At 31.7% G+C, this 72,089-nt stretch overlaps 1 protein-coding gene across 1 annotated transcript; it reads left to right on the top strand.

Annotated features, from left to right (window-relative positions):
• Window positions 1-19,607: 19,607 nt before the first annotated feature.
• Window positions 19,608-71,500, top strand: LOC123010442 (homeotic protein distal-less-like). Its single transcript, XM_044407336.1, has 5 exons — window positions 19,608-20,286; window positions 30,078-30,259; window positions 62,389-62,563; window positions 65,815-66,049; window positions 70,659-71,500. The coding sequence occupies exons 1-5, from the start codon at window positions 19,977-19,979 to the stop codon at window positions 70,675-70,677; spliced, it is 921 nt and encodes a 306-aa protein (XP_044263271.1). The 5' UTR covers window positions 19,608-19,976; the 3' UTR covers window positions 70,678-71,500.
• The last annotated feature ends 589 nt before the right edge of the window (window positions 71,501-72,089 follow it).

Here is a 72,089-nt window from a genome sequence, read left to right as displayed (position 1 = left end):
AGTTTCAATAATTTATGGTTGGGTTTGTGGTAATTGGTGATCAGGCCAAAATTTCTTAACAAAAGATAAAGGGTCGCAATGACATTTATGACGTACCTGAGCTCTATTGTGAAATTAGCAGCACATCATCCCAAATTTGGTCATAAATTACCAGAATTCCGAATTTTCAATATTAATTAGGTACTCAAAATCTATCAACTTTTACATTATTCAATTTACTATTAGAAAAAATCAAGGAATTGTATCATGTAGAAAAAATTCCAATAAACAAATTTTCTTTTTACAATTTTAGTTTTTAGGGTTTCACTGACATACGCTAAAAATTTTGAACAATATAAAAATACTAAATTGAAGTCTATAATCCTCTATCGTTTGCACTAGCAAAAAAATTTTTTAATCAATTGAAAATATTTATTTTTCGACCGGCCCTAAAACTTGGGACAGGCTGTACATATTATTTGTGGCATATTATATTTTCATTTTTGTTGTGCAATAATCAAGTATTTCTGCTAATGTACAGTTATGGAATTAAAATTTCGGGCAGTATTTTTCTGTCACTTCAAAAAGTTTACTGTAAACTACCTTTTACTGTCATCATGACTGACATTTGACAATTAAACTTTTCTGTCAGTGACGTTATTTTTTAAGTCAAAATGACATGAACATGACAAGAATAAAAAATGAGGTTATTAATGTAAAGGTTGTTTTAGAGTTTACATTATGAAAATGACAGTACTGCCCAAAATTTTAATTCCGCAACTGTACAAACTTTTTTGTTTGTACGTATTATATGTCATTCAAGTGTTATAATTTTTCGATATATTAAAATTTGGTAGAATTTAACCTCATTTGATAAGATCATTGAAATAATGCGTTCGTTATGCGACTAACTTTTAGATCATACCCGTTGCCATATTAAAAGTATGGTATCATCCTTAAATAGCCAATGGTAAACCTGCTATTAATAATTGTAACCATGACAACTAGTGATAGTGGGAGTAAAATAGGCGGGTTCAAGTACAGCATGCGCTTTATTGAAGTGTATAGTACGACTACAAACCACGCTTTGTAGATTCAATTTAAAGAAACTGAAACCAAGGTCTTTCAATAGTAAGCCTAGTGGCTAACAGATGGCGCACAGAGTTTTAAACTGGAGAAAGATAAAATAAGTCATTAATTACTTTTGCTTTATATGTTTTTTAATTGCTTTTACTAACATATACAGATTAAATGTACTTAAGTGGACTCACAATGAAATATGATATTAAAAGTTAAAGATAACGTAATGAGTACTTTACATTGCGATTTGTTAAGGAATAAGTAAGATACCTGTACGTAGTATGTAAAAACCAACTAAAAGTATCGAAGTATCTAGGAATTATTTCATAAAATTGTTTTTTAAAACTCAAACATGTAGCACCACCAAAAAATGTATTCTTTTTTTTTTTGTTTATTTCTTCAGCAAATCTTTTTTAAATATATTATAGTTTTTACAACAATACATATTGAATTAAAATTCTTAAAACCCTTATAAGGAAACGTTTTTAGTGATAACAGTAATATTTACCTTAGTCAAGTAAATCAGATATTAGAAACCTACACTACCTTCGAATGAGACGTTCTGAATATCGAAATTAGTACTGTAAGTGTGTAAATATACAGGGGCGTCAGAACTCGCGCCCCAGAGAAAAATGCTATATAAGGTAAGATACTAGGAACATGGAAAAAATGTTAGAAAAATTTTATGTATAAAAATTTCGAAGTTATGAGAGTTTAAATTTTGCACTCTGACTATTTATTTCTGTTGAAAAAATAATTAATAATAAGTTTTATACAAGATCATTAGTATCATTAAATAGACATAAAAAATGTTAAGTGTGAATAAATAAATTGTGACAGATAGGTTTTTTTAAACATTTTTTCCATGTTCCTGGTATCTTATCTTACTTGAAATTTTTCTCTGGGGCGCGAGTTCTAGCACACCCTATATAGAGTGTTAAAAAAAGATTGTAAAATATTTTAGGAGGTAATAGTATGGATCAAAATAAACATAGAAGTCTTAGTAAACATGGGTCCGCTAAGTAACGGTTTTGGAGATATCGAATGTGATTTTTTTTTAGAATTTTTACTAGAAGCTTTTCTTTTTTTTGTTTAAACAAATTGCAAATAAATGTTTCAAAAAACGAATAATTTTCGATATCTCAGAAACCGTTACTTTTGAAATATTGTACAATCTTTTTTTTAACACCCTGTATTGTAATGAATTTTTTTAAATTGTCTCAAAAAATGTCTGATGTTTTATAAAGTCAAAAATAACAATCCGGTAAGTGTTGCTTACTTACATTTGTATCGGCTCTGGTACCGTAGTAAGTTCATTTACCGGACTCAAACTGATGGAGCCGGAAAGCTTAATTTACCGGACAATATAAAGTAAATAATATTTTATGAATAAAAGAAAATTTTTGTCTCTACTTTTAAAACTTTCTTATTCTTCGTAAAAGAAACGCACTTTCATTTATATTACCTCTTTATGACACAACTATATGTTTTCACTATAAAATATTTGTCTTGAACAAGTTTTGTTACTATACACTTTCAAGTAATTCATTCATCTTCAAGACTCTTCACAAACCATCTCTGTGAAGCACATTTCATTTTCAGCACTCAACATCGGTTTGCACAAATCTCTACATATTTTCGAGCGCCTTTACAAATTCGTATAATTAGTCTCGTTCGAAATCGTAAAACTCGTCGTTCGTAAACTTGGTCTGTGAACCGATCCAAGACAAAGAGAATCTGACCAAGTGGGAGTTAAAATCGGCTGATGTAAATTAGAGACGTTGAAATGTCTGTTTCAGGTAAGTGTAACAAGGACATTATATTATAATTCTTTCTAACAAATGACCTAAATACAATTAGAGAAACAATTAAGTGTCACAATCTTCGAAATCACCTGTTATAAATTATATTAGATAATAATAATCGGTTAAATTGTCTTGTGAATAAATTTGCTTGAGAACCTACACGTCGTTAATTTTCTCTCTGACTGTACACCCAGAAAGGCGTTGATGCCTGTAAAGATCCTGTTAAAAATGTATTATTTTTTCTTTCAGAGATGCCGACTGGCGCCGTTTAAAGAACTAATTTATTAATTAAAGCAACTACAAATATCACCGCTCGCATTGTTTTAAACACTCTCTATTTAACTGGTGTGACTCGTAATTGACTATAGTAAAAAAGTTGAACACAAAGAAATTTAAATAAATGTCAGAGTTAATTAGTCGTATGCTGAATGGAGATCTTAGGGTGGAAGGCCTCCCATTAAAAAGGTGGCGTTTTTTAGAAGTGAACTCAACTCAATTTTAAGTTTGCGTAACTTTTATCTATCAATAACAAACGCAGGACTACACGTTTTTCTAGCAAAAAATTAAACTTTCAAGATGCAGTTATAGAAATTATTAGCAATTATTACTCGACATTTTTAGGAAAAAAAAACGTTGGTTGCGCTTGTTTGTTTTGGCAAATTGCAAAATAATGTATACTGCATAAATAATAATTTTAAATAACTTTGCACTGAAATCTAGCAACGGATATAATTTTTCAATCACACCTTGAAGTGCTCTTCTGGGATTGGTGGATTTAAGAGTCTAATAACTTTCTTATGCAAGCAAAAATTACTTCTTCGGATGCACTTTTTGGCGATCTATTGCCGCTGACACTTGACATTTTTCACTGGGGCGCGAGTTCTGGCACACCCTGTATATCCATGGAGTCTTCAATACAGTTCCAGTCGAGTTCCTGTAATTGAGACCCACAATTGTCTTTATTTTTTCTCCAAATTTTTTGCAATTAGTGGCTTCTACCGATCTAGAATGAAACAAAAATTTCCTTATATCAAACGCAATGCCAAAATTTTACAAAAAGTAGTATACAAAACGACAAAAAATAAAACTCGGTATAAAGAGGTTCTACTGTCTCCCAGAAATTACGCAACGAACGCAATGCAACTAACTAAAGTTCTACAAAAAGTTGTTCTGCAGATATCAAGCTATTTTGAAATTTCCAGGTGCTGATCTTGAAATAATAGAGAGTATAATACATACTTCCTACATACATCTATTTTTTGGTTGCTCTGAAATCACTCTCCAAATTTTATAAAATTTTATGTAAAATAGTTTAGGGAATTTGCCTGAGGAAATCGTTTCCCCTTAAAAGAAGTATTTTTTTTATTTTAAATGTCGAGCAACCAAAAACACTTCGCTAGCCAAAACTATTATTATTTCAATAGATTTCGGAGTTTCATCATTCGATGGATAATTGAGGCGTTTGGAATTAGAGTGAACTAGCCTAATAGTAAGTATAGGTATTATGTTATTAGGAGTAAAAGTGATACCTAGTTTATGTGATGAAGCTACGTTCGGCAAACAGGCGAATAATTCATGTGAGCCACATAAACTCACATTTACTCCAAATAACATAACGCTTTTAGATCGACAGGAAAGAAGAACACTATGTATAATTAACAAGTAATAAACAAAACAATCAAGATGCTTTGCCATGAAATCATATCAAACTTCACGCGTCAGTATCGAAATTTGTATTGAGACTTTTGAAAGTGTTGATTGATTTAACTAGTGAATATCTAGTGCAGTTAGTAGTACAAAATATCGAATGCTGATGATCTACAATGTACCTTTTCAGAAATTGCTCAAGCAGTAAAAGAAACAAGAAAAAATGTCATGGAAAAATTAAAAACGTTTAAGCGAGAAAAACAGAATTTTTACTCTATGTCTGAAAGGTACGATGGGCATTAGAAAACTAATCTACCTAGCAATAAAACAAAAGATGTACATCAATACACTTGCGCCATTTCTCCTCCAGTAAAAGTTTTTTCCTTTAGTAATCGAAAAAGAAAAAGAAAAAGGTTAGACGGAAGCAAGTCTGGACTATAGGGAGGATGGTCTGTCTTAACGAAGCTGCAATTTTGGCAACTTTATGCACGATCGCATTGTCAGCAGCACAAACACTTCTCAATAAGAAAAAAATGAGTTTTTTCTGGTAAATTTCTTTACGTAAATTTTCAACGTGTTTGCATAGATGTCAGCATTTATTGTTGTCTTTTTGGGCATACATTCAATGAGAAGGATGTTCCTGATGCCCCGAAAAAACATTTTCACTTCGGGGATCCTCTTCGACGGATTCTCGTCCCCATCGTAACTGTTTCGGCTAAAATTTTATTGTGTAATGTGATAGTGTACCATCCTTATAGACGGAATTATTTATTCTCTCACGGATTGTTTTCGGTTAATGGCCCTCTTTTGTCAAACATTTTATGGCACTGCGTTACTCTAATTTTAAGTTACTCAGTTTTCCTCACAATTTTCTTTATAAATTGGAAACTAATTATCACAGTTAACTCAAATTTTACAGATAATGTTAGAATACAGGCTGTCCCAGCGAGTTGAAAAAGTCCATTAGTGACCTTTAAATGGTAAAATTAAAACAAAATTGTATAGGACATTAATAGATACCTACTAATCTAGTGCATCACTTAAAATTATTTTCAACCATACAGCATGTCCCAAAAATAAGTTGCAATACAAACTTGTGTTTTTTTAAATGAGATACCATATGTCTCTTGCCATTGTTGGATGTAGCCTTTTAAAACAATGTTTTTACGCTAAACTGTTATTAGTCGATTTCGCTTAGTGTTAGAAATAAGACGTTTTTTTTTGACGAAAACATGTACTTTTTAAAAATTTATTTCACAAGATACAGAATTTAAAGCTGTAGCAGGTTTGTCTTTGTAAAGATTAATAAATTAAGAATAACTTAAAAACTTTAAATGGAACACCCTATTTTTTATTTTTGCATCTATAATATGTTAATAAATTGTCTTTCTTAAAAACTTTTAATGTCTAGAATTGATAAATGAAAAGATATAACAAAGCCTATCAATATCTGAGCATTGTTGATACTATGGCAACCATAGTAATTCCACCATGGATCCCTTATCCCTTGATTTATCCACAAATTGTAAAAGCCGTTATAAATACTCAAATTATTTTATTGTAAAGATAATGAATAATGGATTCAGTTTAACACAAATGTGATTATTAAGTGATATTTTTTCCATCTCTTATGCAACTGTGCACTTTTTAGCTACTGAAACAATAGTAATTATTTTTTTTAATGTTTAATGTTAAATATCTTTTTAGTTATTGATTATAAATACCTATAAGTAAATAAGTTTAGAAAGACAATTTAATAATCTTTTAAATGCAAAAACAATGAATAGGGTGTTCCATTAAATTTTTTTAAATTATTGCAAATGCAACACACTAAAAAAATGTTACAACCTTATAGCTTGTATTTTCTTCTTTTGTGGTAGTAAAAAAATATTTCTAGATGTCTTAGTTTTTGTGTAATAAATTCTAAAAAGTGTATGTTTTCGTCAAAAAAAAACATCTTACTTTTAAAACTAATCGACCTATAAAAGTTTAGCTTAAAAACACTGTCATAAAAATCTACATCTAAAAACTCTACATATGGTGTTTTATTTAAAAAATTACAAGTTTGTATTCTAACTTATTTTTGAGACCCGCTGTATAGTTAAAAAAAAATTAGACGATGGACTAGATTAGTATCTACCAATGTCCTATATAATTTTTTTTAATTTCACCATTTAAAGGTCACTAATGGACTTTTTCAACTCTGGGACAGCCTGTATATGGCACTATTTGATAAATTATGCTTGAGCGTTTCAATTGTTTTTTTTTATGGCTAGGGATATTTCTTTTCTAGTGCCTCTCGCACCTAAAACTTTACTTGTGTTATTTAGTCATAAGAGGGTCATTTTTTGCGGATAAAGCTTATTTTTTTAATTTTTGAAGATGTAAATTTTTGATGATATTTTTATAGTTCTCTTCTAATAATTCAAAGAAGTGTTTATGTATTGTGAACATTTTATGACATTGAAATTAATTAATTGCATCTGATTTCTTCTAAAATAAATTTAATGTTTTATTTTGTTATCTTTACTTGCTATTATTCATGATATTTGTACCACTTGAAGCCTCGTGAGAATGTAAGTAATAATATTCGTTTATTAGTTTCGTTATAGTTTTACTCAAACATAACATAAAATTCTAAAACTGCTTATTTCATACTTGTGTCATGAACAATGAAAAGTTGGTTTAAGATGCTGGAAGACAAAAAAATTGTTTTCAAAAAACAGAAAGCAAAGTCAACAACAAAAAATTTTTGGAGAAAATCTTAAATTTACTGAGAACAGTAACAAATGAACTGGGAGATTAAAAAACAAAATTGTACTCCAAAAGACTCGTAGGTCTCTATGAACTTGTAAGTATAGTTATTTTCCTTTAATCTGACTTCTTTCTCCTTTCTTGATTATAATTCCTGTGGAAACAAATAATACCTACAACATCTCTGAAACGTTGAACCACAATTTAAAACAATAGAGAGTTTTTGCAAACCGTAAAAAAGTTTAACGTATTACGACAAATGGTTGTTGCTAAAAAATCAAAAAATAAGACGTTTACTTAAACGTCTTTGAATTGACGGAATACGCCTTTTGCCCTTGAAAGACGTACACACGACAATTAAATGACGTTGTCGTTAAGGTTAACGTTAAACCATAGATGAACTAATTTTTCAAATAATACTATTCATTCCTCGTTTTCTTAGTAAATGCATCGTTCCGGTGTAGCCGAAAATGCTACCAAATTTAGTTTTTCAAATGGAATTTCTATGTTTTTTTGCTCGAAACAATAATAATTGGCATGAAAAATACGGTAAACCACTATTTATTACATTTTACTTTACAGAATGCACTCAGAAAACAATTTAATTTTTTTTGAGATTTATTGCAAATTTTGCAACGTAGGCGGATTTTACTTGTCAAGGTATTCATGCAAAAAGCAATGTGCTTGGATACCGTTTAATTGTTAGTTTGACAAAGCCTAATTTGTCAATAAATCCTATTGAGATCTTTAATAATGGATGATATTAATAACGACGAATTGGTAGATCATCTTGAAGTGTTTTTTAAGTGAAATAAAAATAGAGCGGAAGCTGGAAGACAGTATAGAGAAAAAAACTCAAATAGAGTTTACCCAAATCGTTGGAAATTTAGTCGAATTGAAATTGAATTGAAATTGGAAATTTAGTCGAATTGAAAAAGAACTGAGACGAATAGGTTCGCTTCTTAAAAATAAAAAACCTGGGGTTCTTTGTGAAGAACAAGAAAATAGAAATCTGAATATTTTGTTATCAGTCGAAGAAAATCCAAGAGTTTCCATAAGAGAACTCGCTCATCAACTGACAAATTAGATTTGTCAAACCAACAATTTAACTGTATCCAAGCATTTTTTTATTCACACCTTTCCTCTAAAATTAAAAATCAGGCTACACGACCAATTTCCTTATAAAATTCTAAGATTTAAGATGTTTTTTGATTGCATTGTGTCACGCAAAATGTAATAAATAGTGGTTTACAGTATTTTTCATATCAATTATTATACGTATTGTTTGGAGGAAAAAACATAGAGTGTTCCATTTGCAAAACTAAATTTGGTAGCATTTCCGGCAACACCGGATGTCCTAAAAAAAATTGATACATTTATTGAGAAAGCTAAGAATAAATATTATTACCTAAATATTTACTTTTTGAAAAAATGAAGTAAGTTTAGGTGTTATCAGCCGGGGCGACTTGGACCGAACACCCTGTATACTCATTTTCATATTTATCTGCATCGAAGTAGTCGTTGAAAGGGATCATTTTAAGGTGGCAACCATGCGAAAATTCAAACAATCCTAAGCTCAATCTTCCCAAAAAATTATTTTTTTCAAATAAATGTGTACCCCGTGTAGCAAAAAATAGTTAAAATTAACAACATAATCAACATAGGATAGCAAATATAAAGATTTTTGTCATTATTGATGTGATTAAATTTGTTTTGAATGACATTAATGACACTTTTTGTGTAAATCGGACTTTAAATTAAAGATTCATTTAGACTTCTACAACCTACTTGATGCACGTTAATATGAAAAAGAGTGTAGACTGAATTCACCAATCTAAGAAACCATAGCATGCGTTAAACTAAACGGTTTGCAAAAACTGTCTACTAACTAAAAAAATTGTAGAAAAAAGTTAGGTATGTAACAAATCAACGCTATGTCCAAGCCGAATGAGAGTAATCAATTGAACCTCCCTCCCGATTCTCTGAATATCTAAAAACCATTATAATGAAAAAAAAAAACCACAGGAACTATCCCTGCATCCGGATATGCATAACCCATCCATGACGCAGCAGTCGGGACGGCCTGGGCCTCCCGTTCCTCGTCAGAGAAGAGCCGTCGAGGTGATGAGCCGTGTGTCGGTGCCGCAAAAGGATGCAGAGGTGTGTTTAAGTGGCGCCGTACCTGTCCAGGTAGAAAAAGAGCAAACTAACATTGTCCCGATTGAAGCAGACAAAGATAAAATTGCTCGGCTTTGTTCATATCGTAGCATGTGTAAGTAGCGCTAGATGCCTCCGTCGATAAACTGCAAGTATTTGTACTTTGCCGATTGAATCTTGTATGAAGAAAGAGCGCCGTTTGCGACTGCACCTGCGGATCAAACGGCCGAAGGGATGGAGCGACCCTTATGGCGCCACAGGCGTGCTGCTCCCTTGCTCGTCACGCGACCACAACACGCCAATACGGCCCAACCCCGACCTCGAGCCCCACGGCACCGTTAACCACTAATAATGACGAATTCCGAAAGATGTTGTGGTTTCGGGGCTAACCTTCGCTTCCTGCAAGGGCGAAGAGAATTAAACTCAAACGAGGATCCATTGTGTGTCATTAAAACAAATTGGTGTTGGAAAAAATCACCTCAAATAAAGGAAAACTAAAAAACATGCTGTGTATTTTTTCTTTCAAAAGAAGAGCTTTTGTCATATCTCAATAATTTATTCTATAAAACTTTGCAAGGCATGTTTTCTTGCAAAATATGTAATTATTTCATAGCTTATTTAAGTATTTTTCTATTAAGTCAGAGGTGGTAACAAAATTCGTCTTTATATGTGCTCATAAATGTCTACATTTTGTAAATGTATAAGTTTTCAAAGCACATACTCCTAATTCTAAAAAGTTTCTAATATCTATACTTTTTGTATTGCTTATTGTATTTAAAAATTGTTAAGTGGTGTGTTATCAATGCAATAAGAAAACGATGCTATTTCTTGTGATTTTTTAACTGAGTGTGAGTGACAAATGTTTTTGAGTTCTTACACCTCTTTAATTCATTTTCTCTCATGATTGAATACATCAGTATGTTTCATTACACAGGGTGACAAAAAAAGGGCATGTCGTGACAACTTGACACATATTATATTACATTTTGTTCGTCAAATCAAATGCACTAAAAAAATTTCAAAAAGTCCATTGAACTAGGTAAACACGAGTATATTTTTTTTATTTAAATTAATTAAAAATAATTTAACTTTAAAAAATCATTACTCAATAACTAATAAGTCAATTTTCTTCAAATAAAGACCCTTTAGAATGATATGCAATTTAAAATTTAATATTTACGAAGTAAATCGAAATAATCTAAGAAAAAAACCTACCAGTAAATTTTTCTTTCATCATTATCATCATCATCGTGTAGGGCATCCTTTTATTAGCTAAAATCCAAATTAAAAAAAAATATACCAAGTAGTTTTCAAGATATGATTTTTAAAGTTAAGGTCAAGTTGTCACGACAAACCTTTTTTTTTTGTCGCCCTGTGTTATTGAATAGTAGATTATCTTTTTCTTTTTTTTATCACTAGTTAGATTTTTATGTTGTTATGACGTTTTTTGATCAGCATTTGGTTAATAAAATAGAAATAAATTTATAAATAATTTTTTTCAGTAGAAAAAATAGTATTCAAAAGACATGTTACCTCTCATGCGATATTCGTTCGTTTGTAACATAATGGGAGTGTTTGTAACTTGTCTTTAATATACTTTTAAACAGGCTGATGCGCCAGAACTCGCGCCCCAGAGAAGGTAAGATGCCAGGAACATGGAAAAAATGTTAAAAAAATCTATCTATAACAGTTTTGAAATTACGAGATCTTAAATTTTGCACTTTCACTCGATTTATTTCTGTTGGAAAAATAATTTTCTTATTTTTTTTGCGACAAGCTATTAGAAGAGGAAACAAGGAAGCTGTATCCTAAATTTTAACTCTGTTTAATGTTATTTATGACTTTTGTAGGCTAAATTTTTGTACCTTTACTAAATAATTATAAAAAAAAACATATACAAGATCAACAGTATCATTAAATAGACAAAAAAAAATGTCAAATGTCAAAAAATAAATGTCAAAATTTTTTGACAGAGGATTTTTTAAACAAATTTTCTATGTTCTTGATAACTTATCTTACTTGAGTTTTTTCTCTGAAGCGCGAGTTCTGACACACCCTGTATATTTTTTTATTTCATAAATCAACTAAATACCCGCGGGCGTAATTGATGTTCTAAATATTTTTCTTACTTTAGCAATTTATATAAAGTTCTTTTTTATAATATGTATATTAAGTAAAATAATTGCATACAAAGCTGTTAAAATTTTACGAATATTTAGTTAAGTTGTTTAAAAGTTTAAACTATAATTAACGATGGGAAATTTAAGAAAAGTCTAATTAATATTTCTTTCCTATTTTTTTTTAATTCTTCTATTGCTTACCTCAAAAAATGTTTAACTAAATTTTAGTTTTGAGAGAAATAAAATACTTAAATTATTTTTATTATTTAACTATACTTGCAAGTTATTCTTGATTTTATTTCGTATAACAGAGAATGTTGCCTAAACATTAATTTTTTCTTACTTGTTTAACTTTATCATGCTTAAAATTAGCTTACGAACATTTCTGAAAAACTTGTCTCAAATTTTATTTGTCACGCCTTTTGTCCCTAATCATTTTAGTTTTCACTCTTAAATCTTTTCAACGACCCCTTGTGTAAAACACAACTTTTGTCGGCTATTTAAGACCGAATTAGCCGTGTTCCGAGTTTTATACATTTTCGTTGACTTTTATGTATCTCCCGTCACATTATTGCTTTTCTCTAATCCTCAAAAGCTTTCTCGCCGCAACCCAGGTAAACTTAGCGATTTCAAATCGTGAAACGACCAGGTAGATAGGCGTTAACCATATATTGTTCAACATAAATAATCCTGTCGGCTCTCAACTTAGTTCAGGTTAGTTTTCTGTGCAAACAATTCTCAAAAAGTTAATTTATCAAACTTTTAATATCACTTCAAAGCTACCGGTTTTTAATTTATTCAGGAACTAAACAATTTCGTTACCGTTTAATGTGCCTATTAATTAGGATGCTACGTTTTTAAATCCGAAGGGAAAGATTCCTTCCTGATGGCCGCAGCAACAAGACCACACAAAATGTAGACGAGAATTGCCTCAAGACAGGGATTTTTGGCGTCGTTGCAATCCGTTAGGATCGTCATTATGAAGAAAAATAAGGGAGCGCACGCAATTCCGTAAGGGTGCTACTATTTTCGGGCAGGTGAGGTGTAATTACGAATAGGGCTAGACCTCTATTAGCAGAAATTACCACTTAATGTTCAGGCGAAAAAATGCGTTTAAAAGCATCAAATTTATTTATAATGTAGAGAAAAAAATGTTTGTCAACTCGTGAGAGTTTAAAAGTACGTCAGCTGGTTGTAAAAAATACGTTTTGCTGATTGGTTCAAGCCGACGTCTGTTATTATTTTAATTAAATTAGATCACACTTGATGTAGTGATTTAGATAATTTTACGGTTCATCACAAAAGAAAGTGATCTGCGTTACATAATAGTGAACGTTTTTGCACCTCTTGAGCAACATTTTAAATTAAATTAATAATAGTGATAAGCAAGTCTTTTGAGTAAAGTTAATTTCATCTAATTTGGTTAGTTTATTTATTTCAGATTGGTATAAAAAAATTCAAGTGAACGGTAACATTACCAACTTACGATCAATAAAAATCCTACATCATGCCGCTTATTGCTTTATACTCATTAGTTACTTTTATGTCTTTTTCGGAATTATTTATTAGGGAAATAAAGTGAATTTGCTCGAAATTCCTGTTCGATAAAACGGAGGTTAATTTACAACCGTGTCTATATTTTTTAAATTAAAATATTTTTTAATTACTCTAATCTAACATACTTATATTAAATAATAATTATATCAAGGTTGACGTCATCTCGTAAAACGAGTTTTATAATTAGACCTTTTATTAAGAGATCATAAAAATGGTAATATATTTTTTCAAAGTTTCGTATTTTATTGGCTAAGTCTGAGATCCTTATAAACTTTACGGCTTGTGTTTTATAGTAAGTAAATGTAGTCGTCAATGAAATGTAAAAAATAAAAAAAATATATTACATATTACCTCATCGACCTACATAAATTTAACAACTCTATTTGTTGGTGATTTAGATAATTTTTGTAAGAAGAAGGAAATCTTAATTCGAAATAAAATTTTTCTCAGTTTCAGTTTTTGAGATTTTTGCTACAAATTGAAGCAGCTTTTAGTGGCTTCAAACATTTTCTTGCACTTTAAATCCTGGAAATAGACAACACTCAATCTTTCAAAAAATTTGAAAGTCATTCTCTTGAAGACTTCATTAAATAAATCTCTTAACACAACAAAGTGTAGCAGCGGTTGTTTGTCCACCCTTTAGTGTTGTATCGGATTATGTTGATAAATTAACACAGAGTGACTTAACTTTTTTCGAGTAGACTTGTCCATTTCATGGCTATCACAAACAACAAACGACCTATTATACAGCAATTAGGCCTGTTAAATAATAATTTATCAAACATTCAAAAGGAAGGCATGTTATCCGATACCGGCGTTCAAATTGATTTTGGGAAAGTTGTACTTAAATGGCAATTAGTGGGAGCTGATTTCTGATAAGCCCATGACAATCGATCGAATTTGTTTTACAAAAATACAACTTTGTTTCTTTCTAATTAATTTAATGAAAAAATTTTCTTGTTGAATTGTTTCTTTGATGTCACAATATGAGAAAAAAGCAGCGTTAGTAAAACTGTACGTCATTCATGTGGATTATGCAGCAGAAATAAAGAGAAGCAGCGGTCGATCGAAATGATTAGACAGAGGATGATGATGAGTGATCGGCAGAGTGGCAGTGCCGCCGCCGCCGCCACATCCTCTCCGTTTTCTGCAGGTCTCTCTTCTCGCTGGCGTCGAATCTATTATATTAAATAGATAAGTAAAGTAGCTACCGGGCTTACTGCCGCGTCATCTTCAGATGGAGGATCATTAAACACGATGACGAAGTACAATGTTCATGTCACCGGGCGACTTCGTCTACCTGTCGACACCTCCGCCAACGGAGACTAACATCTTTTGGATATTTTGGCAGTGGCAGGTGATTAATGAATAAAGAAGGTTGCGAGGAGGTGACGCTCCAACGACTGTCTCTACTCAAAGACAATGTCTTCTACTGTTTAATAAATTGAAAGCAACAAATTTTTGATTTATCTGAACAAAAGCATCTACGAAAATAATTTGAAATGTAAATGACTCGAAATCACTGGGCTATGAAGTTCATTTTTAAATTCTACAATGTGAAAGTATCTATACAGAGCAGTTTTTTATGTTAACCTACACTTATTTTTTTAATACTACTCTCCATTACTAAATCCATTAGTCAATTATCTTTTCTTATTAAGCAAATTTTAATACAAACACTATTATAAAAATGATTTTTTTTCATCATCGGAGCGGCACTTTACAACTCTAAGAGATTGACAGGTGTCAAAGAAAACAAAAACTCCGCATAGAAACACTTCACGTCTCTTATTATCGAAACCGAAATTTGTGACTGCCAGGTCAGAAAAAGAGGATCACCGTGAAAATTAGTGAAATGCGTGTGGCCTCTAAGAAAGGTACCAAATGGCAATTTTGCACGTGGGCATGAAAATATTAATATATCTAACTGCTTATTAAAAACTGAATTTTAGAAAACATAATATTCTTCTTTGTGAACAACTAGAGACTATATATCTTTTGTATTTAAAATTAAATTTAAGTTTGAACGTTTTTTAGACACACCTAAGGTCTAACTATTTTACGTACTATTTTATTGAGTCCGAAAAAGACTTATTTTAGGGACTCAAATGAGTTCCTAAAACAGGCATTTTCGGGAGCGAATTGTTGCAGCACAACATGACGATAGGTTTCTACAATCTTTTACTTTTTATTAATAACACTGCCCAACATTTTTTTTAATGTGATTGATTTTTATTGATACGTGTATCAGGTGCAGATTTTGAGTTATAAAAAAATAGTTTTTTTTTTGTATACGCTCCCAAAAATAACTATTTTGTGGACTCAATACAATAGTACGCAAAATGGTTATTTTAGGTACTCAGTCCGCAAAAACAGTTTTTGCCGACTCAAAATTAAAAGAGGTGTGAATTCGTGCTTTGGGAGCTTTAACAAAAAACTCTTCTATGCACCACGTACGCAAAAGGTTTTAGGTGACTCCTCTCATTAAAGACTCGGCTCCTACGTCCCCTCGTCATTAATTACGATTCGTCCTCTAAAACCCTATTTTGCGTACTTGATACAGAAATAACTATTTACATTTTATTGTAAAAATTGCTTTTTTAAATAGAAGTTAATTAAATACATAGTGAAAAACAATAAACAAGAACAATGTTGAAAGAAGTACTATTCTAACATACCTAAATCTGTTGTGGATAAAGTTTACGTAAAAGCTGACTTTCTTTTGTAGGGCGTTTTAACTTCTCTTATCAGAAACCAGCAGTAACTAATCCCCCATCATAACTGGATCCCATCTCTCTTTTCCAACGTCTATTGGGAGAAAAAAAATTAAATAAAAATGGAGAAAATTTTACTCGTAAGTGACATCCTGCACTCCATTTTGCAATAATTCCTAATTAATTAATTTCATCGTAATTTTGGCTGCTTGTTGCCTAAAAAGTAGTAAAAAGTGGCTTATTACATTTTTAAAGAAGTCCCAGCCTTTATCTAAATGTCATTCAACTTCTCTTCAAAATGAGGATCCTTATTTCGTTTTTTGGTGATTTGGTCGAACATACTTTTATATTATATCTCTAACAAAATAATTTTAAGTGTAAATTGCCCTAATAGTTTGAAATCTGACGTGTTATGGAATTTTCTTCATCATTTTCGAGTTTAGCACATAGAATTGATTACTGTTTTTTTTTCAGTCACGACATGCTGATTGGTTAGTGTAAGATTAAAAAAAAACAAAATCTGCTTCTATCTTCAAAATATGTACCCATATCTATTTTTTTATCTATAACAGACCGAAAATTTAAAATTTAAAATGATTCAGCTGAGCCAGATAAACTCACTTTTACTCCAAATAACATATATTATTTTATCCGCAAACGATTCAGGTGATAGAGAGAAAAGAGCAACACAATAATTATCAGGTAAATGACCAAAATAATCAGGACGCTTTGAAATGAATGAAATAAATGTCAGTTTCGTATTTTGTATTGAGATTTTTGAAAGTATTGATTGATTTAACTAGTGAATAACTAGTGTAGTTTAGAGTGCAGAAAATGCTGAAGTAGCGAAAAAAACAAGAAAGAGACAACATTGGTAAATGTCATAAAAGTGAAAAACGCTTACGCGAAAAAACACTGCTTTTACGCCATGTCTGGAAAGTAAAACTGATACTTGTGTCATTTAAACATAAAAGCATCATTTTTTGCGGATAAACACATTTTTCTTCACGTTCACGTACCTATTCATACATTAGACAAACCTTTATTATAGATAGGTGATGGATGCTATATTGTTTTTTTAATTAATTATTTTTATTCAAAATAAGTTTAGTTATTTTTTGTAGGAACCGTATAATCGTATCTCAATTAAAATTTTTCTTTGTATAATATATGCGTATACCAAAGTAATAACAGACCTGACTTGAGCACACCATAAATTTGTTTAATAAAATTATTAACTCTAAAAAAACTCTACATAATGCGACCCAACTTTGTTATTCAAAAAAGCTTATTTCGTATGCATCGACGTGTGTATACGAGGACATAATTTTTCCCTAATTGTAGCTCATGATTCATGAATGAATTTTGAAAAAATATTTATCAAGGTGGAAAAGTAGTGTCACGTTACTCACTACCGAGCTCACTACTTTATGCGTTTGTATTTCCTTAGTCGTTGTGCTGTTAATAACGATAATAACAGAAGAACAGATCGTTTCACTCAACCATCCAAGGATAATATGACGAAATTGACAGTCGTTTCATTTATTGTTACGCTCAACAATCAGCTTGTAACAATGTTGTTATTGTCATCTTTTGATTGCCTTATTTTAATCGGGTGCATCATGCATACAGAAACGACATGCAAAGGGCTTTCTCAATTTTTTATCAGTGATTCGACTAATTTTAAATACTAGAGTCACAAAATATTTTCAACACAATTAGCTGTTTACATAACATTAGGCTATTAGGCATATGAAACAAAAAGGCAAAAAGGTAATTTTTTTATCATAGCAAAGGAAATAAAAAATAATATAGGTTATGTGTTTTTTACGTTTAAACAATTTGATAGGTAGGTATTCAGCTAGCAAATTCGTAATATAACATTTAAATTACTGTAGATATATTTTTTTTTAATCTGCATTATTATTTGGTTATGCTCTAAGCCCTATATGGAAGTATGAATATACATACAGGATGTTTTACATAATTTTACGAGGCTTGCGCCTGTAAGATGCAATCAATAATACATATTCCGATACGAACTCGATTACAAATTTTGAAAAATAGGATAATCTTCTCTAGTTTGTTCACCCTTTCAAAAATTACAACATTGTTAGTTAGTTAGTGATTAAGATAGATAAACTAGAATCATATTTATGCAGTCTCTTGATTAGAACAAAAGATAATTGTTTCTGAAAAACTGCAGTTTATGACTATTAATGAAACAGTGACTAGTTTGACAACTGCTGTCATGGGTTTCCAAAAATTAAATAATTACATGTGTATTTCTTGTATCCAGTGTTTTGTGACTTTTGTATATTTGGGTGCGTACATTAGGCGCAAGCCTCGTAAAGTTGTGTGAAACACCCTGTATGTACCTAACGAACATTTTACTTAAAACTTAAATATGTTTTTGTTTATTCAATTATTTTCCTCAAGATAAAATTTACTATGTATCTCGAAGTACCTACTAAATGTAGGTTTTGTATTGTGATTTTAATGATGAAATTTAAAGTTCTACTAAAACAGTTCTAAAGAAGTAAATTCATTAGGTATACCTCCTATTAGGAATATATTATAGGGACACAATAGACGAAATGATGAAAATGAGCTTAACTACTTAGAATTAAAAATGCTTTTCGTGAAAAACTATACCTAAGTTAAGTTCAGAAATATTATTAGACAGATATTCTAAAGAAACTGCAAAATCAATCATTTGAATTAAATTTAAATTTAAATTTATTAAAATAAAAATATGTCAAAATTTATACTATTTGCCTAATAATTTTTGGTACCTACAACTGAAAGAAGCGACTTTATTAATTTTTGTTTTATATTTCTAAAATTAGCTAGGTAAAATAAAAAAATATTTTTTATAACTTCTAATGACTAAGCTTGTTGTACCTAATAAAACATTTAATTGCGCTATTAGCAATAATTTTGCTCTCGATATTAAAGTTTCATATTTTAATTTTCGACAAATACATGTTTCAACTATGAATCTATTAAAAGGAAAGACATATTTAAAAATTAATATTAATAATTTTGCATAAGCAGTATAGATGTTTTCGTTTAAATACTTACTTATTAAATTAGTACACCACTATAACGTCAGTTATATTTATGTTTGTAGGTATATGGACGCTAAATAAAAAATAGTAATCATTTAATTTAGATTAGATTTTAATGTAATATATTTTTTAATTAAGTATGTATTTTTAGTCCCTTTAGGTATTTATTCAAGATTTTGTTTACACATGTTTTTTAGTTGATATTTATTACCTATCTAATTGTTTGCTATAACAAAAAGCAATTAAAATTTTAATAAGGGTTGAACATTTATATCAACATCGAATTTACCCCAAAACTGAAATCGGTTAGTGGCTAACAAGTTTGCCCGTCCTAATGTTCGGTTTGTCAAAAAACCCAATTCACACCATCAAATTATAATGAATTGTCATAGCAAAGCACAATATTTAAAGAGATTGAGCATAATGCGTCCGTAATAAAGCACTCGGTGCTAACAACACCTTAACCTAACCTAAAAATAAAGCGCCTTCAAGTCTAGTAGGGCGTGTTAATCGATCCAGGCCCGCCTTTTAACTGCAACTTTGACTAAAAACAAGTTTAAACCACTCCTTAAAACCGCTCTGCGCCAATGAAAAAGCGTCCAGGCGTGGTTTAAAGCGCGTAACGCTGAATGGTAGCTCGATCTGCCGGTTGAAAGGCGCAACTAAGCACCAAAGCCAACTATTATATGATTATTCTTCATTATAGTCCCTACAGTCGTAGGAAGTAGATGGTTGGTTTAGAGAGAGCAATTTTCGACGTAAAAAAACGACATATGCGCTCAATTTCGTGTAATTTAGTTTCGGGTTAATCTTCGGATAGTTCTTAGTCAATTACGGCGTGAATTACACGTATTATCGCAGTAATTTGCCCCGACTCAGCTTATCACCCGGATCGCGGGCCGTCGGCCGATTTTCCGGATTTTCCGCGAGTGCGTGAGTGACTCGACTTGAAACTGTGCTTCCAAGTGCTCAATGTGTTGAACCTCGAGCCTCTCCAAAGTGGATAACAAACCCTTCACGACGCTGAATTTCACGGATCTGGGGTCCCCGTTCGGGGGGCCTAACGAGGACCCTCCCGGGACACCCAACACGATGTCGGGGGAGGCGCACATAGGGCCACCGACGCCGCACGAGTCCAACAACTCGACGCCGGTGTCCAAGAGCGCCTTCATCGAGCTGCAACAACACGGCTACGGGCCCTTGAGGACGTCCTACCAGCACCACTTTAACTCACCGGCGGGAAACGCGCACACGGGACCGACGGGCACCCACGACGGGGGCTTCCCGAGTCCCAGGGGGGCCCTCGGGGCCTATCCCTTTCCGCCCATGCACCAGAATTCATACACGGGATACCATTTAGGATCATACGCGTCCAATTGTCCGCCTTCGCCCAAAGATGATGGTAAGTGACGACGACTGACGACCAATTGAGATTAATTCGATATGGGATGTTCGGATGGTTCAAACATGAGTGTGCTTCTTCGTCGGGTCTCTTGTAGTTTTTTTGCGGATCGGTCGCAGCGGACAAACTTGAGCTTTTGGTTTTTATGAATTACAGAATTATGAACCTTTAAAAAACAGTGTAATGAATAAAAAAAAGTTAAATAAACTAACAAATAATAAAAATGTGAAAAAATAATTTTGGTCTGCGATCAAAAAGTTTAAGAACAAGGAACAAAACGTCTACTAGATTTTATCAACATTTTGTAAAGTGCTAAATTATAACAAAAATGTTACTAAAACATACATGACAGACTATTTCCACAAACTTTTTTTTACAATTTGTCACAATTTCTTGTTTCTTGAGAATAAGGTTAAAGCTAATAATCTTAATTGCCGTAAAATGAGGCAAAAAAAGAATTCTAAGAATAATCTAGATCTAGAAATTTATGATCCAATGTGGTATGTTTAAATACATTTATGCGGCAAATAATATTTAATCTTTATTAATCACGGAATAATTATTAATTTATATTTTCTGCGGAAATATCTAAGTTATTCAGAATTTTCTGTTGAAAAATTTTATCTAATGAAATGGATGTTTCATATAGTTAGTGCGAAAAAAATGTCAAGTATTTGACTTTTCTGTTCATATTAAACAATTTTACTTATCATCTTGTGTGTTTAAAAAAATATGGTAGATTCCAAATTAAAATCCTAACAATTTTGTTCGCAAAAATGGGATTAGGTTTTTTTAATAAATAATAAATAAAACAAAACCTATGAAGTAGTTTGAGTAATTTTTTTAGTTATATTTAAATAAATGATCCACGTTATAGTAAAAACCAGTTTATAAATTATACTACTCATACAATATTTATTTTTGCATTTTTCCAAATCTTTTTTTGCAAATTGTAAAAGATGGTCAATAAACAAACCATCAATTGCGAAGAGTTTCTTGACAAACATCAAAATTATTTTTATATAGGTATTATAATTTCTTACTTGAATACTCCTAGCATTTAAGAAAATGTGAGCTTTTTAAGAAAGAAAATGTTATTTATTGTCAAAATCCAGTTAGACAGTTACAAAGTATAAAGGTAACTTAGTTATTAAGAGAACTGTACTTGCTTATCACTATACAATTGTGAATTTTTGCAAAAAAGTTGAACTACCAAGAATATGTGCTTGCCTTTGAAGGGAAAGATCCAGTATTAAAAAAAAACAGATTTTAATAAACATTTATTTAAAAAAAATGAAATAATTGTGAATAAACTGCATTTAAATTTTTTTATTTATTGCTTTTGTAACGTTTAGGTATGTTAAGGATACATCTCATAAAGTGAATTTTTTTCAACACTATTTCACATCTTGCAGGGATTTTTATTTCAAAAAGTGATTGTAAAATCTGTTTTATTCTATAATTCATTTAATAATAGTACAACTTATTTGAAAGAAATTTATTATTAATGTTATAATCTAAAAGTTTACCTCAAATAACTATATATTAGCAAGTTAGAATATAAGCAAATTAACCATTAAAAATTATAACTACTGATGGATTATTCGAAAAATTTATGGGAAATAATCCTAAACTAAGTATCAATATTCTAAGACAGAGCAGAATAATACTAGCATGATAATTGTTTTTTGTGCACCCTACGTTTTCAAATATATTATAATACGAGTTGCAGAAGGCATCTATATTCATTCAAGAGCTTGAAATTCCAATACAAGCGTCGCAGCGGCGAGTTGAGGAACAAACAATCGCTTTAATTGTTTTCTGTAATGAGTATTTTATATTATTTTTTATTTTGATCTGTTATTGCCGCTTTTTTACCAAAAATTGTAATTTTGCATCAGTTGATGACACGTAGCAATATTTTCATGAAAAATTCAACTAGAACTGACATTTGCCATTGTGGGTAATCTGGAAATGAATTTTCAAGATTTTTTATGTTTACCTGAAAATTCTCGAAAATGGTATAGGTTTATTAAAAGCATTTTACTTCCAACGGCATTGTCAACAACGTTAAAACATAAAATACACTAGTAACACACTGTTAGAAGCTGTTAACGCACCCAAACGCGTTCGTTAACAGCGTTGTTTAAATCGCAAAATAGAAAAAAATCATTTTTTAAACACGTTATTTCGAATTGTCTAAAGTAGACGATGTTATAAAACCTTGTGTTTGTCGTTAAACTTGTTCAAACTTAATTAAATTTAGAAAATAGGAGTTCTAAATAAATAGTAACTGGTCAATAAACATTGTCTTATCATTGTTGTTAATTTTATAGCACTAGTATATCTTTTAGTGTCGGTTGTTTAGAAACAGTATTGTCAAATCAACAAGTGGTAATTCAGGCGATAATAATTTGTGTACCTACGGTACTCATCTAGATAATAATTAGATCAGAGGTGAAACGGCAAATATTAAAGTTATAAAATCGTCCTCAAGACTTCATTTACCGGAATTGATATAGATTTACGGCAGGTCTGGCGTAAAGCGATTAACCAATTAAATAATTACAAATTGATGAATTAATTGGTTGTCTTTTAATTGGAACTATTTGTGTCAAATTTCACATGTTCGGATCGGTGGCATTTCGCGTCTTGTCGCAAATAGAATCATTTCTGGCATAAACAGCATTTAAATCTTGGACAAATTAACTCGTTTTGCCATAGATGTTGACGGTATGTTAAGGAATACAAATTGAGTTGTGCAATAATTAGCCATTTTATATACCGGAGGAATGAAACATTCGATCGCTGGCAAAGGAGCCGCTCGTATTTTAAATAATTAGTCGGAAAGGAAAAATGGCATAGTATTGCGGTTGTGTCTCTGGAAACTATTGATTTACAGCCACAACATTCCCACGAGAGTTATGGATTTTTAACTTTATGGAAGAAACGACTCAAACAACTCGTTTACTACGAAATTTTAGCTGTCTTGAGCATTGAGTGGTCCTAGTCTTGCGAAATAGATCGAGTTTAATTAATTTTTCTAGGAATCGTGTCACATAAACTTTTCCTCCTAATTACCTGCTACCAATTAAAGCAAAAATATTTTCTTGCAAGAAAATTTAATGATATTAGCCAATTTGAATCGCTACTTCATGTCAAATAATAATCTTTGACCGGGATTGACGCGTAATTAATAACATTTTTTCTAATGATCGAATAATTGCAGTAATAATTGCAAAAACAACTTTGGTTCTAGTTCTAGTGTCATTAATAACGGTGAGCTAAAAAAGTCCTTCGATGTGTATATGTAAAGGTTCTTTTTTTACAACAACTCCAATCAGTTTACTATTAAAAATGCTTAGTTTATTGTTACTTTCTAATTCAACACCAATTTTGAAGATAATTTGTTAAATTACAGAACGGAACCGTTGCAACTAAAGAATTAAAAATTGACCATAAAAAGAAGAAGAAAATCACTTGTAGACAGCTTGCGAAATGTGTATTTGAGGGCCGTTGTTTGCGGAATGGGTTATTATCTCGATATGGGCGAGTATACTCATTTGCTTCAATTTCCAAATTAAAAACGGACCGCTTCATGTTTTATTTAAACATTTTGCCTTATTCCTCGCATTACAAAAACATCAAACTGGCATCAGGGTTAGCATCTTGTCTTTTTCGAAGTTCTTCAAATAATGCAACTTTGCACGGACAATAAAATACAGTTTTTTTGATTTTAGTACTAAGATGTTTTATCATTTGGTTTTGTTAGTTAATTAAAAAAAAATTAAATAGTAATTCAAAATCCTACGGTGGTGTTTAGGTAGAGTAGGTATTAAAATACTCATTTTATGAAAGCTTATATAACCAAAAATTTAATGCAGTTTTATTAAAAACACGCAAATAACACGTTTAGTTTTATTTTTGGTCAGTTTTTTCTTATCAACAAACGAAAAACTATCAATATGTATTTTATGCATCAAGTTTAAGTTACAAGAAACACTTAACACTAATTATTCCTGTAACCACGTTTTTACATTTCAAGCATAACATTTAGCATTGACGTAAAATTGTAAAAATTTTGTTGTTATTTTAAATAGGTAGAATTTGTTTTGTGTTGTCATTTAAATATCAAGATTTTGTAAAAACCATCAATTTTTTGAACAAGAATAATTATGCTACAATACCGTTGAAAGATGCATAGATAGACATCGGGAGTTAAATATTGTAGTTTTATTTTTGCCAGGTTTTGTTTAAGATCCTATAGAATAGTTTTCCTAGTAAAAAATGAGCTAAAATATACCTTTTTATCTGGATGGTTAGATACGTCATATTTTGAAAATTAATAATTAGGAACATTTTACACGTTTTCTTTAAACAACTTAATCTAGATATAACAAAGTTACCACACAATTAAACCTTCAAAACTAAACAGTTAATGGTTGAAATGTTTGTTATTTCAAATTATGTTTTATTTAATAGTACCTGCAGTTATTTAAATAATAACGAAAGATAATTTATAAAATTTTAGTGTTACCTACAAGTGTTATCTATCCAATTGATTGCTCTGTAGAAGTATTATTCTTGTTCTTGTTTAGTTGATGGGCTTATGGACTTGGAAAATTAAACTAGACTTAAAATCCGAATGGATCTATTTTAATTCTACTTTGTTTAAATAACAAAAAGTCTTTACCGGCATTTGAAAAATGATGCAAAATAAAGTAAAGATGTATAAATTTAAAATTCGAAAAAAATATACATGTACATACGTATATATGATATTTTTTTCTCTTTTTGCTATTTTTGTTTCATGTTACCAAACTTTAAAGATTGTAATCTGCGCCTCCACTAAATCATTTTTGGCGACAGTAAATCACATGTAACAAATAAACTGCTACAAGTCAGCAATAAAATAAATCAAAATGTTATCTCTCCGTTTGTTACAAATTTCGGCTCAAGCCACAAATGTGTGCATCAACGCATGTGTTGTCTGACAGATTAAATACGGTGTAAAATTTTATGTGAAAATTAATCAACGTTTCCGTAAATAATAAATATGCGTCAAAGGCCACTTTTGCTTAATATCACCTTGTTCATTCATATCGCTGTTATGCTCACTAATTTTACCAACATTATATGCAGTTTGCTTTCTAGAGGAATATTCTCAAATAAATTTCCACTAATGTAAAAAGGATGGATCGATTTTCTGTTGTGATTTTTTCATCATTTTTGAGGACATTTGATTATATTAATCGCCACTTTTTTAATCTACTTTTAAGTGACATTGAAAGCCCTCGAAGTGGACAAATCGAGCGCTTCCAGCACGTCCGTTCTGATAAAATATTCAAATATTCCCACACGTTCTGAAATTAGTCCATATGTAAAAATTCAATTTATGGAACGTATGTACATCAATCAAATGACCGATAAGCCGCCGAAAATGAATTGTATTATAACTCGGAATATTCGATGAGTTTATAGAATGATACTACAAGTCGATAAGATCTTTCAATGCTGCTGAAATATAATAGAGTGCTGCCATTAACAAGGTGTTTATTGATGGATATCTTGTGACAATTGTCTGTATACAGCGTTATAGCTAATTTACATCATTAACTGCGTCCAATCACTGGCGCACCTATACGGAATTATTCATACTGTTTTACTGTGGTCTAGCCCTTTTTTAATCCCAGCGAAATTAAGCTAAAGGGATTAACAAAGCTCATATTTTACACATACGCACAATTGTTTAGGTACTTGAAATTTTTGATGGGAAATGCATTTGGAAAACCTTTAGGTCGCTTCTAACAAAATGTGTTGTTCTAGTGTGAGTAATAATCTTGTAGAGAAAACAGAAAAATAAACTGATTTCTGGTACGATTAAAACTCAGTTAAAAATTATTATGATTGTTGTTACTAGGGTTTAACTAAGATTTAAATTTATCTCTCCATTAAATATGTTTCTAGAAATCGGACTTAATAAATACCTACAGTATGTCCCCGAATTGAGTTTACAAGAGGAAAAAAAAATTATCATTGATTTTACGCCAAAACTTCAAAGGAAAAAAAGTTTTTGCTTTACTTGAAACCAGCATATCTGTAATTAAAACTTCATTATTCTAACTCAGTAGAAAGAAAAGTTCATTTTTCTTTTGATTTTGGAATAATTTTTCTTTGCTTTTTAAGTCTTATCACATTGGCGATTTTAATTATTTGACAACTATATGTCACTTTGACAATTAATTTATTAATTAAATAATGATAGTTCTTGTTAAAAATGACTTTGGTTTTTACCTTAAAGCTGTTTCTTTGAGTTGCTGTTTATTAAAATTATGTTTTTCACAAACATTTTTGTTATTTAACATGTGTTAAGTCATTTTGTCAAAGTGACATCATTGTCAAAATAATAAAATCGCCAATGTGATAGGACTTACAAATCAAGAGAAAAATGAACTTTTCTTTCTACTGAGTTAGAATAATAAAGTTTTAATTATGGATTTTCTGGTTTCAAGTAAAGCAAAAACTTTTTTTCCTTTGCAGTTTTGGAGTAAAATCAAAGATAAAATTATTTCCTCTTGCAAACTCAATACGGGTTTTATTTATTCTTAATAGAAATTTGTTGTAAAAATAAAAACATTTAAAAGATGGTTGAAAACTACTACACAAAAAATAATATTTCACATTTTTGGAGGAAAATAGCAGACTTATCACATTCTTTAAATATGGTTCACACAAATACGCAATACGCAGTAGGTTCGTAGTGCAATTCTGACATTTTATACTATTTTATAGTGGGTTGATTTAAAAGTTCAAATGTAATTAATCCAAAGTGCAAATCTATCATTTTATAGCGGATAGACTCAAAGTATAAAAATGTATACAACTCAAAGTGGAAATTTGACATTTTATAAATGTATTTTAGTTCAAAGTTAGAAGACTTTCTCACAAGTGCTGTTATACATTTCCCAATAATAACAAGAAAAGGTTATTTTTTGCTTAGAGGTATGTTTTAAATATTTGATTTTTTAAATCATCAATCAGTTTTGAATGAACTTAGATTTTTCCTTTGTAGTAATACAGTAAAAGAAGCATACGAATGGTAATGTATCTCTGATGATGCCAAGTTGGTTAGCCAAACACGAGTTAACATTTATTTAAACAAAACATAAGGTGTCTTGACTTTTGTTCTTATTTTCTTCTGTAATGAATTAATAACGGATATCTTTAATAGCAATAAACTCTAATTTTTACTAGTGACTCTTGATTTTATATTATGAATATTTACAATTCTACACGTTTGTCAAAATATAGAAATACAAATCTCTATTTTTTATTTTTAAATTAAGACAGGTATAAAAATGAATCTTATCAGATTCTTATAAAATATTTACTTTCGAAAAGGGCAATATAATTGAAAATTATTATTATATCTAATTCTTGCTAACAAAAGACGAGAAAAGTATAATTTCTCAGAAGATATTGTGCATACAAGACAGAGTAATCAAACGTTGTTTTGTGGTGATTTCGATATTTAAAAAAAAAACAAATTTATACAAAGAAGTGAAAAATAATTAAAAGATTGATCACAAGCTTTTGTATTTACACAACAAATCTTTTACTTATCTTTTAGTTACTCTCTAGATATTTATATAAATATTAGTTTATATATTTTTGGTATTTTTACTTTTAAGTAAAAAAGCAAATGGACACTGACTACAGGAGTACCTACCTACAAAAACTTTTAAAAGTTTAATTTCACTTTTCCATGAGGTAAGTCCGGGAAAGTTCGACCACTGAGAAATGAATGTTCCAACCCGAGAGCCATGCTCATCAAACAAATGTTTAAGTGTGATTTATTAGTAGCACTCTCTACATAAAAAGGCTGATTCAAAGCCTTATTTACTATTGAATTAAAATTTAATATTTTGTGCAAGTGTGAAAATTTTTCATTATTTTTCATAGTGTTGGTAATCGTGAAAGTATAGATATGTAAGTTTTTTCAGTTATTGTATTACGCTGTTAATAAATACATATTAAAGCACATATTAATAATATATTAATATTAATTAATTAAAATTTATTATGAGGAATAGTAGAAAAATTCTCATAAAATTCACATACATTGAAAAAAAACATAGTTTTTAATGGCAAACGCAGACTTTTGTGTGACTAGTAAAGTATGTTTTTTCTTTAAATGGAAATTACCAAGTCAAAATTTTGGTGAAATAATTGGTAGCAGCTTGTCTCCACAAATTTTGTTTGCTCTTTGTTTTTGTCCCTAGATATTTTGTTAAAAAATTATGGTTATGTTTTCAATTTGACATGTTGTCAAAATTTTGACTTTAATGAATGTGTGTCTGTTTGACACACCGCAAGTAAGTACAATGTTGTGACAAAAATGAGGATCTTGCTACAAAAACTTTGAAGAAAAAGGATGTATAAACAGAAAAAAGTTATTTAGCAAAAGATGCAAATAGGTATTATGATGATTGGCAATAAATGTGTGTAATTAATTGAAATGAGCTCAAAGTTGATGCATTTTATAAATTCTTCTTTAGCTGTAGTTTCAAAATTGTTACTTTTTTAACTCGTTCCTCAAAAACGATGCACAAGAGATTTGTGATTCTTTCTCATTTATGCTTATTTTGTATTCTTGTCAATTTCTTGCTAAAAATTGAAATTGTTTAGCAAACCTGTTTACATTTTAACGGGCCCTTTTTGTAACTTTCTGCTTGCGAACTATTCGTTTCCAAATTTCTAAAAACTGTTAGCGGTACCGAATTTGTTCCTTTTTTGGTGTCTCGTCTCTAAATTTTCTTAGACGATTTTTTGTGTTGACGTTTAATGACATTGTTTTCAAATTAATTCAAAAAACCGGAACTGCCAACTTCCTTTATTAAAATTACCATGAATGAATTTACTAGTGATGCCAACGTTAAGACTGTTTGGCATTTCCATTAAAAAAAACAGACTTTAGTGTTTGATATAAAGTAATATACTTTTAACAAACTCACTTTTAATTTTTTCTGATGTTTGTTTGATTGTGAACGAATCATCGTATTGAAAGTTATTAATCTGTCATTTGACACCTCGTTGGGCGTATTAAAAATTGTGGTCTGTTCACAACACACTCGTCGCCAACTATATAAGTTATAAACATCCGTTATAACAAAATATATTTTAAAACAGCCAGAAAGTGTATATTATTTTTTAACATTTAACAACTTGTGGCTGTTTTCGCAGACTCGCTTCGCTCGTTACACTAAATTGGACGTAATCTATCTAGTTGCATAAATGTTGTTATTGTTTACATCTGACTCCTGATTTAAATCGGTGAAACGTGTCATATTACCAAAGCCTTATTTCTTCTACTTGACATCTTTATCAAGTGCCAAAAAACTAGTTTTAGTCCGACCTAGATCCAAACTTGTCGTTCAAAAGGACAAGAGGCGTCGCCAATAAATAAATAATAATAATTAAAATTCTTTTATTTGCAATTCCTAACACCGACAAACACTTCTGAAATCCACCTTATCAATAAATCAATGCCAACAATTTACATTAATCATTCATACTACATTGATTTATCCTAATAAATTTTTAACCCGGCTTTCAAAAATACTCCGAAACTTGAGAATTTAAAAGCTTCGCCACTGCCAGCTACCACACTAAAATTTATTTAAATATTTTCCAAGAGTTCATTAAGTCCACGATCTTAATCACAGCGGATGGGCGTAACGTTGTTCGGAAACTTTTTCTTCTCGCTGTTCAAACAAATAATTTTGTTGCAGAAAAGTGTTTATCGTTGGAGAGGCCGTCGGGCGGCGGCAAGGGCAAGAAGATGAGGAAACCGAGAACAATCTATTCAAGTCTTCAGCTTCAGCAGTTGAACCGGCGGTTTCAAAGAACGCAGTACCTGGCCTTGCCCGAAAGGGCCGAATTAGCAGCCAGTTTAGGTTTAACGCAAACCCAGGTCAGTGTCTGATTTACTAGATTAGGCCGGGCGGCACAGCTCCAAATTAAATTTTTCGAATATTACGATTACGTCTGGTAAAGCGGGCATTATTTAGCACCGCGTTTTAATTTATTTACTTTTAATGAAGAACAAAGCGGTGAGGTAACGAGAGGTTAACATCGCTGTGAAGTTTTAATAACGGATAAAATATTTATAGTTCGGCAGTCGACTACATCGACATAATTTACTTGTAAGCAATTTGTTTGTGGTTATTAAGAATCAGAAAAGCGCAGTCTTCGGCTGCTGTCACCGTCTTAATAATTCCCTTTGACTTTCGCCGATTTTACCTGAAATTCGTCGGTAATTAGAATGACAGTAAAGATAAGGAAAGCTGAATCGACTCTTATCGAATAATAATTAGTAGTTTTACGACAGATAATGACTTTTACAACTACCGGTCGCGTTGGGCACCTGAATATATGACGAAAAGTTTCGATAAAATTAATATTGTGATAAAAATACTTTGGCGAGGTGGGTCCGATAGCGCGACGAGGAAGTTATGTCGCTTTTTTGACAAATTGCTTGTTTGCTAGTTCGCACTTATGCTAATTAATTTCGCCGAATTCTTGGCGAATAATGAACAATAAATTAATTTTATGAGTTTTTATTTTGCGTTATTGAAAAATTTACATGGTAGTGTTTTGCATGAATTATTTTTATTGCTCGAAATCAAGGTTTAAAGTTGAGCCAGGGATTATTCATTTATGACGCATACTGGCATTCGTGGCGCCGTTGTTTTGCAAAAATATGTGTTATAACAACAATATACGCCAAACAATTTAATCATTTGCAAAATTCAATCGATGTCAAATTACTAGACATTTTCATTATTATAAATTTTGTTAATAATCCACATAGACTCAAAGTCGCAATTTTAATATTATTCAATAAGTAATTCTTAGAGGACAATAATAAACACATTTTTGTGATGGTACCTTCTTTGTTATTTTCTGATGTTTTTACTTTTAGTTAGTTATTTGTCTACTTGTTTAACATAAAACGCTTGCTTTACATGCTATTATTTTGCAAAAATTTTTACATTAAATTCAAAAGTTTTAATCAAAAAAAGTTACTCGAAATACTAAAGTTGATTTTATGTATGAGCAAGAAAACATATTCTAGTGTTAAATATTCTAAAGAAGTGATAATTGGCATATGCACTGGGAGCATAACCATAGCTCTATTTGAATTTTCATACATAAAATTTACCTACCCATTTAATGTTAATTAGTTAATTATATAATTAGTTTGTTGCTGATTTAAGAAATAGAGCTTGTTCCAAATCTGGTGGCGAACTGACGTTGTCAAAAATGACTGAATTTTGACATTAAACACATGTTTACTATTAAAAAAAATATTGTTCATAGGCGTCGTATGAAAGAATACTTCAAAACCACTGTTATTCTTTAAAAAATTATAATAAGTAGGTACTCATACATAAGATGAAGAATGATGAACAAATTATATTGTTAACGCATGAAAAGAATTTTCAAAAATGATATTCCTAACAATCCTTGTCTTCAAAATTTTTAGAGAAAAAAAGTACGCCCATGTATTTTTTTATCTTAACCAAGTGGGCGCACTCCAAGTGTCTTTTCTGTCACTGTCAGTTCGCCACCACATATGGAATAATCTCTATTAAAATAAGAAACAATTTTGAAGGTGTAATAGGTATAGTACTTTCTTGGCACATAACTATAAATAAAGAAAATAGATAGAGAAAAACTTTAAACAAATGTCATTAATAATAACTTGCAGTTATTTGTTAACTAACAAAATTTAACTTGAGGAATTTTTTTTCGTAGGTAAAATTTCAAACTTAGGTAAAATTGTTAACACTGTTAACTGGATATGTAAAGTGGTGTCATGTGTCAATTTAAAAAGTCTCATATTTCTCCTTATTATTCAAGAATCTGTTAGGATTTCTTTTAAAATAGAGCATTTTTTAGTTTTTAAATTATTATTTGTATTATTATTATTTTAATGTAAAAAAAAGGCTGTCTCTTATTAACCGCTCTGTTGAAATAGTATTACCTAGTACTGGTTAGTAAATTTTGCTACTTTTAACATTATTTTTTGTATATCTTTTATGCCCAACAGATTAACGAAATTATAAACATCATATGGTATAAAAAGAACGCTGAACACATAATTGCATACATACAAATTACTAAAGTTTAATACAAGAAAATTCGTATAAAGGTAGTTTCAGTAATGAATGTTTTGTAACTTTCTTTTTACCCTTCTTATTAATTTTTACTATAATTTACTCTAAAACTTTTTGGGTAGCACTCAACCCACTTTTTAAACATTTAACTAATACAAACTAAAGTTGGAAAAAACAAAATTTAATTATTTATTTTGTTGATGTAATGACACTTGAAATATTTCTGCTTTTTTGCAAATCCCTGACCTAAAATTTTATGAATGACTGCGATTAGCGTAAAGTGCATTTTGTGTAACTTTGTTGGAAATGAAGTCAGTTAATTTCTAGTGCTTCTAATGCTTTCATTTCTTAATTAGGTGAGATGAAAAATAGCTTTAATAATTTTAGTGTTATCTTGATGGAAACTGCACTTTATTCGTTTCCCCCAATAGTACTTAAGTTTCCATCAGATGCAAGAACAACAAAGCTCTTCTGCAAGAATAATGACATTAATATCCCTTGTAATAACAGGTTGATTAAAGGAAGATAGCGGCACTTTGAATTTTTCTTTTAATATTATAAAATATGGATCTAATTACGATTTGCTAACATAAACAGTAAATAAATAAAAAAATGTTAATTGCCCCGCTATAAAATCCAAGAGTACCGAGCCATTATGTAAGAAGGATCATTAAACTAAAAACCCGGATGCTATTTAACATTTAAAGTGAATTTTCTCGATGCGGGGCAAGATGTCTGATTACTGAAATATTTCTTTTTCTTCGTTCCGCCAATTCGCAAATACTACAGAAAATGTCCCGCAGCTGAGAAAGTTTGAAAAAGAAAGAAAATAGATTTGTGTCAAAATTGTCGGTTCTCAGTCGGCTCGCTAGAATGAATTCCATAACAAAAGCGCATAAAAAAAGGAAATTGAAATCAAATGAAGACTTGAGATTCCATTCATCTACTTATTCTTTTATTAACTCAGCTACTGTTCTTACCATCATTAATTCACCTGGCAGCATACTGTAAAATGCAGTAGACCAAGCGCGTTTCGGATTATCATCGTTAAATAAAATAACAATTAATGATTGTCAAGATTTGCCTGGGCAACGGACCGAGCGCAATTTCGAATTTCATGCCTACAATTATTAATTCGATACATATTATTATTATGGCCTTTCTTTTATTATTGTTAAGGAGGCTCGGACAAAGGAACGAAAAAATTACTTCCCACAGGGCAACGCGATCGATCCCATTGTCAATTGGTACCACTTCCACGTGGTACGCGTAATTAATAGTACCATCTATAAGTCGGAGGAAATGCAAGCAAACATTCATCACGGACTTAACTTGCCAACAATTTTTACGCAGAATTACCTACGCATTAGATTAATTGCCCGTCAGGACGGGTAACTACCAGCATGGAATGTCATATTTTCATATTACTATTCAATGATCTCGTTTTTGTGTACATAAGGCTATACTTTTTAATTAACTCATTCGATCATGTAGATAGACTTTGCAGAGATAAAGATCTAAAATAAGAAGCAAAGGGAATTCAGCAGGACGATTGGTGTGGAACTAGTCACGTGACTGTTTTTTTTTTAATTTCTTGGTTGATACACCTGCAAGCTGCAAGGGGCAGCAAGCTTGCAACAGCCGGTCTTGTAATTTGTTATAATATATGACACAGTGCAGATATTTATGACAGACTGGAACAAAATGTTACTATTGGCGTCGAAATTACAAGAATTCTGGTGCAAGGCGCTGCTGCGTGGCCTGCTATTTTTTTATTATTGTGTTTCGAAGACTAAATTTCCAAGAATTGTTGGTAAAAGGGCTGTACAGATTTTTTCTAAATTTCAAATTATAAATAATTGAAATTGTTTTAACTGATTACTTGAAACATTACAATTAGCTGCAAAATTTTATTTTTAATTTTCTGGGGCATTATTAGTTTTTTAATAGAAATAAGGTGATGAAAAGGAATAATAAAATAAAGAGCTGACGACTTTTGACGATTTCTGGCTGCTATATATCGAGCAATCAAGATAATTTGTAATCGACTCATCTTTGAATCCGAAAACGTATGTCTGTAAAATGTCAAGTAAAATGACAAGTCGAATGGTAAAATGGGATGATCAAAAAGGTGATGATTATAATAACTAAATTTATAATTCACCTTCAAAAAAGAGCGGTCCTATTCGTATTATAATATGTCGGCGACTAATTCCAGCCCATTTTGCTGATTTACCTTACGACTTGTCATTTTATTTGACGTTTCTCTTGAAGATAGTTCAAAAACAGACATACGTTCTCGGATGCAACGATGACTCGATTACAAATTATCTTGATCGCTCGATATATACCAAAACATGTAATTTAGTAGTTCGGCGAATCTCAATTTTTTTGCTGATTCGGCGATTCCCTCGACACTTGAAACCGGAGACCGAAATTCGCCGAATTACTCGTAAATTATTGTTGCATCCAGAACTCGTCAAAGGTCAGCAGTTCATTTTAGTTTTCTTTGCCATCACATTATTTCAATTAAAAAACTAATAATGCCTCGGAAAAATAAAAAGGAAATTTTGAAGTTAAATGCATAATTTAATAATTCGATTGATCAGTTAAACATTTTTTAAATATTTATTGCAAACATGGAACAAATACCAAGATCACCACCGAATAATACCTTTGAATTGCAATTTAGAGAAAAAATCTTTGTAATTTTTATCCTGAGAGAGAGAAAAAATGACAACAAATCAAAATAATTTTTTGATCTTATATAAAAACCCGTATTGCTGCCATTATTGTTTCGGAAAATCGACGCCAAAAATAAATTTCAACTAAAACTTTCAAATTTTAGTTTCAAACGTCAATCATAATGACAATAAAGCGTGGCTTGCATTGACATTTTCTGAACTGTCATAAATTTGATGTCTAAAATTCCGTGTCTGCCAGTGTATTGTATAATTGTGTATAGTCGTATTTTTCTCTTTTTGACGTGTTCTACGCCATAAAAGGCATTACAGAATAAATAAATAAATAAATAAACAATTTTTTGATTGTATTTTTTTTAATGACAGTCTGTACATTTTTTTCATATTCTTGTTTGATGTTTTCCTAAATACTACCAGAATAAACTAACTATTGGTTTTCGGTTGCCAAGTTCTTCTTTTAGCAAAATTTTGAAATAAAATACTTTTATTTTGACAAAAATTTCTTTGGTTTCATTGTTTTATAGTTGTCACTAGTGTATCTTATTTACAAAGTAGATTCCTATATCTTTGTGGCCTATTTGATCTCAAAACCATCTTTTAAAATATACACACAATAGTCGTAGGTCTACCAGAGGTTTTATCTCGTTTCAGTTAAATTTTTATTAAAAAAAAAACAACTTATCATGTAAATTTAAACAAAATGTTTATAAATGACCAAAAGCTTCGTAGTTGGAACAATTGATGGGCACCAATGTAGAGTTTCTAAAAGAAATCAAGGGCCATGTGGCTTTTGGAGACATTGTGTTTGCTATTAAAATTGCTTGAATTGATAAAGTAACTTAAACTGTATTATTTTGGGATTACAAGAGGAAGGTTTTATTCAATAATGGACTTTAATATCAGTGAACATTCAAAGTCTTCACGCGATATAATTAACGAATATTTTTAAAGACTTGTTAATAAATACAAGTAACGTGTTACTAAAAACAAAAAATAAGGTTTACATTGTTAATAACACTCAATTTGCAGTCTTTCAAATTATTATATTAATGTATTTTTTTTGTGCATATGTACATAAAGATGTCAAACAATATAAATGAAGGTCTTGGTGCAAGAACCGGACAAGTCCACTTTTTAAAATTGTTGGAAAAATGAAAAAACCTTTTTATTTAAAAACAAGTTTACAAAAGTGAAATATTTGATCAGTTTTATGTTATATACGTTAAATGCGTTAGAGAAGCAGTCAAAAAATGAAATATTACAGTCAATGATATATTTTTAAAATTATTTGCAATTTTTTTGCGAAAAATGGATTTGCCCAATTCTTGCACCAAGGTCATCAAATATGTATATGATAATTTGCCAACTATGGTAAAATTATGTTTTGGATACGTAGTAAAAGAAACCAAAAGTATATAGCAGTGTAAAAGAAAAGCAATATTTAGCACTTTAGTAAACTTTAGAAATGTTCAAGGAAACGCTCTACTCGTATTAATATTTTAGTTTTCTTTTTCTTTACCAAGTAACAGGTATACTGTTGATTAAAAATATCGAACGAGAATGAAAAAAACACCTAAGTTTAACTGAAAATAGTGAAATATAAATGGTTTGTTGTTATTTTCAAGAGTCGCTGTCGCCTCTAACAGTGGTGTCAGAATCTGTTCGTGGAGCCTCCACTCTGTCCACTCGATATTATTTATGGACGCCGTCGTCGGGGTGGCGTCCATAAAGAACCAAGATTAGCACTTTCCTAATTGACCATTAGCGTACAACTGGGGCTGCATGGTTCATAAATTGTGTTCGTAATTAGTACAGGCTGGCGCAGAAGTCGCGCGACAACACGGGGAAAAGGTGCCGCGTCTGGGGCAATTACTCTTTAATTGCGCTTCGAATTAATTCAATTATGTAAGCTAATTGCGGCTTGTTAACACGACGATTTTTTCCGAAGGAAAAGCGCCGAATCTAACGGATTTTTTCCGTTAATCGAGTTTTGATCGATTCGATTTGCGCTGACGATTAAATCATTGTCGACGTTAAACTGTTTTTAATCCGTCGTTTAGCGGGTGGTGAATTATTTAACTACTGTATGTTTATTTGAATTGATTATTACGACTGGGTATAATTAGATCTTGGACAAATGCCGCTTCCTTTAAACTTCATCATTTATAAATAAAACCAAGGAACCCCACCATTATTTATTTAACACTCTTCGGACATATAAATGGTATTTCATTTGACACTAAATCATCGTTTAAATGCGTAATTAAAGAAATCAATTTCAACTAACTGATTTCTCATTTTACTAAACACATTAACCTGCCAATAAATTATTCGCGGATTCGAATTAGAAGCAAGGTGAAGCACTACTCAATTAGATTTACTACCAATGACCAATACTTATATTTACTCGTAAAACTTTATTCAAATTTAATCTCAACTTGAACAACTTTATGGCAAAAATTTGTATTAATTTTAATATTGTACTCATTAAAATTTTACTCGACTGTAAAATATAGATATGATAGATATATTTTGCATAAATTATGATACTTTGCCCGGAAATGCCACCTTCTAATATTATGGTACAATATACTAAAAAGCGTTAAATTTTTAATCTTACAATCTAATTTTATAAATGCGATGTTGCCAGTCGTATAAAAATCCAGTGTCTTAATTCATTTTTATGTTTGCTAGATTTTGCGTATCGTGTTGGAGAAAAAATCCCACCCCCTTTCACCGAGTTTGGCTTCCAATAAATTGTGACTTGCAGGCAATAATTATTAAATAATGAATACTCTCGAGACGCATGATATATTCAACTCCTCCTTCTTTACGCATTTATTTCAATTTTATATTTATCGAAAGGAAACATGCATTCGCCCCAATACTTTATAAATTATAGCTTAATCGATACCGAAACGGCGGTTCACAAGAAACCAGCGTGAAAAATAAATATTTTAAACATTAAATGATAAATATTGTGTTTTCTTTGGTGAATTCAGCTCGACTTTGTGATTATCGAACGGCGTCGCTTTTATTTAGGATTTCTAGGATGAACTTGTCGCAAAAGTCGAAAGTTTGTGTGGTCTCGTGCAGGTAACGAATCGATTCGGGCCTAACACATACGGTCATCAATCATTCAATTAGCGTTGAAATTATTTACATGGCTTGGGGATGTTGCTCAAAAGTTGAGGTTGGGCTGGGTTTAAAGTTAAACTGATACGATTCGATTTCATTACGATTTTAGACCAAAGACACGCAATATGTTCCTCTTTGATCTTCGAGATTTCGAATAAATCAATACGCAAAAGGTTAACAAAATAATAACGGGTGGGTTAAAAATTAATGACGTTATAGAAAAATAAAATACTGCTCTCATATGACACTAAATTACTAGCAATTTAAAATTAATCCATAACATTAAAAAATTGACAACGGTTTTTCTTCTCCATTTTTTACGTTTCTCACAACTTTATTCGTTCCACTGTGGACATCAAATTGGTCATTTATACATACAATACTTTTAACACACTAAAAATCTCTGAATGCGTTTTTATCCAGGCATAGTGTCTAATAAGCAAAAATCAAAATCTTGGTCATCGGACAATAACATGAATCATCAGTTCGAAGCTCGAATCGAAGTTTTTCAATTTGTTTATTTTCATAGTTTAGAGTCTTTGATATTAGTTGTATCATGGAAAACTATATTTTTTGTTCCTAATTTTCCTAGGTACTTCTATTTTTTTCGTTATTTTTTACATTTTCTCAACATGCTTCCTGTCTTTAATAGGAAAGCCTGTTTGATTTATGTTATGAACTTTACTCTTGTACCAATTATTAATATCATGAAGTTGTATGAATTTTCAATTTTAAAATGTTATATCATCATACTTTTTCGGATCCTTGTAGTCCACCTGCGAGGAGTCTGTAAAAACTACCAAACCAAAAATAGTTATTTGTATTACTAGGTCAGAAACTGTCATTTTGCAAGTGCAACATTTTTCAATTAAAACAAATTTATTTATTGTTAAATTTTCTACGGGTAGGAAATAGATTTTTCTTCTATTGGTAGCACTTACTCGCTTACTCCACGGTGTAATGATTTAAATTTAAAGTAATAATATGACATTTGTAAAGTAATTGAGACTTTTGAGAAGAAAATTCAATTGCATTCGTTGAAAATGGATACACAAGATACGCCAGAGCATATCCAAAATGTGGGAGATGCTGCAATTCAAAATTTATTGCCAGAAAAGTCGTCCAATCGTTATTGGACAGAATATGATTTGTTGAAGAAATGGGCTTCTGCAAATTTTCTTAAAATTCGATTCATTCTGATTCGACTTTTCGGTCAAAATGTCGTGTGCAGTGAAATGGTGTAGAAATACGACGAGAATTTTTTGCAGACTTCTAAAAGGCTGTTTTAGGGTTGGATCTTGGATGAAAAGTGGCAGTGGACTTTGCAGTGGATTTTGTAACAAAAAGTACAAAACAGACTTGACATTTCAGTGTCACTCAGTGCTACCAACACAAAAACTTTCATTTAAAAACCCTGTTTTTATTTTCCTGCCTAGACACGCAAATGGGTGTTTTCAAGACGATTTGGACGATTGGAAAATCACTAATTTTAGACGGAGGCTGAAAAAAGCACTTTTAAATCACCTATAGTGTATACCAACAATTTAAAGTAAATTTACAAAAATGCGTTGTTTCTTTTGTATTGTCAAAAGTTCTGGGACTGACTTATGGTTGCTACCATGTATTTAAGGAGGTTCTAGCTGCGAGTGTATGTATAAAAAGCGTCGAGCACCTGCCATTTTTAACGACTTGGTCTATCTTTCTTCTTATTTACGTTTAGTTTTTTATGATATCAGCAATATCCCGTCTGAAAACCGTCCAAGATGGCGTCGTCCGCTTCAGCCTCTTTGATTTCTTTCTGTAAACCGGCCATTAGCGCAGTATAATTATTCTCCGTCCCGACACTACTAGTGGCCAGTGGCTCTAAAAGTCATAACAGATCAAACGCAAAAGCTATTATTACAAAGCCTGTGTTAAGTGAAGCACGCCATCCACTATCCACACTCGTGTATTGTGATCTGAAGACACAAAATATTCTAAAAAAGTCAACAGATGGACCTATCATTGAAACGTTGTGTGTTAACTTCCAAATGTAAAAGTTCAACCGGTGATTATCTATTGTAAAAATGTCAAAACTGATCCAAAAATGAGATAGGGGCTGGAGATTAACCTGTGATTAAAGTAAAACCGAGATATTGAGGATGTCAGTGAACTTTGGTCGGGTTTTCGCTTTTTCGGGATCGCGGCGCAGATCCTATCAATTAAAATGAGTCAACGTGTATAAATTATGGACATACGGAGGGTTCCAACACCATCCATGGCCGGGGTATTCAGCAGCGGCGCTCGTGGCAACGCGATGTACTAATTATAGGGAACTGAAAACCTTTGACATCTGACCTGATCCACTAACGAGCTATCGACGGGCGTTTTGTTACCAGAATTGCTTAACTATGAGTGCGTATGTGCGTTGCAAGGGAGGTCTTGTTCACATTTTAGTTCTAGATAACATTTAGTTTTACGTAAATGTCTAGATATCAAGCCTCAAGGGACACCCGGCGACGGATGGGTCATTTTCCTCTTCGTTGGCCCAGTTTTGTCGTTCCGATCGTGTCTTGAAATAATTGAAGGGAATGCGTTTAATAGACAGGTGCTTTGAATTTGATCCGGGCTTCCGACATCGAACAAGGTCAACAATTTAATATTTAAGAAATATTGGAGGGAAAAATTTTAATTTGGGGCTACGGAGGCAAGAATGCTGATGATGTTTAATAAGAAAGCAATCATTCTGCAAAACTTGAAATGACGAAATTGTAGAAGAATTACTTCAATATACACATTTACACAATAATGAAATCTCAATTACAAAATTCTAATTTATAGGAAAATGCATGTGGGTAGTCAAATGTATTCTTTAAGCTTTTTGATAAGCAATAAATTCTTTATCTACTGAATACATATGTAAAAATAATGGATACAAATATATAATTTTTATTTAATTTTGGCATTTTACTCGGATCTTGGAAGAGGACTATTTTTACTCTTTTGCTTTTTGGACTTTTACTTTATAAAAATTTTAAATACCAGTTTGGTAAACTAACTACTTGTTAGTTTCAAAAACTTTTGTTTCAATTTTTGAAAGAGCAACGAGTTTTTATGGTCAAGTAACGGGTGTATCCAGACTTTACTCTTGGGGGCAAGGACAAACTCAAACCCTCCAATACAATATGGTTGGTTATCTGAAGTATCTTTCCTATTCAAATTTTTAAGACATAATCCGCGAAAAAACTAGTAAAGTCTGAGTTTTTTTGAGTTTTATTTTTTGTTAAGATTTATATACCTATAAACACTTTGAATTGTTTTGAAGGCAAAACAAAATAAACTGTTATAATATGAAAAGCCCTCTTTTTGCGTCAGGCTTTAAACATTTCCTCTAACTAAAACCTTTTTGCATGATTCATAAAACATTTATTCATTTTTAAGGACTATTAAGTATTTTAACTGAAAACAAATTGTTTCTTTTGGCTATTTAATCAGTTTCAAACCGAATTCCTTTGAAAAGAGCCGAAAGTTTTTAATTAAGTAATGCTGCATGTGTGGTGGATGTTCATATTTGTTTTTATTGTTTAATGGAAGTTAAATTATTTTGGAAACGCCCTTATTTTTATTGATACAGTAAGAATTTTTATTGAAAATTTCGTAAGTTTGAAAAAATGTTTTAATAAAAAAAGCACAAATTAATATAATGTATGTAGGTATGTTGGATTTGTAAACAGTTTTACTTATTTCGCGTGGCAACTTGTTACAGTAACATGTTTCTGGTTGTAAAGTTTTAATTTTTGTAATATGTCGTAGATCGGAACTTTGGCTTAAGGTTTCCCCCATGACATCTTCAATTAGTAAATGTTACAGTTCCGGGCTTGGTAATTAAGAAAAATGGAATTTTGAAAAAGAACATGTCAGTTGTGTAGCGAAGACAACACTGACATTTCAGATTAAAAGAATAACATTCATTTCATGAGCTTAATTAAATTTTAAAAGCCAAAATATCATTAAAGTTGGGTTAGGGTGTTTACAGCGGCCACTTTTGTATTGTAATTTGTACCACCGCGTAAACAAAATGTTAACAATTTAAGTAAAAGCGATGAGAATCTTCACGATTTTACCTCAGCACGTCCCTAATTTCCAGTAGGTGAACGACTCAACATTTCCTTTTGGTCTTACTTGAAAAGGTTAACGAATCATTAATTTCTTTAATAACACATCTAATTTTATTTATTACCGCAGTTTTTTTATTATCCACTTCTTGCACCGGCCACGAGGAAAATGTCGAAGAAAGTAAGCGAAGACTAATTGGGCGTAAAGCGTGAGACCAAAGCATTTTATTTCCCTAGTTTTTTTGCAGAGATTAATTTGTGGTTGTCGGTGCAAAACACGATTACTATCGGGTGCCCTTATTGCATTCGGATTTGACTAGCAAAGATGCTGGTAAATCCGTTACAATAAGTTTTAGATAAAACTGTTGTTTTATTACCTTACAGATCATCATGGCCAAAAAAAGAAAAATACTTTTATGCCTTTTTAATTGCAACAAAACAAGTTTCCATCCGACCAGATGGGTTCTGGGACAATCCTCGACCATTAATCTCCCGTACGGCTGCGATTCAAATCTGATATATCCCACAACGAAATTACACGTTACTAAAGAAAATATTATAATAAATTCCGATAATTATCGTTATTAAACGCTGAAAATACGTTTTATTATGTTTGTTCGTAATTTTTCACAAGCAAAATATGCAATTTTCCGGTAGTCGGCACTGTCATGACGGATTAATCAATCTGCCGTCCGATTGATTCCTCCAACGAAAAAATCAAAACATGATCCATAATATTTTTTCATCTTTTACAGGAAGCGGCTAAAATTGATTTAAAAAAAGTAGGGACTTTTTTGTGTGCTGTTTCCGTTTAATTAAGAGGGATGAGAGGTGGACGAACTCGCGGATGGTCGCGTTTTTGTCCCATTGGATCGCAGGCCGTCCCTGACAAAAACTAGCCCAGAAAGCCGATGCGTTTCGAATTGCAAATGAGCCATTGGTGTAACATTTGTATTCGACATTTGTAGTGGCAGCACTGACACCTCATTTGTCAATATAAATTATTCTCAATGCGGCGACGTCTTAATCCCATACCCGGGAAAGCTCCATTATTCATGGGTGGAAATGTCGATGTTGTACGCCATTAAATTTTCAGATTTTCGCGGGATATTCATTGTTTTTTTCTGTTAATTGGCCTAGGAGTTAGAAAGTGTCCGAACGACGGAAGTATATGCTGCTCTTTATTGTTTTATGGGACAGGTGTTGGGAAGATTTCCGTGGTAATTTATGATGGGGCTCATGGAGAGCTTTTACAGTTTGGCGTAAAGAAAGGCTGATCGACGTGTAATAAAAGAATAGACCGCGACGGCGAGATCGATCGAAAAACAAATTAACTAAAATTAATGAGAAGATATATAAAACCATTACAAGAGTCAGTCCGCCTTCCAGTTAATCATGTTACCAACTTAGCAAGTTTCCCACCATCGATTGAAATATTCCTGGCCCAAATGAGTTACTACGTTAATTATTTTTTTTTTACTTTGGGAAAGCCACACACTAATTACATCATCCCTCGAGTACAGGGGACGACAAATGAATTCAGGCTTACGCCTTAAAACGAGCCTAATTACTATCTCACACAAAGCGGTTATTTTAAAAATACCTCTAACTTGATTTATTTTAAAATTACTCAGATGATGAAAACCATTTTTACGGATTATTACAAAAGTAATATTTGGATTCTGTTTTTAAAAGACTTGCATATAAAAACATAAAACAATTCAAGCACTCGAAAATGGCGTCTTTGTGTTTCTTTAAAGAAACGGTTGAAGTGCCTTTTTTGTGAACAGAGTCGAAATACGTCCTAGGAGTTGAAATGTCTATAGGGGCGGCTCGACCGAGTCAAATGTGTTGGTCATTTGAAGCATTTACACAGTAAAATCACGATTTATTTATCAATAGTTATACACGTATTATTTAATAATTACATTATCTTTATTAAAGAAGCCTCCTAAAACAAAATTATTATGGATGGATGACAAATGTCAAAATCAAGATTAGCAAAATCCTCGTTTAACTTTAAAAAGTCCAACTTTTTGTTTTTTTGTGATTTGCTTCAAGATAAAATAGTATATATCATGCAGCATAGAAAGTTTTTTTGAGCTTCGGCTTCGTTTCACTCAATCTATGGGCTTAGCACAATGCTATCTATACTATTATCCAACATCTTTAACATCTTAAACTATGGCCATTTTAAACAAATAGGGTATCACTTAACTGACGAGTGAGAGGTAAAGTATCACTCACTTTTAAGTTATTTTTGAGTTCATACTGATATTTAATATAATGCAAGTTTAATGTACCTATTCGTATTTAACATATACCTTGAGAGTACTTAATTCTTAGCATGGAAAATATCATCCATATTGAAAAAGGTCCAAAAATAACATTACTTTGCGATACTTTTTAAAAATAAATTATAAAACGAATTGAAATAGTAATTAAGAGGAGTTCGAGAAAGTTTTGTGTTATTAAAAAAAGTCACTTTAGTAAAGTACCTACCACCTCAACCCACCGGCTTTTGGTGTAAACCAGTACTAAACCTTTTCTTGAGGACTTATTAGTACACTTATAGGGAGTATCATAAATAACTATTATTTCTTGTTATAATTTTTAGAATGTGTAACAATGTGAACTCAAAAATTATTTATTTGGTTATTTTTAATCAACCAATTATTCTACAGGATGTATCAGAGCTGGATATAATCACCTATGATTTTAAACTATAGAAGATAGTACAAATACGCCAAACATTAATTTGATTTAAACAATGAAGCTACGAGTAGAAATTAAAAAAAATTAAAACATGTAATAACATAATTTTAAATGTAGAATTTTGATGTTTGAATTACTGGAGGTTTGTTATTGAACATTCGGATCAACCCATGTTTGAATTAAGGGGTCTCACTGTAGATCTAAAATTGGTTTTAAAATTTAAGTCGATGTTTTAGGATAAAAATCTTTGAATTAATTTGGTCTCAATTTTAGTTTGTAAAACCTTTGTAACAAATTATAAATTATTGTAAATAAAGAATTTATAGTTAACTTAAAATAAAAATACAATTAATGGTCTTTAATTAGATAAGTGTAAAACTTAATAATTCTTTTCTGTAATTCGGTTATAAAAAGACTTTTGATAGAGGAATAAAAATTTACAAAGATGTATTATGCGAACCGTACCCACATAAAGTTTTGTATTTATATTTCTTATAGGAAAATGTGAATTGTAAAAAAAGATTTATTCTTGCTTCATTGCAGTATAAATTCCAAACTTCGTTTTAAAGCAGTATTTATGTAAACATCGAATTAAAGGAGAATAAAGTTGTTTCACATTAAAAACCGTTACATGTTTCTGCTACATTCTGTATTTTAGTTATGTTATTAGTTGTTGTGAACTGCTTACCGAAACACTTTCTTCCTTATATCGATATTTTGAAATATGTATCTAGATGTTGTAAAACATTCTAATTTCTTAATTTCGAACAGTCATCACTCATCATTCACTGGTGAAGTACTTTTTCTTCAGTGTCCTAAAGCCGAATTTCGTGGTGGTTTAGATGCGGGTTCATTACATATGTCATCGACTGTACTAGAATTTTATCGAAGGTGGACCGGGTGGCATCTCGTTTCTTTTCCCCAGACTTGTAGGCAGTGTTTGCCCAAAAGCAATTTCAAAACCTCAAAATATAAACGTAAACGGTCTCGTGCGTGAAAACCGTCTGGATCCGAATCCGGTCTCAACTCGTCCGGATTTTAAAGTATATTTTTGCCTGTTATAAATCGATGCGAGGTATACATGTCCAATGGGCGTTCCTGAATTATTCTTTTCTCTTCCAACTCGTGAGGTTATGCAAGCAATATGGGCGGTGAAGTACACTCGACACGAAAAACGGTACACTCCAAGCAGACAGCTTTCGTGCAGAAGCCTCTTATTAAAGAAGAGATAAAGGCTTTACGGGTTCTGCGAAAAATCGACTTTGGCGACATCAAGGTCTTTGCTTTGCAACAGGCCTTGGCTCGAAATAATAGAAAATGGGTTTTGAAACGTGTTTTGTCGTCATTTCCTCACGATTGAAAAAACATTTTATTGTCATTTTATCATCTACCGTAAAAAATGAAATGATTTGTTATTCGGTACGTAATTAAGCGATACACTTTAGTGAACATGGGGACTAAACTATGTTTATGCATTGTGGAAATTGGGTTTTAAAACATCCAACTCCGGCTATTGAAATATTTGCTAATGCGATTTTTGTATAAATTATATGTTGCGTCATATCACTGTTACAACGTCAATTCTAATGCATTATCACCTCGCTTTTTCCATATGCATTACACTCAAAATTTATTCAAACTCGGTTTGAACTCACAAACTTTAAGTATAGGGATATTTTTTACCACAGTTTTGTTATCGCCAAAAGATTTTTAACCGCTGGCGATGTTGAAATATTAAAACAGATGCGCTTAGATAGAGACTAATTTAAGCAGAAATACACCTAAAGCTACGTTTACAACCCGAAAATTTACACATAACTGGCCAACACATAATTATCCTTTTAATCAAACATGCATAAAATATCGTCTAGCCTAAACAAGTTTTTCTTGGAAGACATACATACTACTGTTAACAAAATAAAGTGTTAGAATTAGGTTTGTGTCTCTCGGATATGATGTTTTTTAATAGTTTATAAATAAATAAAATAAAAATTGGTTTATCAATTTATTTCGAATTTACGCTAGAAGTTCGTATTTTTGCATAAGCAGCCGCTGGATGCAGTTAGTTAATATTCAACTAACTAGATCGCGTGTGGCACCCATATAATTTACAAAGAAGGCCGTATATTATGATGATGAGATGAAGAAACAGAATATTTAACACTGCGACTTATTTTCTTGCGTTTTTTAAGATCATCAAATCGTCACGAGACAAGAATAAAGCCGTAACTCATGAGATCAATAATTATTTTACATAAAACAAGTCTTTACGAGGTGCATATATCACTATCAATGAATGCATAATAAATCAAATAAAAATTATAAATTCATGAGAAAAGCCAAAGCTTTTTCAGAAAAGGGTGTCTCGTTTCTCATTGATGATACTAGTAAAGTGTGTAAGTTGTAATTTAGCTGTCTAATTGTTTAACAAATTTAAGTTTTGATAAAGCAATAATTATAAATGTCAACGAGCAATTTTATCTCCTATCAAGTTAATTTATTATTTTTTTCTTGTAATGGTAAATAAAAACGTCGCTGTATTTTTGGAGATCGTAAATCTTGACTTACGAGCTTTCTTGCATTGAGAAACAGAGTGAGTGATAGATAAAAATGTAGGCAATAATGTCCCACATAACTCGTAAAGTGTTTTCTACAATCTACAATTTTATTTGCCTTTCTACTATACATATTTTAGTGAATTTCGGGTCTTGATCTCGCATTGAAATCACCAGCGCTCGATAATTAAACCGTTGTGTCAGGGAAACGGTGATTAAACAGCAGCAACGCGTTATAAATCTAATTACTTTGATTTATAAACAAATCGACCGAGAGAAAAAAAGAACAAGGAATTCCTCAAAACATGAATCATTCAGACATAAAGGCAAGCCACGCAGCTGTCACCTGTGTTTATTTTCTATTTATGCCAAATTACATTAATTGACATAATTAATGATCGCGAGCCGCAGGAAAGAGAGTATTAGGTGTATAAGTGTTGTAGAAATCTGCATGTGTATGCGAACGTCATAAAACTTGTTTTAATTACCTTGGATGATGTTTTAAACCGTTTTTGCTTTTGATTAATATGTGATTTTATGGTAATTGCGGAGGAAAAAACCTCATATTTTATATATGGGCTTCGATGAAAGTACAAAGACGGAACTCGGTCGCTTCCTCTGACTCTTTGCTCTATTAATCAGATTTACCAAACGAAGACTTGCTACAGAAAGGTCACTTGTCCCAATGACGGGTCGAAAAAGCATGTATACGTTGTGTGGCTATTTTCATGAATTTTAATCGAATACTTTACAGAATACATTAGGCATAGTAGCAATTAGAACATGTTGTTTTATGTGACAGTGTCATGTTGGTTGTCACATTATGAATGTTAAGTTTAACTTAAGTCGCTTGCTGGAAAACATAAGTAAATTTGCAAATTGTTTCACTTGCTCGCTATTTAGTTAAATAAAAGTAGCTACTACTTTAAAATAAAATTTATAAAAGTTAAATTAATAAAATTAAAAAATCATATTGCATTAGAGAAAAAATGTTGTGTACAGTTTCAGGCTTATTAGAGGTATCAATTTTTCCGGTGCAGTCTGGGTCAGTTTAATTGCCTCGGCTCGTCCGTTACTCACATCCGATTTCCAGTACAAATTGGCCTGTCATACGAGCGGAGCCTAATGGCATCGTCCGTCGATGAAAAAGAAAAAATATAAATTCAAATGGTATTTATATTAGCCGCGTTGCAATCTGTCGCCGTTTCCGCTTTATTAAGCAGGATATAGGCGGCAGCAGGCTCTTCCGGTACGTCATGCCCGTATATTCCGTCAATTCGCTGAAGCGAAGTTGGGTGCGGGTTTTGTGCTTCCAGAACCGAAGGAAGGAAGAATCGACATGTGTGAAGATCCTCGATTTGACTCGACCGTTGTAATGCGAGAAATCTTTCGATCCGATAAGGACACGTATAAGTTAACTAACTTTTTTTCCTGAATTATTCACAAGACGATTATAAGAGAGTTAAGGGACATTAAAAAGCGATTAATTGGTGAATGAAATATTATGAGAGACGAGCTTGATGGAGCAAACAGTCGTAAATTGGGAGTCGGGAGTCGATAGTTATGTAAGTTCGAGGTTCTGTAATTACACGAGAAAACATGACGCAAAATATTTTATTATGTTTTTGTAGTTTCTCACAAGAATGACATCTCAAGATGGATGTGCAGGGACTTCCGGTTTACAGCCTTGGTCACACTTCTTGACTCTAAACATTAATTTTTAGTAAAAAAGATCATTACTTGCAGCTTTCATATGGGACATGTACACTCTTGCACAAAGTGCTCGCTCTTGAAACGGTGATTCACTTGTTATAGTTCAGGATGGTATTAATATTTATTAAGTCAGTTATAATTTTCCACATGGTTAGACAACTATCCGCAAAAAATGGGTTTTCCTAGTGATGGTCACCAGATTAAAAAAGTAAAAAGAATAATTATTCAAAAATCTGCTTAATAACGGATTCGTTAATCTAGATCCTGAATCGTTGCGATTGTGTATTTTCAAAAAAAAAACGCATTATTTGCAATGACTAATCCGCGACGTATTGCATAATCCTCATTCCTAATAAATGCACATTTATGCACTTTTTCATATCTCTTGATCTTGGTGGTGACCTTCGCAGCCAGTAGCCGGAGTTAATGTTGTTTTGTCCATTGTTTGCATGTAAAAAATACTTTATCAAAGCGATTTTTTCTAACTATAATAAAGGCTTGAGCAGGGACATACACCGCGGGGATAACCCCGATCTTATCTGCCCTTCATGCGAATCATTCTCATAACCCAAAAGCAACACCTGAAAGTATTTAATTGAGAACTGTGCAAACTACTGCACAGGTGAATTATCTTAATTTACACTATCTTTAGTTAGTGAAAGCATACTGTTTAGTGATTCGACCTATAGTAAAGATTTTATTAACTACTGAATTCAATTAAAATATTATTGGTCCTTGGTGCCTATAATTGTTTTCTCTGTACAAAATTAATTTTTTAAATGTCAAATATATTAAATTAAAAACTAAAGCTTCGGATAGGTGTAGCAAAATACCGCAGTATTTCGACACATATGTTTTTCTAATTAAAATAATTTCAAGGTAATCTAATTTCAAATTAATTTTAGAACAATGTTAATCTCAAAGTCATGTTTACTACTCAAAAGATTCAATTTTTAGAATTTTTAATATACCTATGTAAAAACAAACAAACGCAAAACTTAGCGACAGCTAATGGGGTTTTTTATTTTTTGATGCAATAATTACGCCCTCGAAACCTTCAACTGCATAAACACAAACAATTCTCTTCGCAAGACTGTTTACTCTACAAACAACTTACAAAGTTGTGTAAAAAGTTGCGCTCTTTTTTGATAAAATGTCAATAAATAGCGTCCCCTTTTCAAAAACGTACTCGGAATCGGAAATGTCTTGGACGTATCCGTCCGTGCCTGCATTCCACATTTTATTTCTTGTTTTATCAAACAATAAAAATTAGATTACGATCTTCATTGTTTGTAGGTTCAAAAACAGAAACATTCCCTGATTAAAAACAATAAACGAATTCTTGGAAAAAATGTCTTACTTTGAACAAACGCGGCAAAAGCAACGAATGAAGTAAAAAAAACATCGAGTCGTTAATTAAAAATTATGATCAAATCGCCCGGAGCGGCCCTCAACAAAGCGCGTTACTCACTTTTAGCATTTCCAAGACGATGACGAAACCGATGATTGATCGCACCGGCGGCCACTTTTCCTGTAACACAGTTTTGAGGAAAAAAGGGAAAAACGGACGTGCCCCAGGCTCGGATGGGAGAGTTTCCTTCGAGAGAACATTTCCGCTGAAGACTCGTTCCCAAGCTGCGACTAACTTTCAGTTTTCGACAAGAAGTGACATCGAGTTCCGGCTTGCTATGTATGCGTATTGTTTGATTTGTCGCGAGGTAATTAATTGACTGTCATGCCAATTTGAAAGGAAGTTTTGTGTTGGGCGAATGTGTTTTTTGTTCAGCTCTCTTTCGATCTGATGGTCATCAAAGCGGCGCGTTCTGCATAGTGAGGTTTACCATGTGTGCAACTGTAAAAATGCAACTAATACAGAGACTGCCAACTCTGAAATTTCCTGTTACTGTCATAAAACGTCAATTCACGCTACATGGAGCTTCGCTTTTAACGGAAAAACATACTTCACGTCGCATTATAATAATATAGTGCGTCGGATGGGAACAGGGCAACAGGCTATGTAGCGACTCGTTGGCAAAGTCGGTAGGACAACTATACGTAAAAAAAAAGTAAAAATTGGCCAAGCCGTTTGTGACTATCAAATGTTACCAACAACATTATTGTTATTGTTTTTGAAATGGAAAATGTCAAGACAAAATTTTGAAAACAAAATTGGTAGCAGCTTATTTCGACACACAAATTTTTTGTTTTGTGTTCTTAGTAATTTCATAAAAAAATAAATTAAATTGAGCTTTTCGCTACAAAAATTTTAATGAAAATGAATTGAGTATACCTCCAATGGTTTTATGAAGATTAGCAATAAATTTTGAGTAAATTATTTAAAAAGAGCTCGAAATTGAGCGAAATTATTTTTCAGCTCTAGTGTAAAAACCCTTTTCTCAAATTGCAACCAGATATTCTTATTTAATGGCCTATTTTTTAATTTCTTTTGATTCTTACAGGGTTGTAGGCAGACTGAGATCAAAGGGGAGCCTGACAATAAATTTAAGAGGAAAGAAATACGAGTACATCACGTGAAATAATAGGAAAAAACTTACTAGTTATAGCCGCTTGCAGAACCCACCAAATTCATCAACAATTTGTTATTACCATTTTTTCGAAAATGAAATGTTTTTATCATGTTAATATTGTTAATTATTGATATTATTAATTGTTAAATGTTTACTGCTTGGCTTGCACGAAAAAGTATAAGAAACGGAATCATTTGTGTATTGTAAATTTCGAAGTTTGAAGACTTTTTTCATAGCTAGCTCATCTCTATTTGTAAACATCGGCATGTAATGTTATCACAAAATTTGGTAATTTTAAGCTAAACGTAAATAATACTGATCAAGTTTATTATTTATAATTAAAACTGAAACCCCGGACAAAACTCACAAACAAATTTCTCTGTCACTATCACTGTTTTAGTTAATTTCAGTTTTTGAATTATTGGAAAAAAAATAATTTTCGTTTTTATTTTTTTCAAGCGAAAACTAAAAGACCTAGACGTTTTTAACTAGGACGTTCTTAAGGCATTTTTTTACAAGAAATCTAAATCTGTCATCGTATTTTCCTTGGCACTCTTGAAGTCAGAGTTACAACACTCAACTTTGGATTTTCTTATGGACGCCGTATTTGATTTATGTATTTTTGAAAAGTCTTTTTGTTCCTGATTACAACCATGTATCACACAATATAATCAAATTTTACATGCTGATCAAAATTAAGAAAACGCGTTTTTGCGAAGAGTGCTTTGGAAAGAACGCCAGCAATTTTAATTAACAAACAAAAAAAAGCCTTAAGAACGTTCTAATTAAAAACTTCTAGGTCTTTTAGTTTTCGCTTGAAAAAATAAAAACGAATATTACAAATCTCCGTTTTTTTTTAATAATTCAAAAACTAAAAATGACACATTAAATTTTCTTTCAGATAATTGTTCAGCATAAAAATGCACAACTTTGCCTTAATTCAATTGACCTCGTATCTCTTATAATAATTGAGATCCCCATGCTCCAGCTCTAAAAACGGACACCCTGTATAAAAATTTTGCATTTGGCGAGTTCTGTATGTGGTCTTTGCCAACACTCTTTATTAAAATGAATTTGCTAGTGGTGTTGATCTTATTATTTGACATTTCTTCCTAAAAAATTTACTTTTTGCACGACGGGGAGTCAAAATTTTCTCCCGTTACTGAGTTATTCCCATTCATTATATCGCTCATCGTCAATAAACATTTTTATTATTGCCATGGTGTAATTACAAGAAATGTTAATTTTTAGATTTTGGTAAAGAATTACACCCAATTTTTTGGGTCAAGTCGTGCAAAAAATAGATTTACTATTATTCTTTTGGTGATGTGCGCAATCTCACATTAGCAGTAGGATAATTTCTCTCCCTCTATGTATAATATACTATTTTCTAAGACCCTAACAGATAATAAGTTTTTTTACTTTAATTTGGCAAATTACTTCTCAGGGGGGTACAAATTTTACCTCCCCCATAGAAACTGAAAAATATGCTTCTAGATTTCATGGCAAAACTGATGGGATATTAAAAGAAATTGTTAGTTTTTAAGTTTTTCTTGGGTAGTTACTGCTCTTGACAAGTCTTAGGCAATAACTTCCATCACCTGGGGAAGGAAAAGATACACTTTCCTCCCTTGTAACACGAATAACTATTATCTCTAAGTTTTGTTAACCATTCGCGAAGGTTCTGTTTGTTACTGCTGACTTTAATGTCTTTAAAAGTTTTAATGTCCAATCTATCGCCAGAACAAGAATTGTTGAAAACTTTTAAATTTACATAATTATGTGGTGAACAAAAATTGTTGATAAAAAGTAAACAGTAAATAAATAAATATGAATTATTTGGTAAATAAAAATAAAAATCAGAATTAATTTATTCATAAATACTTGTGCAACTAGTTATATAGAATAGTATACTTGCAAATTTAAGTAATTAAAAAGTAATCGTTTTAATTGGAGTACCGTAGCGTTTGAGTTTATCATTTTGTTAATTGAGAGTGATGCCTGGCGATGGTATCTCGACCTTTGAAACGTTAATCCCTGTTAATCTTTTTTCCAAAGTGTTGGTTTAGTGGTCGTGATCAATTGAGACCACCTGTAAGTACCTCTTGAAATAATTGTTTGATCTTGCTAAACGACCCATTAATAATACATCACTGGTAAGATAATAAATCACTGTTCGAGTCGCAGTTCATTGGGTCTCCAAGCGATCACACAAAACCAGTAACACTCTTGTCTTGACACCTTCACTGATAAAAATTCCCCACCCGGACTTTATCACACTTTACACAATTCCGTATCGTGACGACTCTTTTGCAAGAAACTGTTAAAATGTAGAAAGGGTTGCGCAATTCGCCTTGATCCACTAATCGGAGGGCATTTAAAGGGGTTGCTGATCGATTGTTGGAACATGTAGCACGTGTTGCTCTTCAGGTTGAAATAAGGCCGATTCGCACCCTCGGTTGGCCTGCTGAGAAAATGGCCTTATTACAATCATAGCGAGTGATTATAAACGACGGCCCCTCTCGACTAACTATCCTTATTCAATCAAGACGGGCATTGTGCCGCAGTACGGTCCTGTGTCATTATTATTACCCCATTGTGTCTCGACCGCCGCCTGATAACGATGACCAAAAAAACGGGATTGTACCTTGATCTTCAATGAATTACGAGCGGTTTATTCTATTCATTATCAGACTTGTGCGAATAGGAATTGTTAAAATGTTTAACTTTACGTTTTATTTGCTAATTGTGTTTTTATGTCCATCATAAAAATTAATAAAACATCACGACGACTGCGACTCGTCTACAACAAATTATTCTGATTCGGACTGCTGATAACTGGGAATTACAAAACAGGCTGAGTTGAGAGAATGACAAACACCGAACCCAAGGAAAAGATTATTTCAACAATAACTAAAACAATGTTTAGATTAAAAAACACTACCTATTTATGTTAGACACAGTACATTACAAACAGATATGTGTCTACAAAAATCTGGTTAAGGGATTTCAAAATATGTATGTGTATTTTATTAATAGTAAAAGTAATCATTTTGATGGTTTATAGTGCTAACTTTTTAGAACACTCAGTTTGTTAAAAATCAGATATATTTTTATTCTAAAAGTTTGTTCAAGTTTCTCAAAAATTGAGAATAAAACTATAAAGCAGAAGTCTTTTTGCAAATTTAAGGTGAGACATAATATTTTTTCAGCATTGTGAATAAAAAACAAAAATAATTATCTAGGTTGGTACATACATCAAACTTATTCCAAATATTGCAACATTATTGCATTTTTTTGCCCTCTTTGGTGTCCTAATGAGTAATGAGAAATTTGAAACCAAGGAAATTCGCTATTTGAAAAAAATATATGGAAATTGACTTTGAAACTAAGTATTGTATTTTAAATTTTGACAAAATACACTGTTCTTTGTCAAAGAAATTTATGATTATTATTTATGATACGTATACCATAATTTAGGTATAAGAAAATAAGTCCTTCAATATCAAAATGATAATTAAACATATCAAGACACATACTATATTAGACAAAAAACCGTTGACACATTAATTTAATTATTTAAGTAAAGATGAAAAAACCTACCTTACTTAATCACTTCTAATTTTTTTTTATTTTAAATCAATTATAGTACTATTGGCGTCAAAAAAATAGAAACACCTATTTTTCTATTTTGTAAACTGGTCTTTTTATGTCATTGTTTCATAGGCGTGCAATACTATGTTTTTCATTAAATAAGAAGAGACCAACTGCTCTACCTCAGTAATTAAACAAATCTGTAAGATTTTCTGAACCTCACACACATTGTGACACGTACGCCTAATTTAAAATTGAAAATAAATTTTAACAATCTAGTCTTCATTCAAATTTACATGTTTCACAACCCATGAAACGCTACTGACTTGGTAACGTTTTTCTATGTCATCCTGACAAGAAAGACTTGATTACAGAAGTTAAAACCTTTAAAAAATGAATACTTGATTTATGTTGGTTTTTCCATTTTTAACGCCAATAGTAGTCTTATTACAGTGCGATCAAAAAGTTTATCTATAAAGCAAGCCTAGAAATTTAAAACGTGTGTCTGCGGAAGATAAAATGTGACAATGGTAAATATTATATTTTTTTGTAAACTGTAACAACAAATCGTGGTGAACGATTTGTATGAATAAACTCCAACTACATCTCATTTTAGGATGTTTTAAGACGTTTCATACAGTAATTCAATTTGTATAGATCAAAATTTTAATTTTTATAAAATAATTTTTTGACATCTAGCTGACATACAAACTTCCAAGCGGCATACGTCCTTAACTAGTACGCCTACTTGATAGAAAGACTTTTTGATCGCACTGTATAAGCGAAGAATGAAAGGAGAAAAAAAAACATTGCTTATTATAATTATTACTATCAATTTAGATCAGGGTTTTTAAATTAACCTATTTTAGAGAATTAATTACATTTGCATTGCATTTAGTGTAATTATGATGGGATTAATCACATGAACTCTACGTTTTTAGTGAATAAAAATTCAACTTTTATTGTTAAAGCACTCCTTTTTGTACAGTTTTAATGAAATTATATTTTATAACAGAATTATTGTTGGCAACTAGATATTTTTTCCAGTGTACGCCGCAGTCACGTCCGATTACTCCGCGATTCCATTAACCAAAATTGATTCATATCTAACAGAGTCTGTGATCCAGATACAATCACAGAATCAGTGTTTGTAAATTTCTAAATTAAACTCAGTGCGCTTTGATTCGTGGAATTCCATTCTTTTTATAATCATTATTAATCTTAAGTGATTTACTACTAATTTTCCTGTTACACTTTGCTCTAATTAATTAATGAAAATCGCCATTAGCACTAGCTTCTCCATAAATCATTCGGAATGATGCACAATGACACCAACACGTCCCGACTTGAATCCAATTTATTTCCATAAACACAGAGGCGTTGTATTTATGCGATTTTTAACGAAATCTGTCAATCATCGGCGAGAAAGTGCGGATTTGAAGCGTCAGCAGAAATAAAAAGACGAGATGACCTAATAAATGTTAATTGAAGAGGATGCTGCGGCGGAAATTCGTCACAACTCAGTTAGGACCATTAATTCATTAATTAAGTTACACGTCTTCTCCAAGGACTTACACCTGACCTAGACACGCTTCCAATGCTGGCTTGTGTTTCTGTTTAAAAAATTGTGCAATAACAATGCTGGGAGAGTGGTGAGGACTTTATCTTGATCGATGGAAAGACTGGAAAAAATCATGTGAAATCACAAGCAACTGGCCATAAAACCAACAAACTAGAACTTTGTATAAATAATAACCGTTCCGATTTTTCCTTTCGATCGTATTTGAGCCGATTTGATATTAATTCAAGCGGAATCTTATTTAATTTCCTTGCGTGTCATGCAAATAGGTTTCCTTTAGTTTACGAGTTGGCTTTTTTTCGAAATTAATATATAGGTAAGCACCATGTATCAAGGAAGTTGCCTACAAAGACTTGGAAACCTTGAAACCCATTAATTATGAAACTTTATTTTTTTTCTTTGGTACCTACACAATTAACGTTTCATAAGTATCAGTACCGAGTGATTACGTTCGTCATGTTAGTGTTGTGCACCTATCAAAAACGATAAGTGTAACAAACAATTTAATGCAGCCAGTGGCGTAGTGTCATAAATGCGCAAAATGGTACCTCATTCTTTAAATTGGGACCAAACTCCAATTATCGCTATCCTAAACTATAAAATATGATAAATACGAGTAGTGACAGTATTAGAATTAAAGTCGTTGAGATTGAGAAAGGACAAGGTTTATTAACGTTATGACATTTTATATTTGTTTTATTGAGAATGAAAACCATTTTATGTATCGCTTTAAAGTGCTCATTAAGAAAAATAATAAAAATGTTGACTTGAAAACACATAAAAACTCGATACAAAGAAACACGATTGTACTTATCTACTGCATTTTTGTAAATATTTTCGACATTATTGTCAAATAAAGTGCAAACTAAATTCATAGGTATTTGCTAATTCTTTATAAACTTTAATTAAAAATAAACTAGAACCAAGAGCGTAATGGACAAGATATAAAATGCAGGAAACTACGAGTAATTAATTGTCAAAGAACATGTACTGAGTTCATATACTTTCTTGTTGATTTTGTTTGTTAATACGGCTGATTTTACTAACTACTAGAATAGAATTACGCAATCTTGAGGCAATTTTGGTTGATTTGGCACGAAATGGTACTGTTATAAAAAAGTACAGATGAAGTAGTGATGGGATATTAGTTAATACAAATTGGAAAAAATGTGTTAGTGTTATGACAGTTAGAATAAACACCGCGTGCTTTGAGGGCAGTGTTTCTATTTTCCTCACCCAGTCCCATGAGAACAGCCCCATTTCCCTTTCATATAAACCATCATCTAAATGAATCATGTCATCATTTGTAAAACAATTGAATTAATTTTCAACATGGGTAAGCTTAGACATCCAGCGACCGTTTAACCATCACAAAAAGTCGACCGTTCCGGTCGAAGTGCTCCCATATTTACGATCCGAATTTAGGGTAAAACGACTTTTATTGAACGTGTATATAAAATTGGCCTTCTCGGACGATTTATCGTTTTATAACAGTTGCTCGCTAAGTTGGTGTGCGGCTCGTTACATAATCGTGGGAGACTGTTTGCCGCTCCCTCACGATTTGACACGATGTAACATTTGTAATGTGTGTTCTGCCATGTGTAAAGCGGAAACGGAATAAGGCCTAAGGCGTAGTTGTACACTCGAATGAAAAAAATTTTTCGTGCATTTTTGTGCCTAGATAAAGCCGCGTTCGCACGAGGGAACGGTATTCCTATTTGTAGGACATTTAATATCGACGTTTATCATTTCGTTCTATTCACGAGTATTCAAATTAGACGACGAAAAGGAACTTGATTGCTTTTTAATTGCCGTTGCAAAAGTTTTTTTTCGAGTTTCTCTGCTAATTGATTCACGTTTTGTACCGTAAAAAGGCTACAATCGATCCGGAATACATTCGGACTACCGGATTTATTCCATTATTATTATTTTTTAATAATGCAGCGACACGGTTCACGTATTATCGCGGTTTGCAGAACGTTCAATGCTTTTCCACTGTTCAAATAACTTCCAACATATGTTAGAATTCAAACACGAACGTAACAGTTTCATTCGATCATTTCAGAAATTCTTACACATATGTAGAAAGACACTTTCTAATTTTCAAACAACGAATTAAGATGTTACACTTTGTTTCTTCACTTTGAACAGTCGAAGAAAATTCGAGTCATGCCCATCATTAATCATTCCACTGTATGTACCAATTTCTTCATTTTCGTGTAAAATACTGATTAAAAAAAGGCAAGTCACGATGAAATGAAGTTATTTAACCCAAGCGTTGTGATACAAATTCTTACCATTCTTTCAGACATAATGACCGTTTAGTCCAATTAATTAGTGAAGTTAATTAATTAAAGGAACCTTTGCCGAAATTTTAGGATTGTTTTATGCTTTAATTAGAACTGATATCTGGTAAAGCCGAAAAAAGCCATAAAACGCGCCTTAGAAAAAGCTATTTAGATATACAGCGTGCACCAGTAGCTACTTCCCCACTTAGATCTTTGTTATCAACGAACAAAATGCAGTAATATTTGACTTTTGAGTACTGACTAACAAACTATTTTTGCGTACCATATTTTTTTCTTTTTTAATTATTTATTTCTTAATGTGTTTTGAGTTTTTTTAATTGAAGAAAATGTAAATATTCTTTTTTATTTTTTGAATAAAATGAATTTTGCAATACACAGGGTGATTTTGATATACTTTTCGTAATTTTTAGTATGATATTTGAAGAAGCAATGTAAACTTTTGGCAGTGTCAAAAATTTGAAATTCGCTAATGTAAAATTAACTCCGTCCCATCCTACCTTCGACACTCACTGCTTTGCTTAAATAAAAATAAAATGCAATAAAAAAGTAGTCGACATAATAGACGTTTTTGTAGTTTATTGATGATAAAATTTCTCTTTTAGAAAACTTCATTCATTAATTACTTAAACGTTACAATAAAGTCCAGGATTTATGGTTCTAACTCCAAAATTCGGTCTTGGGTATGGGACTGATCTCGTCTACGTTGTATGGTGTGTCGAAACGTTGTAGGGCATTTTTTGTCTTATTGAGACAGCAACTAATTACAAATTTGTACTGAAACACTGACTGCACTGGCGATTTTACCACTGAATGAAAAGTCAACAAACGACAAAGCTACAAAAACGCCAAGCGATAAGAGTTTTTATCCGTTTTTCTCTTGCTACCTTAAAATCCACTTGAAATGGAAAGTGAATATCCATTGTCGTACTTAAATTTACTACCCAAATTTTAATCATAATTTTCTCATCCACTATTGGCTTTTTCCAAAAAAATATATTTTTGTGTTAACGTACCCAACTATGGGACTTGTTAGTTAAAATTACGAAAACTATATCAAAATCACCCTGTGGTTTGCTGTTGCATTAAACTTTACAAATGCCGGTACATCTTGAAAACTAATTAAATAAATGTAAGACGAGCGAAAGCAGAGGAGTTTATAATCTCCACAATTCGAGAGTCAACTCAGCAGCTGATGGTACAAAACATCTCAATTTGGTGTTCAGTTCCCGCCACTTCAATTATTCGAGAAAACATTAAAAAAGCCGCTTTTATCGGAGTCAGCGGCCCGACATAAACCATCTTTATCTAGCCGAAGACGTGTAATTAAATTAATTAATTCCCTGAACTCCATGTGAACAGGAAAAATGTTGGACAATTGAATCGATGGGACAGTGGAAAGTGTAAAAAAATCTAGTGCAAAGTGTGAACGCAGCTTTAACTTCTTGAAGTACGACGGCAGCCCGCAGCGGCCTACTGTCACTCACATGAAGACTTCAACGTTTTCTTTTTTACTCATTATAAAATAATAATTAAAAAAGAGTGAACGAGAGAGAGACAGTGATTACAAAACGCCACAATCTCCGCGATAATCTTGAAGACCTTGTAACATTTCCTTTGCTTCAACCTTTGAAGCCCGAGGGCATCGCGGACTCACGACTCGGAAAAAATTCGATTTAGCAGGATTTTGTGGGACGATGTTTGGGACGTTTACAGTTACTTGTCATTCGACAAACGCATATCATGTATCAAATGGATTTGGGATGGGAAAAAAAGTGTTGCCCTGGAAATCCACAGTGTTACAGATTGTTATCTCGCTTCTGTTTTGAAAACCGTTTCAGACAACGTGTATTATCAGTTGAAAAATAATAATAGTTGAGCAAGATTTTTGCTGATTTGTTATTTATATCAAATGGAGACTAATAAAATTTAATGGGAAATAAATAATGCAGCGTGTGTAATTCCAATTTATTACGATAATGAGCTTTTGAACTTTACGAATATTAACACTGTTTGTACTAATAATATTTTATTACAAGGTAAATCCGGTACAACACTGAGACACAATAGTACAAATTTCGATTTGGTGTTTGTTTCGAAAACGTTGATGTCAGTCACGAAATTAGCCTCTTCGATGAGGTAATAACAATGATTATAGAAATCTCGGTAGCTTCTTCGTCAGTAAAATTGGTTTTAATAATAGGTTTTATTTAATATTAGGATTATTATGTTACTTTCTGCTTCATAGAGTTTTTGACAAGGTCTTGAACCATCGGTGAGTTGTGCCAACGGCGCGGAATTGTTTTCTAACCTTTCTATTGTGGAAGTGTAATTGCGTGAGGTCATACGCTTTTACAAGAAATTCATTCATATTGCAAAAAATTTGAAGAAAGGCAATAAAACGGCTGATAAGTTAATTGTTCTCTGATACGACGTGATGTTTTCCTATTAGATTGTGTGCAAATAAGCTTTTTATGTTTTTTTTTTTCAAAAAAAAAAAAAATTTATATTATGTAATATCTAATGACGAAAGACTATTTTGTTACATTATACATTACATAAGTACACTGTTTTTTTCAGACGGATGTTCGCAGTATAAATACCAAAAATCAAATATTTCGTCATTTTTAAACAATTTTAAAACACAAATTGTCAGTGCCATTTATCGCAGCGTTCGAATTTTGTAAAACTTGTTGATCACTTGTCTGACCTAATCGCACATGTTCACCATTTGCATTGCATGATGGATTAGTTCGGAAAAGTCGTGAATAACAAGCGAATTGTTGCGAGTCATGTGAACGTCATCACCTGGTGGACTGGAATTCATGTGGAAATTGCCTTCCACTTGAGGATTTTATTCGATTTAAGAAAAAAAAGCAAATGCAAGAAACGAATATGATGTCAATTATCGCTAATAATGATCGAATATAAGACGCATGTCAACGTTGAACGTCAATTAAATGTGCAATTAAAGAACGATTTTTTTTTTGTTATAGGTCAAAATATGGTTTCAAAATAGAAGAAGCAAATACAAGAAGATGATGAAGGCGGCGCAGGTTTCGGGAGGCAATAATAATAATGGGACGCCTGGGGGTCATTCGGGACTTCTGGGACCCAACTCGGCGCTGCCGTCGACGAGTCCAGGGCCACAAGGCCAAAACATGATGGCAGGTAATTAGAAAAAAAAATTTTTTTTAACCAAAGCAATATCATTTTTTAATTTTAAAGATAGTGAATATTTTAATTAAACAGACTAGATACGATGTCAAAAATGTATTTTCTTTGAATGATGATTTTCCTAGTGGGCAGCCGTTAATTAATTCTTTATGAAACGAAAATCACAAAATGTAAAATCTTTTCGTTGATTTTATCGAACGGCGTTTCCTGTTTGTAATAATGGGATTTAAATAATACTCTTAGTCAAGACCGTTATGTAATTTTAATCATTTTTTTCTTCTACCGTCTTTGTGGTAGCGAGCGCAATGTGAAAACTTCTAAATTGTGCACTTGGGGCAACAATCAAATTGGTCTGCACCAATCAATGGGATGCTTCTACCTAATACAGATTTAATTTCTCTGCATGACAGATAGATGAAGATAATTCGCTTAAAAATTGAGAATTCGGCGCGGTCTGCTTCGTAACAACATCATTTAGATTCTCGATAAGGCCATCCCAAACAAGAAAACTTTGACACTTATCTGACGAGATCATTGTGATGTTGTATTTTTCCTGTCATTTCCGGCTTGATATATCAACAAAGTCTCAAAATGTGCGTGAGGTACTGTGTCGGTCTATATTTATGATGTAGTGATAAAAATACAGCGAGTGTTTTTACGCGAACAAATTTGCATGTGAGAAGTGTCACGCATCAGTCATAAATGTGAGCAAAAATATCAAAGGCAGGTCTCTATTGTTCGACTTTGTCGATTAAAAGGTTTATCAAGAACTCGGCTTTTTTGAAAAGAAAGAATAGAAAGTCTCGGAGAGATTTAACTTAATGCGATGTCAATCATATGCTACGTATTTGTGACAAAAAACTGGTAAGAATGCATGGATAACACGAAAACGAGAATAAATTCAGAATAAAAATACAGGGTGTTTCATACAACTTTACGAGACTTGCGCCTAATGTACGCACCCAAATATTTAAAATTCACAAAACACTAGATAGAAAAAATACTCATTTAATTAAGTATTTAATTTTTGGAAATCCATGACAGTAGTTGTCAAAATAATCACTGTTTCATTAATAGTCATAAACGGCAGTTTTTTAGAAACAATTATCATTTGTTCTATCAAGAGACGGCATGAATATGATTCTAGTTATCTATCTTAATCACTAACTAACTAAAAATGTTGTAATTTTTGAAAGGGTGAACAAACTAGAGAAAATTATCCAATTTTTCAAAATTTGTAATCGAGTTCGTATCGGAATATGTATTAATGATTGCATCTTACAGGCGCAGGCCTCGTAAAATTATGTGAAACACCCTGTATAGCGTTACTGAAATTTTGGACGTGCTGCTGAAAAACAGAATTACCAGCTACAGCAAAAAATTGTTATAGCTATGTAAAAAATTAAATTATAAGTATAGAACGATCAAAAAATTTGAGGTCGAAGTCAACTCTGAAAACAACACTCAAGTCGGCTTAATTAACAAAAATTTGTACTAATGAATTTGTCATTTGAAACATCCGATTTGTAAATTAAAACTTTGATTTTAGAAGTTGTTTAATTATTTGAGAATATGTCAGCTTGTGGGGCTTCTGTCTTTAACAAAAGTCTTTCGGTACTTGGTAAAATTATTTTGAGTTTGTCAAGGGCTTGAATTTTGTTTGTTAGACGACTTAATAATTTATTACCATTTTTAAAATTGATTTACGAGTATACAGGGAGCGCTTCAGAGAAAAATTTCAAATAAGATAAGATACCAGGAACATGGAAAAAATGTTTAAAAAATTCTATCTGTCAAAAACATTTGACATTTTTTTTATATCTATTTAATGTTACTGGTAACCTTGTATATGTTTTTTTACAATTATCTAGTAAAAGTACAAAAATTTTACCAATAAAAACACAAATAACTTGTTTCCTCTTCTAATAGCCTGTAGCAAAAAAACTTTAAAAATTATTTTTCCAACAGAAATAAATAGAGTGAATATACAAAATTTAATCTATCAACTTTGAAGTTTTTATAGATAATTTTTTTTAACATTTTTTTCATGTTCCTGGTATCTTATCTTATATTTTTTATTTTTTCTCTGAGGCGCGAGTTCTACCGCACCCTGTATAGGCGGATGTACACCGTTAAAAGATTTCTGGAGAGTTAGCAGGGTTAAGAAAGACCAGTTTTTCTCGAAAACGTACAAAAATAACACAAGTCATTTTTTGAAAAAAAAAAATATCCAAAAAAAATCCGCATCTGCTAAAATTATTCAAAAAACTTATTTTAAAACAAAATTTTAAGTCATGAATAGATCGACTTCAGTGTCTTTGCCCTTCTAATTACACATTTTTTGATATCATCAATAGATTCACCCTCAAAAAATTTGTAAATTTATGTTCACCGGTCACTGAGATAATTGAAAAAAATCGTTTTGCCCGCTATCTCCAAGGACCTCCAGCTCCCTCAGTAAGCATTTGCGGATTGAGGTCTCTTATTCTTATTTTGACCTAAACTACCCTCGAAATCTTTTAATGTTTTTTCCGGACACCTGTTTATGCCACATCTTTTTTAAATTTGATGTTTAAACATTTTAAATGGTCTAAATGACGAAATTACCTCAGAACAACAAAGTTCAAAAAGCACCTGCAGACTTTTCTAGATACCTGTTTTGACACAGATTCCAATGTTGTTTCTTTTTCTTTAGATGTTACAAATAATATTTTACAATGTGGTTTTCTTTTGAGTGTTGAAATAACTGTTAAGATTTGCAACCGGTTGATACAAAATTTTTGATAATTCCAGTAGACACTTTCACTAGTTCCAAGAAGAAAAAAACACAGATTTAATAACTACTTGCTATAATAAATTCATCTTGTAATCTGCAATCTTTAATTACATATATTATCTTACCGAAAGCACCTGCACGAATCCATTTTTTAGCTTCTGTATCAAGTCTCCCAATTTCTAAATGTCACCGCAATTAGAAAACTGGGGGAAAAAAGTGAAAAGAATCTGCTCGTTAAGTTCATCTCGCTAACATCAATGACTATTTTATCCTGTTGCATAATCGATGAGACCCAAGCCACGTCAAACGTGCAGTCCACACCCCTTGGCATTACGATTTTATGAACGCGTCATATAAACCGTAGTCACCATATTGCGTTACGTCTGGCGCCATCTACAGTCAGTACGCCCACGCGACTCCCATGTTAAAGCAAACGGTCGTCAACGATTGACATTCTTGTGTATTTCAGGGGGCGGATCGTCGAGTGGTTCTCCAGCGACGGGGTACATGCAGCATTCGTCGCCGGCCCCCAGTTCGACCCCTGGTTCAGACATGTCGGGTCAACCGGCAGCTAGTCCTGGCTGGGACGTCAAACCCCAGCAACCGATACACCCGCCACCTCATCCAGCGCCGCACCCACACCCGCCACACAACTACCTCCCACAATACTCGTGGTACCCCACGGACAACCCCGGCCTTCTCACGTAAGTGCCCAATTTATCTCCATTATTCAAAAAAAGAGAATGGTTTAAAAGATGCCCACAGTGCTGTGGGGTGAGGTGACAGTCATGTCTGAACTATCTTTTTAAATTACCAACAATTGATAAGGGAAGTTGCAATAAATAAGATGGTAATGATTTTGTTAAACTGTTTTCAAGACACAATAAAATCTTTTATCTACAAAATAAGGATTCAAGTCCAGGGACTTTTTGTTCACATAACTGAAACGGATTTTCGTAGAAAATTTTAATTTTGTGATAATTTTATAAATCAATTAAAATAAATTGTTAAAATATTCTTGTGGTTAAGATCTGATTCAGTAGTAAGTGGCTAAAGGAGTTTTGGAGTTTAATTAAATTTTACTTTAGAAACAGCAAAATGCCAAATGAGAATGTTGCATTATCTACGATAACAAATAAATAGAACTTAATGAAGAACATTAGAAGTATTGGGAGTTCGAATAATCGTATTTATTTGAAAATTGTTACCTAGCCATAAACCATTAAGTCCTTCTAAATGAAAATATTTTCAAGATGGCGGCACTTCCGCTTATACCGGAACTCGGTCTCAACTTTCTTATTTTACCTAAATGGAAACGTATATTTTTTACTGCGTTTTTGGATTAATGGGAGTTTTTATTTATTTTTCTTTATACCTAAATCTAGCCGTTTTTGAAATATTTGGAGTTTTTCAAAAATTTTTGGATCTGCACCTTACACTTTAAAAATCGGTAACTCTGCCATTTTTTAAGATTTTGAATTCGTTTTTTTTGGCGTTTGAAAGAGAAAGCTTAGATCCTTTCTCTGCTGTTTTAAAATTTTGAAAAAAAAACATACCTATCACAAAATTTAGTGTTACTTTTGTAATAATTCAAATACTCATAACTCAATTTTTTCAAATGGAATACCCCAATTTTTATTTTACTAAATAGAAGAGAATTTAATTGTGCATTGATCTGTATTAACGTTCTCTATGCCTAAATTTAATAATTTTCAAGTTATGGACTTTTTGTTAAGACTACAGAAAATTTATTACTAGCCACATTCGTTTTCACATAGTGTGCAATGAAAGTCAAAAATGTCAAAATTTTCTCTAAACAAACATCAACAGTAAATTACTATATGACAAATAGTGTCAAAATATGAAGAATCAAAGTTATGCAACCTTAATTATTATTGATAGGTTCTACCATGCGATCATTATTTAAAGCTAACGAGTGAGAAAAATTTATTTTTGTTTAATGAACGACATCATAATTTTGTTACACTCTACATGAATACAACATAAATTAATTAAATCTAAGTTTGAGTAGCTTTGATTCTCCATATTTTGGCACTATTTGTCAAATAATGAGTCACTGTCGACGTTTATTGAGAAACAATTTTGACATTTTAAAACTTAAAAATTATTAAATTTAGGTATAGGGAATGTTAATACCCATCCGTGCAGAATTAAATTCTCTTCCACTTAGTAAAATAAAAATTGGGGTATTTTATTTGGAAAAATTGAGTTATGAGTATTTGAATTATTACAAAAGTAACCTTAAAATTTTGGGATATGTTTCAAAATTTGAAAACACCAGAAAAAGGATCTAAGCTTTCTCTTCCAAACGCCAAATAAATGAATTCAAAATCTTAAAAAATGGCAGAGTTACCGATTTTTAAATTGGAAGGTGCAGATCCAAAAATTTTTGAAAAACTATATTTCAAAAACGGCTAACTTTAGGTATAGGGAAAGCTGATGAAAACTCCATTAAAATAACCTGATTAATCCAAAAACGCAGTAAAAAATATACCTTTCTATTTAAAATAAGAAAGTTGAGACCGACTTCTGGTATAACCGAAAGTGCCGTCATCTTGAAAATAGTTTCATTTAGGAGGACTTATTCATTATGACTATGTACCAATTTTCAAACAAATATGATTATTCGAACTCCCAATACTTTTAATGTGGGGTTTAAACGGAACATCCTGTATATCTATCATATTTTTGCTTATTTTATTAAGTATTGGCTATTTCAATGCTTAACCGATAAAAAACTAAAAAAAGGCTCGGTTTTTGAAGCAAGTTATCGTTAACAGTTATTTGTATTACAAGGGAGAAATTGGTATCTTTTCTTCCCACGAGACTTGTCGAGGGAGGTAACCAGGGAGGAAAAGACTCTCTCCTCCCTGTGTAATACTTTTAATTTTTGTTACGATCCATCAAGAAAAATTTCAAAACTAACAATTTCTCTTGATATCCCAAGTTTGCCATGAAATCTAGTAGCATATTTTTTCGTTTCTCTGGGGGAGGTAAAATTTTTACTTTCCTGAGAGGTGATATACAGGGTGTGTCAGAACTTGCGCCCCAGAAAAAAATTTCAAATAAGACATATTTTATGTCTATATAATGATACTGATGATCTTGTATGTTTTTTTTTATAATTATTTAGTAAAGGTACAAAAATTTTGCCAATAAAAGTCACAAATAACGTTAAACATTGTTACAATTTAGGATACAGCTTTCTTCTTTCTTCTTCTAATAGCCTGTAGCAAAAAAACTTTGAAAATTATTTTTACAACAAAAGTAAATAGTCAATGTGCAAAATTTAAACTCTCATAAATTCGAAATTTTTATAGGTAGAATTTTTTAACATTTTTTCTATATTCCTGGTATCTTATCTTATATGGCATTTTTTCTGGGGCGCTAGTTCTGGAGCAACTTTTATAAATTTGATAGATGAGAGAGTTCATTGACTGAAATTAAGGTGGAAAAAATTACTTTCTGTTAGGGTCCTATTAAATAATTAATTAATTACTAGAGAAACACCAGTTGGATCAGTGTTAAATCTTTAGCAACTATCAAAACTATAAAATTAATAAGAATAATGTTGAATCGTTTCAGAAAAAGGGTGATAAAGTGATTTATAAAAATTAAATTAATATTTGGACTTTCTAAATCTAGAATTTTGCATTCATCATGTTTTAGTAACAATTTATTAGACAGCATGAGCGAAAAGTATGAAACTACGTGAAATGTAAAACCAACTATAAAACTTTTTTATAATAAACAACTAACGCTAAATGTTACATTTTGTAGTAAAACCTTACTACAAAACACTGCATTTTTTACTTGGGTCATGTTTGAATAGTATTTACTGCTATAAAATTTAAAATCCATTTGAGTCTGCTAAAATTTAAAATTAAACAATAAATTAAAATATTTAATGAAAGTAAAGAACATTGTGCAAGCATAAATTGCATATTTTGAATAAATTAGTATTAAGAAAAGTGAAGGCAACGAGCAACCATGTATGACGTTTTAGAATTAAAAATTATGAATGAAACAAAACTTTATTTACTTAATTTGTAATGACTCAACTCAAATCTTGTGGGTCATAAACAAATATCTGCGTCTACAGGGTGGAGCAACAAAGTGGTATTGAATTTAAATTGTTTGTTATTAATAAATACAATTTTGTTATCTGTTGCACTTTTTATCTTAAAAACCCAACCAATTTTCGATGGTCTCGATGTCGCCGTAAACAAATTAACGTCGCACTAAATAATTCCAATCAAGTCGGCTAATTGACCGTCGTCGATGTTTTTTTTTTTTTGAGCTACTCAATATGATCCTTCTGCAGCGTCTTGATGAATGCGTTTTTAATTAAACTTAGTCGGTATGCAAACTTTATACCTAAAACGAAAAATAAATCCTTTGAAGATCGTGACGTCTGTTATGACGTTAATTGCTAGTTTAAATGTTTCAATATTAACGCTGATATAATGAAATTCTTCGAGGGGTGGACTTGTGTAAGAAGCTCGTTTTCCTGGTTAGAGACTCAAAGAAATAACCGAGGTGCCAACGGGAGGTCAACGAACGGACAATTTGTTTATTAACAGGAAAAAATCGTAATTGGGGCAATTAATGGAAATTTTATTTTTCGAGTAATTGCCAATTTAAAGTATTTTTTACGACGTGTGTATCGATTTTAATTTTTTCATAAACTTTGCTTTGTCGGTATCCACAACAATGAAGTTGAAATGAACAAAAACTAAAACAATAACTAATATTCCACTCGAATTCCCATCAAATAAGAATGAAGAACAAGAATGTAACATTGAAATAAACAATAGAGCCGTAGTTTTGTTGGTGTTTATCTTATCTATCGTCGAATACACCAGTCTACACATCTTTTCATTTTATTTTGTATAACTTAATTAAATTAACTGAGAGGTATTTGATGCCTGGCGTGAGGTGCACAATTTGTGGGATTTTATGTTATTAATATGCACATTTACTGGTTTTATAATTTGACCGTTAATAAGTGGAAAGTGCTTGATTTTTACGACAGTCGAGATCAGAAAGTAAAGATATCGTCGTTATTTTTTATTACAACGGATAGTTTTATATAAATTACCGTATGTCTAAATCAATAAAACGTTTTATTTATTATATTGTGGTACTTTTATAACACTAAAATAATTTTAGGCCTTATTGTTAGATGAAAATAGAAAATAACTGAGCAGCTTATATAATTTTTTTAATGGGGTTGGAGAAAATGTCTATGTTGCTCAAATTAATTTTTCTAATTTTGATGTTTTGTTTTAGGGTGTGGCCAGCTGTTTAATACTGCAGAAAGTGATTAGTTACTAATTAGGTCTATGAAAATTTGAATAAAACAAACGGACGAACGGCGGCGACCAGTGGAGTGTACGAACGTTTTACATAAAAAGTAAAAAATCGTTGTTATGTTTGGATTGCGACTACAGTTAAACGATCTCAGCTAAAGAAGAAGAGAAATTCCATCCTGTTTGATAAATAAAACACGAGTTCGGTGCAATATGAAGTAAGACGATTCAATCAACATTTAACGTCTTGTGTTAATTTATTTTCCTATCGGTGACGTTTTGTTGGTTTAGTTGTTGCGCTTTTTCATTCCAAGCACGGAAAAATTTGTAAAATAGTGATACGTACTAACGGAGAGTGTTGAATTCGTTAAATCTATGGTATAAAAGTGATTGGCATTTTGAGGTTTCCTATAATTTTACAATATTGTTTCGAACCTTTCACGAACCGACTCGAGAAACACTCGTTTTTGTACCATGAGGTTGTTTTTTTTTGGTTGTTGGTGCGTTTTGTTGAATATGTAAGATACAGTGAACGAGGGAAAAGTGGGCGAGCGATTGTTGAGCTCGCAAGAACTTGACAACTTAAACTAATTGCGCGATTTGTCACTGTCGGTCTATAAAAGTTTTAGTGATTCCTTGTATAGTATATTGTAAACTATTAGTTGTTGATGATTGTGGTGAGTGTGAGACAGAAGATGTACCTTATTATGTAAAGTAGTGTTTATTGAAAACTGTCTATAATTTTAGGACGAAATTATTATAATTATTAAATGAAAAAATATTTCTAAATGTGTAAAATATATATAAATAACGAACTTTTAAGCGTTCTTTCTCTTCAAACCCGAATCCGGAAAAGTACGGTATACGTGTTCACAAAAACTAACGTTAGTTGCGACGCAAAAATTAATATTTCAATCATTTTTCATCGGCTGTGAGACTGAATGATGGATTGATAGAAAGTCAAGTGAGACAACTGACCTTGTTGGCTACGTTACGGGAGGCCTAAATGTGTAGCTTGTGGTCGTTGTTTACCACCTTTATTCTGGTTTTTTAAGCCATTGGAATGAAACTTTGGATTAAAGTTAGTGACTGCGAAAAAAACACACATATATTCACAAAATTTCCATCAAGAAACCGACGTTTGATGTTTTGTTTCATGATCAACGCCAAGAAATGTTATGTAACAAGACTACAGATTTAATATGTACATAAATGAATGAATAAATTAATAATCAAAATGAGAAAAATTAAACCCACTGATGAAGGATTTTGATTACGAGGGACCAAGTGGGAGTGTTTGTGCAGGTAGGTACGGAGATTCATTACAACATCCTAAATATAAATAAATAAGAACAAAAGTTTAATTGCAAAATCGTCATTGAAAAAAGATTATAAAAATGAGCAACAGACT

The sequence above is a fragment of the Tribolium madens genome, unplaced genomic scaffold (genome assembly GCF_015345945.1).
Source record: "Tribolium madens isolate multiple individuals breed KSU strain unplaced genomic scaffold, Tmad_KSU_1.1 Scaffold_91;HRSCAF=231;Tcas5.2_LG7, whole genome shotgun sequence".
Classification (NCBI taxonomy): domain Eukaryota; kingdom Metazoa; phylum Arthropoda; class Insecta; order Coleoptera; family Tenebrionidae; genus Tribolium; species Tribolium madens.
Note: the sequence above shows the minus strand (reverse complement) of the source record. Positions and strands in the feature narration are given on the sequence as shown.

What these genes read in the sequence shown, in the direction of transcription:
- LOC123010442 (XM_044407336.1), top strand. Translation starts at nt 19,977, where the DNA reads ATGTCGGGGGAGGCGCACATAGGGCCACCGACGCCGCACGAGTCCAAC. An exon ending in GCCTTCGCCCAAAGATGATG is followed by an intron (nt 20,287 to 30,077) that starts GTAAGTGACGAC and finishes ATTTTGTTGCAG; the next exon opens with AAAAGTGTTTATCGTTGGAG. An exon ending in AGGCCAAAACATGATGGCAG is followed by an intron (nt 62,564 to 65,814) that starts GTAATTAGAAAA and finishes TGTGTATTTCAG; the next exon opens with GGGGCGGATCGTCGAGTGGT.